Source organism: Ananas comosus, linkage group 7, assembly GCF_001540865.1.
Source record: "Ananas comosus cultivar F153 linkage group 7, ASM154086v1, whole genome shotgun sequence".
Taxonomy (NCBI): domain Eukaryota; kingdom Viridiplantae; phylum Streptophyta; class Magnoliopsida; order Poales; family Bromeliaceae; genus Ananas; species Ananas comosus.
Window position 1 is genome coordinate 11468172 of NC_033627.1, and position 72089 is coordinate 11540260.

The following is a 72089-nucleotide window of genomic DNA, read 5'->3' on the forward strand; positions in this document are numbered from 1 at the left end:
AGAATTCATGATAGGAACCCCTGACTTAAATCCACGAACAATTATCTGGTTATGAATCAACCTTCCTCTGCTCGCATCACCCAGGAGGGTACAAGCCATTACCATATTTAGCATGGTCACCATATCAGGCTCAATTCTATTAGTTGTCATTTCGACAAACATATTGAGGACTTCAATGGGGGATTCGAGTCCTACCAAAAAGCCCATCATCATAGTGTAAGTAACAACATCAACAATTTCCAGCTTTCTGAAGCACATCATCGCGGTCTCGAGATTCCCAAAACTGAGATTCATGTTAAATATGGAGTTCATCACCGATTGATCCAATTCAAGCCCAATTTTGATCACGTAACTATGTAGACTCTCGCAGAGCGCGACCAAGCCATAGCCGATACAAGCCGGAACAACATTTATCACCGTGACGGAATTGGGTAATAGATCGAATACCCAAAGCTTCTTAAAGAGCAAAAGAGCTTCTTCGAACAGCTCATTATGAGCAAACCCAGCAATCATAGCATTGCACATAACCAAGCTCGGCCCGGCCGTATCATTCAACAAAGCGTACGAATCCATCGGCCGGCCACATTTCGCGTACGAATCCAACAACGCCGTCCCCACAAATGGATTCGATCCCAACCCGCCTTTGACAATTCTCCCATGAACCGACCCCGCGAAACTCGCGTCCCCCAACCCCACCGCGCCGACGAGCACGGCGACCATCGTGAAGGAATTCGGGGGCACACCCCGCTCGATCATGCGGGCGAAGAGGCGGGCGCATTGCGAGAAGCGCCCATTGGTTGCATAGCCATAGATCATCGTCGAATACGCGACGACGTTTCTCTCGGGCATTTCGTCGAACAGGTGGCGCGCGGTGGCGACTTGCCCGGCTCGGCAGTGGCGGTGCATGAGCTTGAGCTCGGCGGCGGAGGAGATGCGTTGGGTAGGGTTTTGCGGAGAGGGAAGGGCCATGGAGGGGTTGGGGCATTGGGTGGAGGAGGAGGAGGAGGAGGAGGAGAAGGTTGGGTGGTGGTGATGGTGGAGGAGTGAGCGTGGTCTGCGACAGTTGAAGACGCGCAGAGTAGTTAGTAAACAGTGGCCGAGCATTTTTAAAAATGAATTCAAAAGCGCTTCGGTTTAAAGCGCTTTGGTTGAAGCCTCAGCGTAGGGATGTCAATAGGTATGGATACCTGAAATACTATCCGAATCTGAACCTAAACGGGATGAATTTATTCGAGCTAAACGGATATGGATTCGGTTATGGGTATAGAAAATAAAAATCCGACGGATATGAATACGGGTATGGATTTTGTATTTACCCAACCCGAACCCGAACTCGAACCCGAATAAATTATATATATATATATATAATTTATTTTTATTTATTTATATAATATATAAAATATTTAATAATTTTTATTTATTAGATCTTTATCCAACAGTATGGATTTTTAAAACCCGCTGGGTTCCGGTCCTGATTCAGATTTTAATTTGATTTTTGGATTCGGGTTCAGGTTTTTGAAAACCCGACTCGTTGACATCCCTATCTCTGCATGGGATTGCGGGAAAAAAAGCATTACATATGGTAGAGAAAAATAAAGCAAATGGAGAAAAGTATATCTCTATCGGGCAATGCTACAGTTACATCCTAAAGTACAGTGTACATCTTACACCCTCTTTATCCTGAGGTTATTCTTGTTACATTAATTTTCTTAAATTTTACTAAAATTCAATTCAGTTTTTATAAATCTTAGAATTGCAGGTATAAGATGTACAACCCCTTTTGAGGTGTACGAGAAGCAATTTTCCATCTTTATATAATTTTACACATTTTTTTTTTATCCAATAGCGTTAAGGTCTAGTTTGGTAATGTGATTACTTGCCAATAAAATATTAGCACGATACAGTTTCGTACTGATGGCACAACTAAAATCTTTTTTTCTTAAATTAGTAAATATTTTTTAATAAAATTCAAAAGATTTAATAAAGATACATAATAGGCAACTACAATATTTTGTATTGTTAAAGAAAATAAATATTTTATATCATTATGTGTCGGTACAAAATGTATTTTTTATGACTAGTACATATTGGCACGACTCGACACGTAATGTGCTTGTAACCTTTCGGCATGGTCCGGCATGTAATGTGATTGTAAGTTTTCAGCAAAACCCATGTCACGGCATTCAAATCTTTGGCTAAAAGTACTATTTTTGTATTATATACTGCTTTAAATATGCAAAACTGCTTCTTTAATGCTTTAAAATTACAGTCACAACCACCACGGTAAAAATATATAGCCACGTAGTTTTGCTAGTGATGGCTCCAATCGTAATTTTATTCTATGAAAGAAGAGAAGAACGGAAGTGCTTTTAAATTTTTTTGCCTTTTATTTATAGTATAACAGTAGTGCTTTTCGTTATTACCACATTACCAAATTAGGCCTAATTTGTGCTCAATACAAAATAGTTTTTTGGTTTTAGCTCCCACTTTTAACTGTATTTGATTACTACTATTTAAAAACATACTTCCTTAATTTTCATATATTTTAATTTGAATTATTTTAGTTAATTGAAGGTTACGACGAAATTATCGGTTTGATCAGTTGTTGATCAGTAATTATTACTGAAATTTAATTTCCTTCAGCTAGAAATTAGTTACAGCAGTGAAATTTAATGTATCCAATTTAACAAAATTCGATTGACTGAGATAACTTGAATCAAAACAAATAAAATTCAAAAAATATCAATTAAAAATAAATAAAAATAGGGGTCTATTCCAAAACGGCCTATAGCTGAGGGGTTCTCTCCAAATTTTTCCCCACCACTAAGAAGCATTTTTGTTCGTTCAAAAAAAAAAAAAAATCTACAAATTGAAGAACAAACTTCCGCATCACCACCAACTTATTTTGTATATCTCTTCAATTTACTCAAAAAACAAATGGTATTTCGGAGACGAGTATGCTAAAAATTTAGATAATTTACATCTAAATTACAAAATCAACCAAGAAAAATAGGTTAATTGCATACAAGTCCCTGCAAATATAGTGAATTACAGATATATTCTTGTAAAGTTCAACTTTCATAAATTATTCCTGCAAAAATCCTAATGTTTCAGATATGTTCCTCTACTTTGTTACCGTTATAAAACTGTTAGAAAACTATTTACATTTTCAATTTTACCATCACAAATATATCCCTCCAAAAGTTATAATAGTATAATATAAAAAGAGTAAAAATATCAAAAATTAATCCGGATAAAGTATTTAATGGTTAACTCAACTTTTCTAACAAATTCTAACGGTAGGAACATATATGAAGACATTAGAATTTTTAGTTTTTTACAGAGATAACTTATAAAAGTTGAACTTTAGAGGAATATATCTGCAATCCACTATGTTTGCGGAGACATGTATGCAATTGACCCAAAAAAAAAAAACATACTAACAAGTACACCACAAAAAATAAAAGAGGGAAAATTAGGTGAAAATAACTGCATGAACTCATTTCCCTGTTATTTACAGTACACTTACAGTAGCATATCTTACATTAGCATTTACATCATAGTAAGGAATGAGCCTCCTCTTTCTTTTCTCTTTTCGGTATAAATACAGTATCGGATTTCGCTCTTTAAAAGAGTTCTAAGAAGGTCTCCACTGCAGCTCGATCTGAATCCGGCCACTTTTTGATCCGATGAGGTCGTATTTTTCGTTGGTTCTTCTGTTCCCGACCGCATCCGCAAGGCCAATATCGACATAACCCAAACTTTCCTGCATGATACCGAAGCAAAAAAAAAACAAAATTACGCTGCTAGAAGCTAAAAAATAAGTATGATTTCAACTAACAAACAACTCTAACATCAAATCATACGGTAGGAAGAAGGAGAAAACTATACACTGTTAAATTATATGAAACAGTTGTTATTCTCCAAAAGCTTAAAGCTGTCAGAGACGGTGCTCTTAATATTCAACATATATCAATATCAACCGCAAACAAAACTATTGGAATAGCAATTGCTAATAAGAACTGGAGCGGTATATCAAACTATCTGATAAAATGGAACTATCGATTTATTTTTATTAAGATTACTATAAATTTTCACTAGTTTCTGATCATAACTTTAAAGAACATGTGGAAGAAATATAGCTATGGAAAAAAAGAAAAATCATAACCTCATTGATGAAAACATGATGTACGAAATCAGCTAACTTCCCTGTAAATTCTGTTCTTCGGTGGTAAAATTGAAAATAACTAAAACATAATTTTGTGCGAATTGATAGAATTACTATAGTCAAATAAAAGCACGGAAAAATTAAACGAATACAATGCCATTTTCTTGGCGAATGGTCGAAAAGATATGCTGTACCTTGGAAGATAGTATCGCAACCTTCGATGGCTTGCTATATACCTCTACATGCAATTTTTCATTAATAGGTGGTTCCTCACATACAAAATGAAATTCCTCCTCCCATTTTGGATCCCTAGTTTTCTTTATGCGCTGCATCGAGAAAATATTCCGTTATCAGATGATAAAATACTAAAAATACAAGGAGCTTTCAATCGCGTACCCCCTCCTGCACAAAAGAGGCTTCAAATTGCGTATATGCCCACTTAAATTATAAATTATATGAAACAAGGTCCTAATCTGATATCATGTTAAATTAAATGATACAACCATTGTTCTCCAAAAATTTAAACTACTAGAGAACGATGTTCATCATTTGCAAATATAACAGATATATAATATATGTCGCAAATTAAGATTATGAAGCGCATATGTAGATGGATAATTTTGCAGAAGTACAGATAAAAACATCTCAAATTCGAAACGAAACCGGTAAGTACGAGCTTCTCACACAAAATACCTTGGTTTTTTTCCCCTCTCCCTTGAAAAATATTTGCACGTATGGGTTCGTATGGTGCTTTCCTTCGAGATCCTGCGCGTCGTGAACAATAACAACAAGCAAACCGCCACCCTGCGGAGTACCGTCCGGAGCCTTCTCTACAATATCTGCGCCTTCACCGACATCTCTTGCTAGTTCTTCTTCCTTAAAAGGCCTATACTTTGCCTCGAGAACAATCTCTCCGCGCGGCTTCTCATTTTCGGGATCATTCGGATCCATACTTTTTAGCAAGTTAAGAGTCAACGTTTTCGTCTCATCGGGCGTAAGATCTCTCAAGTGAACAACGTTCGTGCCCATTTTATCGTGTTTGCCCACCTAAGAAAAGAACAAAAACATAATATTACTTAATAGAACAAACACTATGGCATTTTCGCTAAAATGCCACACTTTCTTTTCTTGCAATTTAGTCCACATTTCAAAATTGTGCATCAGTTATTAAAACCGCGCTTCTTGATCCTGTAGCGAACGGGGTTCTGTTTACTTGTACAAGTTTGAAAGCGAGCTGAATTTGAAAAAGGTTAAAACATACAGAACCTACCCAAACTATAGACCATTTGAATTGGCCTTTTAATTCGTTTGATTTGACTCGGTCAATATTACTTTGACTTCAAAATCTGAGCTAATTATTTACATTAATGAATTTATAGTTTCGAGAATTGCATGAAGAATACTAATTAAACTTGTAAAGATTAACAACACATTTAAATTTTAAAGTTAAAGAGTCGTTGACTGATTCAAATCAAATAATTTGAAAGGTTGCTTAGCCAACTCAAAATGGTCCAAAGTTTAGGTAAGTTCTATACATTTTTACCTTTCAAAAATGAAAAAGTGGCCTGTTCTTTTTTCTTTTCTTTTTTTTTTCAAATTAACGGAAATAGATGGCAATGATAAATTGAAGAAGGACACGAAAACAGAAAATCTGTTAGTGGAAAAGGACACACCTGTTCCCAATCATAGACGCTGAGATCCAAATATTGAGTTTCCGGATCCGTAACGGTGAACTTGAATTCCTCATTCCATTCAGGGTTGAGAGTGCTGTGCTTTACTGTTGTTTTCTTAGATGGAACTTTATCGTCGGACATCTTGAGCCTCACGTACGGATCTGATTTACCCAAAAAATCTTTCTTTCGTAGATTGGACGCCCTCACGACCTTCACATGGAGAATTCCGACCGGCTTCTTCAAGGCTCTGCAAGATTTTCCAAAGTAGGATCAGTGACACTTGTCAAAATCAAGGTTTTAAGTGCCCGTCGGAACGGCCCGTATCCACCATGCCATACCGTGCCAACAAAATACCGTCACGATACACACCCTGTGCCGATGGCACAGCTCAAAACCCTCTATTCTTTAAATTAGTAAGTAATTTTCTCAATAAAGTTCAAAAGATGTGATAAAAAGACATAATAAATAGTTAGAATATTTTGTTGCTAAAGAAAATAAATATTTCATGCTATTATGTGTCGGCAGACAAGAATTTTTTTGACCGGCACGGCTCGGCACACACCATGCCGGCAAGTTTCTGGCACGACCCCGTGCCATGGCACTTAAATCCTTGGTCAAAATTAATTTTTCAACTGGCTTCTTTTATGTATGTAAACCTTTCGAAAGCATGTCCATGGAAATAGCCCATATTTGCATTTAAGCCCCACAAAGTAGCTGATACTTTCCATGTCAAACCGCCACTTCAGAGCGTTTCGCATTTGAAAGTGCAAAAGTAGTTCCTTATATACTACTCGGAAAGCTCAAAAGCTGATGGGCATCCACACAAATTTAAGTTGAAGGGTATTCATCAAATATGGGCTAATTCTAACAATTTAGGGACTATTGTAACTTTTAGAGGGGTATAGAGGAAAGTGCATGTATTTTGAGAGGTAAATATGCCCCCCCAAAAAAAAAAAAATCCCTTCTCCGTAATTATGTTGTATTTTTTTGTCATTTACTTTGAAGGATCCATTATTGTCACTTCTAGTGGCTTGGGCCATCCATACATACTCGCAACCTGATTCTTGATGGTCTCCTGCAAATGTTTTAAAAATAGAATCAATTTACGAGAAGAAATATGAAGTTCTAGCGATGCTCTCTGAGACCGGCTCGAGCTAACTGGAAACTCAGAGAACGAATATAACAAATTCAACACATTGAACTTCCACTCGTCGAATCGAACACAATCTTACGTTCATTCTTGGATAATCAACTTTCGTCAGAAGGCCAATAACCAATTATGGTCACATTAAAGCGAGATCTTCGAAGTAAGCATTTGGAGATTTCAATTTTTATTTTTTTTATTTTTGCATAAAATTGCCAATCTTAAGATTCCAAAATTAAACCTCTAGTGGCAAACCCAACATTCTTTATCATTAAAATCATAAAATTTTAATGTTGGAACCTTATCCCTTTTACTACTTCAAAAGAAACAGGTGAGCTTGAAAGATAAAAAAAGACTAGAGTACCTGAGCAAATCTATAGAGACCGGGTATCGCCATTAAATCTGCTCCGATAAATTTTAGTCCGAAATCGATGTGCGGCTGCAAAGCAAAGGTATAGATTGAACAGAAAACTACAGCAGCTCTTAATCAACCAAAAGTAGAAAAGTTGATCTTACAAATTTTCACACCTTATCCAATAGAGAGACGAAGATTTTCGCAAAGCAAGGAAATCTAGGGATTAATGGCTTCAAAGTTATACGCGGTAAAGCGAAGATTTGCAGATCCACCACCTAAAAAGGAAAAATCAAATCACATGGAATAAGTCCGTGGCCCGCAAATATGCTTAATCAGCTTCTGCCATATGTAAGTCATAATTGCATAGTATTTGTAAGAACAAATATCATTGAAATATTACAGTCGACGAAAAAAGTGTTTAGTGCGATAACAGAGTTCCTTTTGTCATGAAAAAGTAAGTATTGACAACCTGAATAGTTGCTTTTAGCCCATATGCCTTAACTACAACAGTGATATTAGGGTTTCCGGCCCACTTTATTGATGGTTCCACAATCAATTCCTTCTCATCTGTGAGACAAACTTTCATTCCTGACAAAATATTAGCCGTTAACGCAGCTTATAGGAAGACAGATGAGAAAATTTTAAAAATTGTCATGAACTTAAGATCAGAATCTGGAATTTCATAGTTTCACGGAAAAAGTTGCAAGAACATAGATGCTCATATTAGAAACCAAAAGATAAAAACGTACAAAACTTATCTGAACTATGAACTATTTTGAATCAGCTATGGTACTTTAACTTCAAAATTTAAGCTAATTATTTACTTTATTGAATTTATAATTGCGAGAATTGCATAAAGTATACTAGCTAAATGTGTAAAGATAAATGGTGCATTCAAATTTTGAAGTTAAAGTGCCGTTAACTAACTCAAATCAAACAAATTAAAAGGTTGGGCGGTAAAATCAAAATTTTAAAAGGCTGAATAGCCAACTCAAAATGGTTCATAGTTGAGGTAAGTTCAGTATGTTTTTTACCAAACAAAACTAAGAGTTAAACCAAAACTAACCGTGAAAAGTTAGTGGTAATGAACCCAAAGTAAATGTTTTGAATTCAACAGATCCGATCTTATATTTCGCAGCATTTTCAGCAATAATTGGCTCCGCTCTTTCTTTCGCCATTCCGCAGATTGCCTAGATAACAAACGAGCATGTTCAATAAATAATATCACAACTCCATATTTGACAAGCTCGAAGGTTTTTTCTGAAACTTGCTACAGAAACAAAACCTTGTCCAGATAAGGCCACATTTGCTCCAAGATGCTGTTAACCCAATCAATCTTCGAAAGAAAAAAAGGAAATTAGAATGATTAAGGAAAGCTTTAAAAGGGTAATTACGATACGGAAATGAATTTTCATTCATGAAATGAAGTTCGAATTTAGCCGGAGTGCACGTACACGATCATAATCTGGACTTTTTACCCACAGGGGAACTTCAAGACGCCAGCGTTCTAAAGATTTCGAATCGTATTCGACGAGCGGGCGAACTTTAACATCCTGAAAACGCAATAACGCAATAACGCAATAATCTCCGACAGTTAAGACTCAAATGCAATACCAAGGAGAACTAAACATCGTTAATTACGAATTTTATTCATGTAATGGCTCTCGTAGCTATTAGCCATTAATTGGTCCAATTTTATTCGCCAAAAAGTGACTAAAATCATCAAATTTGACGAAATCACCCATATGAATTTGCTAAGATTCCCTATTTACCCATTTTCTACAGGGGACCATACCAAAATGGTCTAGAGCTGAGGGAGTCTCCATACATACAATTTAAGTTTCTAACCATGTAATTATTAACAAAGAAGCAAAATTTAATTACTATAATTTTCCAAAGAAAAACATGCATAAAGTTTCTGTTCCACCAGTGAAGATAAGGGCTGGCAGACTGACAGATACAGAACAGCAGATCCCATCAAAGAAATGACAGAATTCTCAACTGATAGCAGAAAATCAAATTAAATGTCTTCTCGATCATTGTCAGAAATCTATGATGTGATTCAAGATCACCGCAACTGTCCTGTCTGTCTGTCTGAGTATCTCGTATTACTGACGGCAGAAGGGATCATAACAGAACACTGGAAACTCAAAAAGTAACCACTACTTGCAATAAGCAAAAAATTTTTGAAGCAGAGGCTCACCTTAGCAACAGCATCAGTGGGTTTGAAGTAGATGAACAACAAGTACCCAAAAAGTACCCCAACAGAACACCCAACGCCAAATCCAAAGAAAACCAATAAACCGTTCACAAAACCCATCTCCAAATCCCCTTCAATTTAGCCCTAAATTACCAGAAAAATAAAAAGAAAAAAGAACATTTAAGTTTCCCATCCTCTCTTCCCCTCTTTCTAGAGAAAGAGAGAGATAGTGAAACAAAAGAGACAAAAAGGAAACCGACCTTGTGCGTAACCAAAATTCTGGTGAAAAGGTGGCAGGGGGGAAAGCTCCCCGGAGTGCCACGTGGGCTTCAAAATGCGCGAAACTTTTTTTTTTGGGAAAACTTCAAAAAACCCCCTGTGGTTTCATAGTTTCTCACTTTAGTACCCTATAGTTTAAAGTGTATCAATTTGCCCCCCCTGTGGTTTCGTTTTTATCTTTTCAGTAACTTTTTCGTTAATATTTCATTAAACTATATACAAAAAACTTCAGATACCCATCTAGATTTATCAAGTATTCATTTTAGTACCCTTTAATTTTAAACTTTATCACTAATTTAAGAAAAAAAAAATATGAAATTGATAAGAAAAAGAGAAAGAAGAAACCACAGGGAGGCAAATTGATACATTTTAAACCACAGGAGGGCAAAGTGAGAAACTAGGAAACCACAGGGGGGTTTTTGAAGTTTTTCCTAAAATTAATTAGTTAATTAAAATGGGGGGAGTTTGGAGTTTTGGGATTAACTGGGGGAGGGGAATGGGATTGATTCTTTTTTTGGATTTGTTTCCAATTCTGGGGAGTGACCGAGTGAGCCAACCAAGTTAAGCCCGAAGAGAGGTATAAAGGTGAATTGGATTACTATTCCCTAAACTTCAAGCCAAGTTTTATTATTTCCTCTTTAAAATTTTAAATTTGATTGTATAATTTTGTCTTATTTTAAAGTTATTTTATTTGAAGATTCAGATTAGAAAATATACTATTAATAGTAAACGGGCTCTGATACTATTAATTAGAGATGTCAATGGTTATGGATATTCAAAATTTTATCTAAACCTGAATCCGAACGGAACGGATTTATCCGGTACTAAACGAATATAGCTTCGGGTATGGACATAAAAAGCGAAAACCGGGCGGATTTGGATTCAGATATGGATTTTGTCTATAATTTCACGCTACTTTTTTCTTCTGCTCAAAATTTTTAGAATATTGTAGTTTTATTTTAGAACATACAAATTTTAATATAGGAATGAAAAATTTTAAAAAGTTTAGTACAGCAGGAAAATTTTAAATTTGACAATAGAAAAGAATAATTTTTAAAAAATCTCAAAAATACAAAGAGACGGGGTGTTGCGAGAATCGAACTCGCGACCTCTTGCACCCAAAGCAAGAATCATACCACTAGACCAAACACCCAAAGCATTAAATTTCGTGTTTTTGCTTTAAACCAAATTATTAGTAATTATTTAAAACTAATGCTTTTCATAAAATATGATAATCTCTATAACAAAATTTAAAAAAATAATTTTTTGGCTGAAAAAATATTTCTCACCTACTTGGTTTCAAGAAAAGTAATTTTCCTAAAAACGTTATATTAAGATTTCATGGAAAAGTCTCCTCTTCGTATTTGAGGTTTTTTCCTCCGAAACAGGAAATTATGTAAAAGGTATTTTCCAAGAGAATAGTTTTTCATGATCTTTTGAGGAATCAAACAACCCCTTAATTTTAAAATCAGAAGTTTTCGAGATCAATAACCCTATAACCCAATTACAGAAATAAATAAAATTATATTAAGTAAAGTTCAAATTTGATATATTAATAACCGAATAAAAGGTAACGTGAATTTTTTAGTCTGATCAAAACTCAAGAGGTGTCACCAACTGTCTTTAGTGCAAATGTCAAAGGATTTAGTAGTTGATACTCGGGATCTCAAGTTTGAAACTTAATTGCTTCACATTTTTAGCTAAATTTATTTCTAAACAAATAAACGAAGCGGAGGTGGGCAACAGAGGGCTCGGGCCGATAGACCCATGGTACGGATCTGACCCATTAAAACGAATCCGTTAAGAAATTTTTTTCTCCTCTTTTGCCCTAAACATGATGAAGCGTATTGTAATCTCCAAAACTTCGTATTCTTTTTCTCATAGTGAAGTTCTCTCCTCAGCTCATGATTTTTTCCTTGTAAATGATTTTCACGTAAATCTGTGTGTTAATTTTATTTTCTGTTTGTGGTTTGTGGTCTGTCTACTTTATGTTCTTATTTTTATTTCTGTTTGTTTGTTCGTTGCAACAATTTCTAGTAACAAGTTTTTTTTTTTTTTTTGAAGCATGTTTGAAGTTAATCATTGTTATTGGCGCTATAATGTTATCTTATGTGTTGTTGATATATTGGCAACTTTGTGTGATATATCGAGCTGCATGTATAGTCCATTGCAATCCTTTATGTCATAATTGTCAACATACCAATAACATATCGGTGAATCCATAGAACAACCCAAAACTTTTCTCTTTTGAAAGTGCTTTTTTTTTTTTATTCCATTCCAACTTTCTTTCTCTTCTCAAATAGATAAAATATTTGGAAACCAGCCAACATAGACTTCATTACTTTTTATATTTTTCTAGAAGCTGATGTGCTAGATTACTTTTGTATATCAAATCTCCATCTAGGTTTGGGCACACAAATATCTTATTCGATATATCTCTTCAATTTATTCATGGTATTCAGTATATGAAGAGCATGATTAGGGATGCAAACGGGGCATATCTAAGGGTAGGAGCCCCGTCCCGCCTCCCGCCCCGACTAGCAAAATTTCGTCCCGAATCCGTGACGGGTTAAAAAATACATTCCATAATCCGCCCCGCCTTGTAACCCACCTCCCGCCTCCCCCCGGCGCCCCGAATCCGCCCCGCCAACTAATATTTTTTATAAAATTATAATATTATTAATATTTTGTAAAATATAAAATAATAATTTTTAATAATATTATATATATAATTTAATAATATCAATTATAAAAATAAAAAATATCNTTTTGTAAAATATAAAATAATAATTTTTAATAATATTATATATATAATTTAATAATATCAATTATAAAAATAAAAAATATCAATAACAATTCAAAACAAAAATTCAAAAGTTTCAAATACATTAGAAATGAGAGTGCTAATTTATTTGTATTTTAAAATTTTTTATAAATATATTATATTTTAGGAATATTTTTGTAAAATATAAATAATTTTCAGGGCGGATTCAGGATGTATCATGGCGGGGGCGGGTCAAAATTTCTTCCGTTTCCTGTCCCGAATCCGTCTCGGATCGTAAAATTTACACCGTTTTCCGCTCCGAATCCGTTTATTTTCTTCCATTTACTGCGCCCGTAAGGGCGGATCGGGGCGGGAGCTCCACCAACCCGGATCCATTTGCATCCCTAAGCATGATCAAATGTCTGTAAGAATACCATATTCAGCATTCAAAATCATTTTTTTTTAAATAAGATAAATTATCTCGTAGTTGAAACATATTATTCTACCAAATCAAGAATATTAGACTTTTAAGGAGCAAAAATCAAATTCCAACTTTCTAAAACTTATCCAAATCCAACTTTCAAATCAAAATATAATTATAAATGCAGTGCAGCTCGAAATGCATGCAGTTAAAATACAACAGTTAAAATTACATACATCTTATTTAATTAGATATAGAAGTAAGTGCAGAAATTATAAATACTGTGTTTGATTATGCACAGTTTATAAGTCCATTTATAAAATTTTATCATTTTATATATGAGATGTTTGTCCCTATATAGAAAAAAATTATTTTTCATTTGAAAGATTATTTAGAAGAAAAAACTTACCTGCTTAAAATATTACTTTCTCCAACTATTCCAGTTGAAACTGTGGCTAATTTGGGTGTAGTTTTGATTGTTGCATTTGAGCCTTCTCGTATAGTTTCAACTGTAGTAATTGAATTCACACGCATAAAACCAAACGGCGAATTAATTTCCACACAATTACCGCTATAATGCAACCAAAAGAGCCCCTTAGTAAAGTGATTACCAACCTAAACCAATTTGAAGTATAAGTTAGCCCCTTAGTATAAGTAAGAATTGTTTTTTCCAGGAATAAATAGAAGTTGAGATATAAGAAGGAATTAGACCAATTTTATATTTAGATAAAAATTGGGTTGTTTCTGGGAATAAGATAATTAGTATTTGGATGGGTAGATTGGAATAGAGAGAATAAGAGTTATAATTATAAATTAAAAATATTTTATCTAATTAATTAACGGCAATTAGAAATAATTCAATAAATTAATAAATTTATTAGCAATGAATATAATAATAAATTAAGAAATTAATAAATATAAATATTAGCTAATTAATTAGTTAATTAATACATTAATTAATCAATTAATTAATTATACAAATAACTTAACTTTTTAATTAGTTAGCAAATTATTTCAGTTAGATAATTAGTTCAAAATTAAATAGATTAGTTAAAATATTAATGGTTGATCAATATAAATATTAGTTATCGAATAAATTGATTAAAATATTAATTTTTAATCAGTTAATTAATTATAAATAATAAATTAATTAATTGTTTTATTATTTAAGTAATAGGTAATGACTTAAATACATTAATTAGATTAAATTAATAATTCAATACCATAATTAAAATTAAATTAGACTTTAATTAACATTGTTCTCCTATTTGGGAACAAGCTCGTTCCACCATGGGGAAAGGGTGAAACAATTGTTTCAAAGTTATACCAGGTCATACCGGCTTATTCCACGCGCTGTTAGAAAAACCACTATTTTCGGGTGAAAAAAATAGCATTTGAAAATAAAGAGGAGAACAAAGTTTTTTTTTTTTTTTTTTTTCTTGTTTTCCAATCAAACACTACCTAATTTGTTAGCCAGGTATATACAATTATACATGCGTGTGAGTAATGAACTACTAAGGGTGCTCTACAATGTTGTTTTTATGGGTGCTACTGTGTTGGCTAAATTTAAGTGGCATTTTTCACAGCATGAGTGATACTTTATTTGGGCATTCAAATAAGGCCAACATCAATCAAACAAGAATCAAGAATACTAGTTTGGGTATAATAAATCCAAATCCAACTTTTGGAGTCAACTTATCAATAAAGTGATTATCAACTTAATTACATTGAGTCTTTAATTTTTAATTGGGATTATTATCTCTATCCCCTTCAAAATTTCTAAAATATCTTATGCACTTTTACTTTTTTTTTTTTATTTCAAATATGCTCCTAGTATATTTCTCCGTTATTTAAAAATAACATCGCTGTTAGTATCCGTTAAATCATCTCAAATTAAATTTGGATTAAATTTTTATTAGGGTTAAAAAGAAGTCAAAATATTTCTTTTATCGCTAACTTATTAATTTATTTCCTAAACTTATTTTCCAACCTGGTCTTATTTGGATGTCGAAATAAGTTATCCAATAATATCTTATATGGCATGAGAATTTGGGAAATACAAAGGATTACTCAATATAGAAAAAAAGTTTTTTTTTTTAAAAAAAAAGAACAATGCTAATCTATATAAGGCAAAAATGGATGTAAATCTTACACCTCATCATTCAAAAACTATTATTAGCCTCCTATCTTGTCAATGTTTTTTTTAATAATATTAAAACTTCAAATGATTTGTGAATCCTATAATGAAGGGCTTAAAATCTACATCTCTCTTTTTTTTTTGTAAATAAATTTTTATTAAAAGTTAAGCAACTATAGGTTGCGAAGCAATTCAGTTTGACGCGACTAGTAATAAAAAATTTTGCAGTCCTAGAGGATAACTATCCTCCCAAAAGAATAATCTACATCTCCATATATCAATATCATTTAGTAGTTATAATTTTAAGATAAAAAAGTATAAAACTTGAGAGAACTATACGTCGTCATTTTGATTTCACGATCCAAACTTTTAAGGTTTTTATTTTATAAAATTTATTTGAGTTAAGCCATTTAATGACTCTTCCATTGCAAAGTTTAAACAAATTACTTAATTTAACGAAATTATACTTATATAAATTATATAAAATATACTAATTAAATCCGTAAACGTAAGCAACGTATTCAAATTTTAAAGTAAAAAAGTTACTAATTAATTTAAATCAAATAAATTAAAAAAAAAATAGATAACAAAATTAAAATTTTTAAAGGGTCAAATCAAAATGTGTTATAGTTGAAGTAGTTTGTACCTATTTTTATTTTTATATAAATTTAATTAATAAATTACATTAGGTAATCCAGTTTTTTTTTTCAAAAAAAAAAAGCAAAAATATGCCAATACCCATCAAACCTATCCGTGCGGAGAATTTCGTTACTTGGTGGATGACCGCTTCATCCGCACCATTTCCCGGAACAAAAATTGGTGGACATAGTCCCCAAACATAATAATATGGGCATTATTCGGATCCGCGCCACGTGGCAATCTGTATCCATTTCAATCCTCTAAAAAAAATATTATTTTTATTAAATTAAAATATTTAAAAAATTATTTTTGTTGGGCGGTTGAGATGAGCTCGGCTTGCCACGTGGCGCCAATCTGGATAATCTTCGAAATATTATGTTTGGACACTATGTCCAGCAAATTTTTGTCCCCATTTCCCGTCCCCACCCCCCTCTCTCTCTCTCAATCAAATCCCAACGTAGAAGAAGAAGAGCCTCAACGACGACGACGACGACGACACCGGCGACGGAAAAAAGGACGAAAAACCCTAACATTTCACATATCTCGTCACCGAGAGTTGGGGTTGGGGTTGCTGCGGAGAGGCATTTGGCGTTGGGGGGGAAGCGATTTGGGTCTCTCTCTCTCTCTGTGTGTGGAAGGTTTGATATGCGTAATTGAAAAGGTGGAGGGTAGAGGAGGAGGAGGAGATGAGCGCGTCGCGGTTCATAAAGTGCGTGACGGTGGGGGACGGCGCCGTGGGAAAGACCTGCATGCTCATTTCCTACACCAGCAACACTTTCCCCACGGTGAGCGTTTTGATTCTTTTTGACGTGTTGTTGTGGTTGGATTTGGGTTTCTTTTGGGGTGGGGGTGTGTCTAGGGTTTGGTTGTTGTGGAAGGTGTTGGGGGCGAATGTGGGTAGAGAGTTGCGTTTATTGTTGTGTTTGATGATTGAGGGTTTGTTTGGTTATTGTTCTACCGAATTGTCGTGGGTGTTGATTCTTAGATTAGGACATTATTGATTAAAAGAGGTCCATAATTTAGAAAAAAAAAAAGTTTCTTTTGTGTATTGTGTTTGAATTTAATGTGACAATTCTCATGAATAGCTTGTTTTTTATTTTCTTTTTTTTTTTGGGATATAATATAGCCACGGATCTAACTCAGTATTTTCCATATAATTAATGTTAGAAAAAAAAAAGTTTCTTTTGTGTATTGCATTTGAATTTAGTGTGGCAATACTTATGAATAGCTTGTTTTTGATTTTCTTTTTTTGGGATATAATATAGCCATGATTTCAACTTACCATTTTTCATATAATTGAGGTTTGTTGGAAGAACATAGGAGGATAAATGTACCTGTGTGTGTGTTTAGACTTTTGATAGTAAGGTTGGTGATGGAAGAATAAATAAAAAGGTGGTAGGAACCAATGTTACCTGGGATAGGATATGCTATTGTATGCAGAATGGCTACGGGAATATGGTACGGCGATTTCTTAGGAACGCGGTACGAGGGGGTAGGATTAGTCGGAATGTTATTCCAGAATGTGGTTCCTTCATAATGTCAATACAAATTGACATATAATTAAAAAAAAGAATTAATAACTTATCTTTTTTATTACATAGTTGTCTTCTTTCGTTAAGGTCACATTGGGTATTCTCTTTTCTAATCAAAACAAGCTCTCTATCTCTCTTTCCATACGACTATGACTTCGTTGTATTATTCTATCTAGTAAAACACATTTCTTTAAGGTTATCTAACAAATTAGATTTAGGAGTTTTAATAACTTCTCTACTGTTCCTCTTCGCCACTTTTTGCGATCCGGATTAAGAACCCACTGCGAAATCGGTATGTGCAATCTGACTCGCGGTTCATAGGGGGTCTGCGATTCTGGTAACTATGGTAGCAACCCCTTTTAATTTGTTCCTACATTGAAATTTTGCATTTGTATTTACATAGGAATTTGGGGAGTATCCTATCAATTTAACCATATCAATGTTCTACTTCTGCATGCTCTTGTGACACAGACATTAGATACAGTGAAAATTTTGATGATTGCATTCAGGAGCATACTAAGAGGAAGAGAAATTTAAATTTTTTTGATCAAGTGGTGCAACTAAATCCCATCATTGTGCATGTGCAAAGTACTTGATTTAAATCTTTGAACTGTACAACCTGTGCAATTAGGGTCATAGAGTATTATTTTTCACGTCCCTCTTTGTTTGTCATTTCTCGGCTTATTCTTGGGTTTTCCACGTCCCTCTTTGTTTGTCATTTTCTACTGATGATATTATCCGTGTAGACACAAATGTGTCATGTATTATGTTTGTAAAGTTGTTAAAGTCTCAAACAGTTAGCAAAACGGAGAAAAACAAATCTGATCTAATTTTCTATGGCTAATCCAACATTTCATCTAGTTAAACGAGTTCAGACTAATATATTTATTTTGTAAAATTAGGATCCAGTGGTTCTAGTTTATAATTTTTCAATTTGCTATTACCGCGTTCTTCTTGTTTAGATTGTTGCTGCCAATTATATTTTATAACGAATGATTGTGTCCTTAGGTGATATTCCTTATATTATTCTTACTATTATTATATGGTTTTGGAGACAGGATTATGTGCCGACAGTGTTTGACAATTTCAGTGCAAATGTGGTAGTTGATGGTTGCACAGTCAATTTGGGTTTGTGGGATACTGCTGGTAAAATTTGCTTATCCATCCCTTATATATTTCCCTTTTTATGTCTGACTCATTACCGCAGCCAATATTTAATTGATGAAACAGGGCAGGAGGATTATAATAGATTAAGACCATTAAGCTATCGTGGAGCTGATGTTTTTCTCCTGGCCTTCTCTCTTATTAGTAAAGCCAGCTATGAAAATGTTTCTAAGAAGGCAAGAAACCAGTCCTCTGTAATCCTGCCTATTAAATCTCTAGGGAGTCTAAAATTCTTCTTTTATAATCTCTCTTTTTTTTCTTTTTTTCTTTTTTGCATTTCAGTGGATTCCGGAACTAACGCATTATGCACCTGGTGTTCCAATGATTCTTGTCGGGACAAAGCTTGGTAATATCCCTATTATGTGCTTGATTATATCCTATTATGTGCTTGATTATATTGTTGCATGTTTCTTATACTATAGTTTGTTCTTTTTTGCTAATTTAGATAGATTAAAAGCCTTAATGCAACTTTTCTTATCCGGTCAATTATTAAATAAAATGCAAGTAAAAAAGTATGATTTGAGAGCTTATATACACTTGTAAAATTGCTGTCACCTCTTTAGTTAAGGTTTTACATATAGGCCAAATTTTATTGCAATTTCTTCTTGGCATTGTTAACTCTATACTCTGTAGTGTTCAAATTTTGAATAGCTTCCTATTCATTTGTATCGTTGTCGAGGAAGTAAAAAAACTAATGAAAGCTAAATTTTGAGGAAGTGTCAAAGTTGCAATTGTGTTTTTTTTTAGAAAAAAATAAACTAAGACAACAAAGGGAATCATATTTACAGCCTTACAGAATGGCAAAAAAGAAAATACATCAAAATAAAATGCGTGGGTAAGCTTAAATAGAAGTGCTTTCTTTAGAAAACATGTCCTTTGAGCTAATTCTTCTACAATGAATTATTGGTATGCCATGCCTACTTTCGTATAGATGTTCTTAGTATCATAAGAGTACCTCCTCTAAATGCAGCCTCATGTCCTTCTATCATAGCATTTCAATGTTCTTAATAATATATTGTATATAGCTATCCAGAGCATTTCAATATTCCTTTTCTAGTACGGCGATATCTACTTTGGTAGTTTAGCTTTGCTTGTTCATAAATTCAAGTGAAATTAGTGAAGCCATAAAATTGCAACACTGAGATTACTACCTGTGCTGGCATACCCAACTCTACTTTCATTAAAATGTGTATCTATAAAGTGGATTTCTTACTTTTATCCCTAATATTTTCTAAAATCCGTTACATAATCATCGTATAAAACAGTGTTTTAGATAGCAGCTCTATAGTTCATGTATTTGATTTGTTTAATTCTGTATTTAACCTCTCGTCGGCAATGGCCACAGATCTTCGGGATGACAAGCAGTTCTTTGTAGATCACCCTGGTGCCGTTCCCATCACAACTGCTCAGGTATCACCCCATGCCAGAGTAACATTTCTAGCTTCGGAAACCATTCTTTTACCTATACTATCTATTACTTCCACACCCTCTACTTATCTATGAAAAGGGAGAAGAGCTGAGGAAGTTAATCGGAGCCCCTGCGTACATCGAATGCAGTTCAAAGACCCAACAAGTATCAACTTTTCCCTCTCCGCATTATCTCATTTCACGTCCCTGTAATTCTCAACGACGCACTTCTTTTTTTCTTGGCCTTTCATTTGCAGAACATCAAAGGCGTTTTCGATGCTGCTATTAAGGTCGTGCTGCAACCGCCGAAGCAAAAGAAGAAGAAAGGGATGGCGCAGAAGGGCTGCTTTATTTTGTGATCCGTGAGGAGGACGACCGCGAGCGACTTGTAATCTTTTTCTCTTCTTTTAGTTTGAAATTTAATTTCACGCTTCAAATCAACTTGACTTTGTTTATTCTATCGACGGCATTGAAAAAGCTAAGGAGGCATAAAATGTTTGATCTGTTGTTCTATATTCTGTCTAGTGTTTATTATGTATGATGTTACCTTTGCTTTCTTTTTTCTTTTTTTTCTCTTTTGTTTTTTTGAGGAATGGGGTATTAAAATCTTGGAATTTTTGTTTTCTCTGTTTAGGGCATGTTTTTGTTTCCTGAAAGTGGAGGGGTTTGGAGTCGTTCTAGTCGTTATTTGATTTGCTATAAATTAAATTTGCTCGTAATTTTATTATTCTTAAATATCATAATTGACTTCACCTTGCGGTTGAGAAAGAAATAAAAAAAATAATTATAAAGTAATTGTTGTAATATTCTTTTAATTTTTTTGTTTCCTGCTAATAGGAAAATTTTAGATAAAATAAACTAAAAAAAAAAATGCAATCTAATATTAGAAGTCATTGATTTTCTGTCAAATAAGTGACAGTGAAAAAATAATTTTTATTTGAATTTCAAGGCAACGAAAAGTTATTTTCAATTTAAAAATTAGTTACGGATGGACAAAAATGCTCTTAATCAATGTAAAGGGCTTCATTGATTAAGAGCATTTTGCAAATGATGGATCTAATTTGTTACTAACTTAATATTCAATATTGCAAATGATGGATCTAGAGGATGCGAGATCAATTCATTCGTCGATCCTGTTGGAGATCTCCATAGGTCGGGATTTATCAGAAATAAGGTTAGAGCTAAATATTGAAAATTTATCACAATACTATTAGGTCGAAATGATGATCTACCTACACTATTGTATTTTTTTCAAAAATGATGATCCCTGAGAAGTGCAAAATATATTTAAATTCTCTAGAGCAAAATCTCTTACTATATGTATACTAGGCTTGGCTAGTAATTTGAAAAAAATGATGATAGATAGAAAACCTATGAAAGTTCTATTGTGGGTGTGAGAATTAAAAAGAAATTTGTTGTAATTTTTTACTAGAAGTATGATGACTTATTTACTAATTAATTATTTTTTATTCCATACTGCTTTACAAAGTGGAGTCCTTCAGTAAGGATAGAACTAGAGCAACCGAGTAATAACTACATATAGCTAATGTTGAGATGATAAATTTTATATACTTCTATAATAGTTGGGCTATTGATCAAGCCCTCTTTGACATCCCATCTACATTTCATCTACATTTCAGTTGCTTCCGCTACAAGTGTCATGACTAGTGGCATAGATTTTTAAGCATCGTGAGAGCATTATCATTAAGGTTTTTGATTAGATAGCAGGCATTGAGCCACTTGACGTACCTGCTATTGAGCTCGATGTTGATAATGGGCGTGGGCATGCCCGTGAATGTGGGTGTGGCCGAGAACATCGAAGAAGAGGAAAAGCTACACGGATCTAATTTTATGTATTTTTTATTAACATAGTATTATTTTGATTGAATGCACTGTATTTTGTATTGAAACATATAAAATATTTTATACTCCTTTTTCTTATTGATTTTCTTTCGAAAAGTTTTATCTTATTGAAAATCTAATGTTGTCAAAAAAAAATTTATTGATATGCTTTTCAAAATTCTTGTATTGTTGAAAATCTGTATTGTTGAAATTTTTGTTATCGTGAAACTTATTTTTATTATAATTTTGATGTTGAAATTTTTGTTATTATGAAATTTGCTATTGTTAAAATTTTGATAGGTACTGGGTGCACATAAAGACAGTGAATGATTCGCCATCTTCATGAAGACGGTGAATCATTCACCGTCTTTTATGAATCCCACAACACGTGAAAACACTTAAAAATGTGAATCATTTATCGCCTTCAAAAAGACGGTAAACGATTCACCGCTTTCGTAGGAAATTTAAAAAGCGATAAATGATTTGCTGCCTTTCTGAAGACGTGAACAATTCACTACTTTCGACAGTTTTGTCCACTGTGACACTGAGTGTCATACCCTAAGTCCCACCCATTGGACCCGTTTGGGCACGTACAACATGCTCGCCGAACATGCAAGGTTTCCTCTATCCGCACGAAGCGAAAAAAATACACCAACATGTAGCATATATGATATGTGGACAATAGAACATCAGAGTATTTACTTTCTAAACTAAAATCATTACAATAGTACTCTTTAAAGTTTACAAACTTAGTTCTTCCAAAATATTATAAATATTTTTATTCATCCAATAGGGGTATTCTTTAGACCATTCACACGATCTAGCTACTTAGCGACACCATTGTTGTAGTCCCGTACCTCACTAGTGATATTAGGATTTGAAAAATGAGTGAACAATAATAGGATAAGATTTTGAAATAAGTTTTCAGTGAGTACAACCATTGAAAGTGGTGCTTTATACTCACTCAATCCAAAGGACACAATACTAGATAATAATAATAATACATGAAACATCTATTGCTACAATAGAATTGCAAGTAGAAAAAAATACAACTGTAATATCTTAAGTACATATACAATATTCCACAGTGTTATACCAAATTATTGATTTATATTTACCCAACTAATCTCTTCTCTCTAAACAATCTCTCTAAACAATCATTTGTTTGGTTCCATTTCGTACTACGCACTTCATAGAAAGTCGAGAGAGATTAGCATCTTTACAATTGGTAGGCACTTGGGTCGAGAGAGATCGGCATCACCAAATACTGTAGGGAGTCGAGAGAATCGACATCTCCCTTTACAACTTTGGAGAGTCCAGAGGGATCTGCACCTCCCAATTTGACACTTCCGAAAGGTTTCAACATGTCTCATAATTACACCATAAGTTCTCATAATTTCTAGGGTTAAACACAAGGTCTATTTCCATTCTTTTATTCTCTAGTTCAAGTTTTGCCTAGAGTTCTAATGCTACTATATCACCTTAGGTTTCAACCAAGGTTAATGCCCACTTTATTTTTCCTATGTTCTCAGGTTTACATGATTCCTAATTTATGCATATCACATAGTTTCTTTTTTACATACAAAGGGTTAGAAGCCCTATTTTTTCCTAGGTCAAATACTAATAAGTTATCTTGGCCTATTAGATTTTCTAATATGCAACTAAAATATATTTTGGTTTACTTATTGCTAATGATATATGCATATAATCGAAGGAAGCTATAGACAAAGGGGAGATCAAAGTCATTTCAGCTATATTTTCCACCTTCTCTTGAATACTCCTAAAGAGATATTCTTTGATCTCTTTAGAACACCAACAAAATTTTTAAAAGGAGTTTTAATTAAGTTAAAACCAAAAATCTCTCATTAGACAAAAATTTCAAAATAAACCTAAAAATTTCAACTCACTTTTTCTTCCTCTTACAAGAAAAACAAAGGTAAAGTAAAGGTGTCCGTGAACTGGATCGAGTCTAGGTAGTTGATATATTGTACCCGTACCCTAAAAAGAAATGGGTAGAAAAAAAAATATATACCTTGCCCATTTAACTTCGGATCAAGTCCGGGTCTGGGTACTTAAGTTAAGAATATATCCATTAGGTCTATTTGAGCGGGTCTGAGTAATGACTATCCGTATACTACCCGCTTAAGACTGTGCATGGATTGGGTACGAGTCGGGTCTAGATCGGGTATGAATACCCATATGCATATATTTTTTATAAACTTTATTAAACAGTTTATGGACAAATCATAAACCTCTCAGTATAGAAAACTTGCGTTCTAATTAGTTGCACCGTCCAAAAAAAGTCGTTCAAAAGAAATATTCAAGCAGTAAACAACTAGGTTTAAAAAAATCAAGAGTAAAATAAAAAAATTAAAAAAAGTAAACAAAGCAACTAGGGTTATCACTAGGATAAAAATACACAGAGACCCTTCATCTATAAGTCCTATTGAAATTGATCCATCAACTTTAAATTTTTTTATTTACTATATGGTATTTCACCTGGTCCGAGTTCGGGTCTGGATTTGAAAACTCTTCCGGTCCCTACCCATTAAAATATCGGGTTCAGGTCAGGTTCTAGTCTGGTCTGAGTATAAAGTATCCGGACTTATATCCGAAACTTTAATGGATAATTTTTTTTTACCCGTATACTATCCAACTTTTATTGGATCTAGTTCGGGTTAGGGTAGGGTCTGGGTCGGTTATGGAATACCGGGTATTTTGGACGGCTTTAGGGTAAAGTGGGTGCCTTCTCCCTTCTAGAGCTTTCTTTTATTACTCGTGAGCTCCTCCAAGCCTCAAAAGAGATGGATCTCCAAGATCCAACAATAGGGTATTTAGGGCTTTCCTTCTTCTAGAGAGAAAGAATAGCGGGAGAGTGAGATAGAGAGGAGGAAATAGGGAGTTAGGGTTTATAGCAGTGATGTAGGGTTATATAGAAGTGCTATTGTGCCCAGTTGGTGAACCAGACACCCGCCCCACTCCGCCTAAACCTTATTTCAAGTGCCTGCAGGGGAGACTGGGCGTCTAATTATTTGAAGCACTGTGTGGTTACTGTTCTCGAGTTAAGCATCCGAAACTCATTTGGACCCCCGCGAGCGATCATCCGAAAGATATTTCGGGTGCCCATAGGATCATTCCGACATCTAAATATTTAATTCCAGTGCGCACCCAAGCTCTCGGATTAGGGGGCCAAAAGATGGTCCGAACATCTGAAACTCTTTTGGACGCTCAATTCCCTGTTACGGGTGTCCGAAAAATCTAAAACTCAGTTTTTTACATCTTTTTGAGACTCCGTTTCGATCCGAAGTGATTTTAATTTGATCGAAACTCAATATAGTCTTATCCAAATCCATTTTAATCATGTCTAATATGACATAATCCGTATTTTTATCAATTTATATAAAGTTTAGTACATTACACTTAAGTTGGCAAGAGAAAAGTTATTTGGCCAAATAAATTTTTAAAAAATTATTTAGCCAATGAGAAAATTTTACCGTGTTACTTAAAAAAGTTCGAAAATGTCGCAAGGGGACAAATTGAAGTGTATCTTTTAAAAATATTATTATAGTATAAAATAATATTAAAATATAAGAGTGAGTCTGGTATGCTTCTGGAAGCACGGAGCGTTCCGTGCTTCCAAGTCGTTTTGGATGTTGGGACTTTCGAATCGACGATCAACTCCGTTACACTTAATCTAAAGTATTTTAAGTATCTAGAAAATAAATTTTGTGATTTTTTTATATCATTTGCCTAGTAATCGAAGTGGCTCAAAATCAACGGCTGAAAATAAAAATCTTACAAAATATGATGATATGACATTAAAATTTTAGATAAAAAATATTGACCTTGTTTTATATAGTATAAAAAATTTTCTATCAAAATTTCACGTGATTTGGATATTTCTACACCGTTAAATTGCAAACGGCTCCCCACGGTCATTAAAATTATTGATTTTGAGCCCCTTTGATCACTAGGCAAATGATATCGAAAAATTACAAAATTTATTTTCTAGGTACTTCAAATACTCTAGATCAAGTTTAATGAAGCCGATCGTCGATTCAAAAATCCCAATATCAAAAACGATTTGAAAGCACGAATACTCCGTGCTTTCGGAAGTATATCAGCTCACTCAAAATATAATATAATAGACTATAATTAAGCCAAAAAGTTTTATTATTTCGAGGCCAAGCATTTCCGGATGGAATGTCACATGGAATGTCACGCAATAAAGAATAATAAATAAAATAAGTAAGGGTAAATAGGTAAAAACGTCTTTTAGGAGAGGAAAAAATAAGTTAAAAATGTATGGAGACCCATCACTTATGCGACTTTCTGAAAAAAGCCCCTCGACTTTTTTATTATTTTTTTAATTAAAACGTTATTAACTTCTATTTTTTAATTGAACTTTTTTATATTTAGTACAATCACAAATTTTATCAAATTTAAAAATTTCATCAGTCATGAAACATTAACTGACATTATGATTATTAATTTAGTCAAATTATTAATAAATTTGTAAAATTTCTAAACTTTTAAACTAAAATTACTAAAGCAAAGATAGTTGAGGGAGCAGTTTCACAATAGGTTAAAGTTGATGGGCTCTCTATACATTTGGGAATCTCACGGTCCACTCGTCTAACCATCCTATGGAATGTCGGATAATAAAGAAGAATAATAATAAATAAAGAACAATAAAAAAAAATAGAAGGGTAAAAAAGTAAAAACATCTCTTGAGAGAGAGAAAGAAAAATTGCAAGGTTGGTACTCAAACTATAAAATAATCGACATTTTAGTCCTCAAATTTTTGTTCGTTATAATTATTTGTTCGAATTTTCAGAATTATTATAATCAAATATCACAATGTATATAATTTAGCTGACTAANAATCAACGGCTGAAAATAAAAATCTTACAAAATATGATGATATGACATTAAAATTTTAGATAAAAAATATTGACCTTGTTTTATATAGTATAAAAAATTTTATTTTATATCGTATAAAAAATTTTCTATCAAAATTTCACGTGATTTGAATATTTTTACACCGTTAAACTTGTAAACGGCTCACCACGGTCATTAAAATTATTGATTTTGAGCTCCTTTGATCACTAGGCAAATGATATCGAAAAATCACAAAATTTATTTTCTAGGTACTTCAAATACTCTAGATCAAGTTTAATGAAGCCGATCGTCGATTCAAAAATTCCAAGATTAAAAACGACTTGAAAGCACGGAAGACTCCGTGCTTTTGGAAGTATATCAGCTCATTCAAAATATAATATAATAGACTATAATTAAGCCAAAAAGTTTTATTATTTCGAGGCCAAGCATTTCCGGATGGAATGTCACATTGAATGTCACGCAATAAAGAATAATAAATAAAAGAAAAAACTTCAAAAACCCCCCTGTGGTTTCATACTTTTTCATTTTAGTACCCTATAGTTTAAAGTGTATCAAATTAGTACTTGTGATTTCTCACTTTATCACTTTAGTACCCTGTGGTTTAAAGTGTATCAAGTTAGTACTCTATGATTTTATTTTTGTATCAAATTAGTACCATGTGGTTTTATTTTTGTATCAAGTTAGTACCCTGTGATTTTTAAACCACAGGGTACTAGAGTGATAAAGTGTGAAACCACAGGGTACTAAAGTGATAAAGTGCAAAATCACAGGGTACTAACTTGATACACTTTAAACCACATGATACTAAAGTGATAAAATGAGAAACCACAGGGAACTAACTTGATACATTTTAAACCACAGGTTACTAAAGTGAAAAAAAAAACCATAAGGGGGTATTTGAAGTTTTCCCTAAATAAAATAAGTAAGGGTAAATACGTAAAAACGTCTTTTTTTAGAGATAAAAATAAGTTAAAAATGTATGGAGACCAATCACTTATACGTCATTCTTAAAAATACCCCTCGAGTTTTCTATTACTTTTTTAATTAAAACGTTATTAACTTCTATTTTTTAATTGAACTTTTTTATATTTAGTACAATCACAAATTTTATCAAATTTAAAAATTTCATCAGTCATGAAACATTAACTGAGATTATGGTTATTAATTTAGTCAAATTATTAATAAATTTGTAAAATTTCTAAACTTTTAAACTAAAATTACTAAAGCAAAGATAGTTGAGGGGGCAATTTCACAATAGGTTAAAGTTGATGGGCTCTCTATACATTTGGGCATCTCACGGTCCACTCGTCTAACCATCCTATGGAATGTCGGATAATAAAGAAGAATAATAATAAATAAAGAACAATAAAAAATAGAAGGGTAAAAAAGTAAAAACATCTCTTGAGAGAGAAAGAAAAATTGCAAGGTTGGTCCTCAAACTATAAGATAATCGACATTTTAGTCCTCAAATTTTTGTTCATTGTAATTTTTTGTTCGAATTTTTAGAATTATTATAATCAAATCTCACAATGTATATAATTTAGCTGACTAAATTATAGCGCATTATTAATATAAAAATAATATAACATCTTAATTATTATAATATCATTAATCAAAATATTATTATATTATTTTTATGTGAGCAATATATTATAATTTAATTAATAAAATTAGATTATAAAATTTAATTAATATAATTTTAAAAGTTTGAGAGGGAAATTATAATTAAGTAAAGTGTGAGGACCAAAGCGTCAACTTTTTCACAGTTTGTGGACGAAAAAAAAGGAAAAAAAGGGAAAAAAAAACCCGCTTTCGTCGTCGTCGTCTTCTTCGTCTCGCCCGTGTAGTACGCAGTAGCTCGCTTCGTCTCCGCGAGCCCCAACAATGGCGGGCTACGTCCCGCTCAGCGGCGGCGACCCCGAAACCGAAGCCATAGCCGAAGCCAGGGCCGACCCGCCGAAGCCGAAGCCATCGAGAGCCCCTCGCCTCGCCTCCCTCGACGCCTTTCGTGGCCTCTCCATCGCCGTGAGCTCTCTCTCTCTCTCTCACTCTCTCTCGTTACATCTCTCTCTCGGCTTGTGAGTCCATAGTTAGATCCTTTGATTGGATGTTGGAGATCTCGATCTCTTGTGTTGGAATTGGATGTGGGTTAGTGTTAGCACTTGGTAGATCCTTTAATTTGATGTTGGGGATCTCGCTCTCCTGTGTGGGAATTGGATCTGGATTAGTGTTAGCACTTAGTAGCAAAGCACAGATCCCATCAAGTGTGTATTTTGTCTAGTAACATCTTCGAGAAGCACAATTTGATTGTTGTTATGGCTGAAAAATATCTGGTAGTTAATGCTTAGATTACTAGCTTTCTGTGAATTGGGATCTACATTATGCCTTGTTTGATCTCAAAAGTGTTGTTTTCTTCTTCTTTTTTTTGCTGGAAACGTTGCTCCCCTGCTTCTGTTTCATAATTGATTGTGTTATGGAGGTTTTTGCCTCATTGTGTTGTATGGTCATGGATAAAGTTATGGTAAAAGATCTCTAGGGTCCTATTACTCTCGAAGTTGCAGAGATCTAAAGGAATTTTCGCTGATTAACCAAAACTTGCGTGTGCGCGCTCACAGACAAAAAAAAAAGAAACCCTTCTTTAATGTTGTGATGGTACTCTTTTCGAATAACGGCTGTCGATCCTTGTGATAGTTGTTTTACAATAAAAAAAACTTCAATTGCCGTGTACTATATAGTGCTTTTTGATTTGAACCTGTTCTGATTGTTATTATGACTCTCAACAAGCGTCTTTTTCTGTAGCTTATGATTTTTGTCGACTATGCTGGCTCGATTGTCCCGATCGTTGCTCACTCCCCGTGGAATGGTGTGAGGTTGGCGGATTTTGTGATGCCATTCTTTCTTTTCATTGCTGGCGTTTCTCTTTCACTAGTTTACAAGGTACCTAGAAGTCCCTTCCCATGTTTTAAGTTGATGATGTTTTTTTACTTCAGAACTATCTTTTAGCTGATATTCATGAACTATGCTGTTTGTTTCTTACCTTATATTTTAAATTCTTACAGATGTTGGACAGGATGACTTTGTTATGCCATTCTTTCTTGTTTTCCAATTTTCTTTTTTTACTCTCGCTTCTCTTTAATTCCTTGAAGATGTTATCGCACGCACTAAAGATTAGATAAGCATTCTATGGAAGGGTGAATTGGTCATTTAAAATCATATAAGTTATTTTGCATAAAAAAACTCTTTAAGTTCTGCAGAATTAACGGAATGACAAGAGGAGCTTGCATGGACTAAACTTTGATTTGAGGGCCTTAATTTATTTGATTCAAAGTGAGGAATGGAATAACCATGTTTGCCAAAACTAATTTACCAGTGTGGTGGAACTAATTAAATCATTCAACATTAGTTCTTTAACTAGTTAATATGAATATAAGCCTAAGATTGTGGCTGAAGGAGATTAAGTAATAACAAACAGACCATCTTAAATGATTTTTTCGTGTCTTATTTGGTGGTAATTGTCGTTTGAATTGTTCATTTCTTAACAACCGTTGTACTCTAAAAGCTTAAGCTATTAGAGAACGGTGTTTAAATATTTTTATATTTGGGATAATTGCCTATATACCCCTCATACGCTCGGATATATCCGATCTACCCCTGCTTTTTTTTTCTTTCTAAAATGCCCCTCATATGTTCCACCGTTATTCTAAAATACCCCTACAGTTATCCTCTGTTAGCTTAACTCGGGTTAAACATGAGTTAAATGTATACTAGAGTTAAAATCTAAATAAAATACCTATTTTGCCCCTACCATATTATACTAATTCNGCCGAATCCGAATCCGAATTAGCTGAATTTTTTATCCCGAAATTTTAATTGGTGAACGTATGATATCCGTATAAATCACGTATCTGAAATAATTGCTGAATTCGTTTTTTAGCCGTATTTTTCAACTAATTTAAAAATTAAAAGACGAATTATATCTGTACCGAATTTTTACCGAATCTGAATTAACTAACTATACCTCTAGCCGAATCCGAATCTGAATTAGCTGAATTTTTTATCCCGAAATTTTAATTGGTGAACGTATAATATCCGTATAAATCACGTATCTGAAATAATTGCCGAATTCGTTTTTTAGCTGTATTTCTCAACTAATTTAAAAATTAAAAGACGAATTATATCTGTACCGAATTTTTACCGAATCTGAATTAACTAACTATACCTCTAACCACCAAGGTTGGTTTAGCTGCGATCGATCTCATCTGTTCATCAGCTCGCTCCCGACGTGCTTTATTAATTAATTGATATTTGAAGGGCAAATTAGAAAAGTGTTTGCTATATGAAGGGTATATAAGAAAAGTTAGTTACGGTACAAGGATATATTGAAATGGGCAAAATGGTAATTTTCCAGAGATAACGACAGCTCACTGACGGAACTTAACTACAGGGGTATATTAGAAAGACTTGGAACATAAGAAGGGTATTTTCAATATTAGCCTTCTAAGAGGGGTAAATAAGAAAACTGAAAACTTTTCAGGGGTATATAGGCAATTGCCCCTTTATATTTAACACTCCCCCTCACGTCTGGACTTGAGACTTTTTAATCGGCCCATGACGTGGGCCTGAATTAAATGGGAGGAAATTAATATGCTAGGAGCCTGGCGTGACTCGAACTCAGGACCTCCTGCTTTGATACCATGTGAAACAACCGTTGTACTCTAAAAGCTTAAGCTATTAGAAAACGGTGTTTAAACATTTTTATATTTAACACACCGTTGATTCCTTGTTGTTTTAACGTTTACTTTGAAACACCATAACCTATAAAATTGAGTATGGAAATGTCTTTAATTTTACGCAGATCTCCTATTTTTTTTAGTAAATACAGCTTAATTGACTTCTAGTCCTGCTGTTGAAGACAATATTTTACACCACGCTTAACTTGTGTCTCTTAACAATGACATTTTGTAGTTTTACAATTGTTCATTGAATTAGTTGTCTATTAAGCCTAAGTCATAGTCACCTGATATTAGCATACTTGTGACCAGCAGGAGTGCATGGCAATGTAGCACCCTGATGACAGATGCACATTTTATTTCAACAACCAAGGATTTAAGTGCCGTGGCACGAGGTCGTGCCGTGGCACGAGGTCGTGCCGGAAACTTGTTGGCACGGTACGGCACGGTGCATGCCGAGCCGTGCCGATACGTGCCGGTAAAAAAAAAATTCTTGTGTGCCGACACATAATAGCATGAAATATTTATTTTCTTTAGCAACAAAGTATTCTAACTTTTTATTATGTCTTTTTATCACTTCTTTTGAACTTTATTGAGGAAATTACTTACTAATTTAAAGAATAGAGAGTTTTGAGCTGTGCCATCGGCACGGGGTCTGTATCGTACCGGTATCTTGTTGGTACGGTACGGCACGGTGGATACGGCCCGTGCCGACGGGCACTTAAAACCTTGTCAACAACTTTAATATGCTCAAATAAGTATATTCATAGTCAAACTCTCACTTTATTTTGTCTGCTGTTACATATCTGCAGCAAACACATTATTTATGTTGTTATAAGAAAAAGTATTTCTCTTGTTCTGTTATTTTTATAAAGTTATCATGTGATTTTTTTAATTTTTTTTTTTTCTGATGTCCTGAACTGCAATGTTTTTCTCAAGAACTTGACAACCATCTTTAGCAGTATCATCTTGCACTTGTTATGCAGTGAACGAAAGAAACTTCTCTGTTTGCTTTCAGAGAGTATCTAACAAATTTCAAGCAACTCAAAAGGCGATTGCGAGAGCAGTAAAACTTTTTTTGCTCGGTGTTCTTCTTCAAGGTATCAAACTTGAACATACATTTCTTTCAAAATTTTGGTAAATGATTCTTGATTGCATAATGTGATTATTGTCTTAGTTTTCAGTGTTTCTGACTTAATTAATGTGTTTCTAGTCTAGTTAATGTCTTTCTAGTCTATTAATAAATATCATCTATTTTTCCATTTCTCATTACCATGCACAAGTCTTTTCTCTGAAATGCAGGGCCAGCCAAAGCTTATTGCATGTATTGAGGAGATTATCCCCTCTATAAATTGATGCTAAAAGTTGGTTAAAACAGCGTAATTAAGATGCAAAAAGAATAACTTGTTTCGTTCTAAATAAATTCCTAGACTTGCGAATCAAGCCTCTGAAGTATTCTGAAGACGAAAATAATAATAATAATAATAATAAAGGAGAAATTAATTCCTAGAAATTGCATAAACAGCTTTTCAGAAGTGTCGGATATTCTGATTCATAGAAAGCAGATGTACAGGATTTCATTTATCAGACATACCCTGATTGTCGAACAGTGATAATAGGGGACTCTCATGTAATGCAATAGTGTATCTGTCTCCTGTATATTGTGATACCGACATTATATGTACCGATGTATATATGATCTATGGTATAACACAAACAATATGAGAAATGGCTACTAAACAATTCAAACATTTCTCTGTTGAAAATAATGTTTTTCGATTGCTGGGTTAGTCAATTATGTATGAAGTCCCTTAGTCAAGTAGTCATGTTGATCGCACAACAAGTTTATCATTGTTTCCTAAATTCTGTGAATCGGTATCATACATCTCACACAGCCATTACTACATTTTCTAACTTATATCCATTTGCATAATAGGAAAAATTTGCAATACATAAATAGTTTCTCAGAGAAAAAAAGGAACTTGGAATAGCATTTCATTGTTTGTAGGGTAGGGACCTTGGGCTTTGCAAAGTCTTGTTGCCAATTCAAACCTTAAAGGCGTAATAATTTTCCAGCAGCTATTTCTGTGTGTAACTTGTTTTAACTGAATTCAGTACTTGATGTATTTCATAAAACTAAATCATACCAGGAATAAACATTCTTACATTTTATTTAGGTGGCTACCTTCATGGAATTAATACCTTGACTTTCGGTGTCGATATTGAGAAAGTACGTTGGCTCGGTATTCTACAGGTAAGACACATCTGCCCTAACCATTTGGTATCTTAATGTTTTTACAAGATGGTTTTCATCATCTTTGTCATCATTATTGTCTCAATTCTCATCATTATTATGGAATGCTGTCTTATTTATTATCTAGCTGTCATATTCGGTAGTTTCTGTATCCTAATATTTTTACAATCGAGCATTGCAATCCCTTATGCTGTTTAGTTGTAGAATCTCCACTTATTTAACTTTGAACTTTTTGGGCCTTCCAAGAGTTCTCTCAATATTTAAAGCATCTTAGAATGTAATAAATAAAATTGACTTCTCTGTAGTAGCTTAAGCTTTCAAAGTTATGAAACTTTCGTGGCTCCTTTAACTGCCACACCACATATAAGAAAAGACATATCTTCATGTGTTTATCTGTGCGGATTTGTTCGTAGATTGGTAGGCTTATACATTTCATTTGTTGTTGGTGCAGAGGATTGCTATTGGATATTTAATTGCTGCTTTATGTGAAATATGGCTTTCAAGCAAAAAGAATGATATGAGGGGTGGAGTTTTCAAGGACTACTATCTTCACTGGTATGACTTTGATAGCTCTTACTTTCTTTCTTGTGCAATTTAGATGCTTTGAACCTAATCTACAGTAGAATATAACAAGAGGTTGATGTAAATACTGCTTTTCTTTATAATGCTTAAAAATACGACATGAATTTGGACTTGTTAGACTTGATTATGTTATCATGTCACACGGCCATGAACAACTTTGCTACGCCTTTGGCCACGGGCGCGTGGAGGATTTGATTGTGTTATCATGTCATTCGACCATGTACTTGCCTACGTTGTTGGCTGCAGGCGGAATGAGAATAGTTTCAGAAGATGGTGCTTTTCCAATGTATGCGAATCTTGTTATAATCTCAGTGCTGCTTTTATGTAAACGAATCTTGCTCTAATCTGTGAAACTTTTTTTTCCTTTTTTTTAGAAGATCTCATGGAACCTTGATAGGACTTCAAACCTTTTACAAGGTGTGCAAGTTCTCAAAAGATTTAGGGATGATACCATAAAATAGAATAGAGAAGATAAACATAAGCAAAATGCATTATAAGCATACACTGAAGATTGTGCAAATACAATAATTCTTATTTTATGCTATGCTTATCTGGAACCCAATAGACGTGCAATTTTTTTCTTTGTTTGTTTCTACCTATGAGATATTGACTGCTGCTACTTTTATTGATCATTGAAGTTCCCTGTATCATTCTATGATGATAGCTTCTCTTTCTCTTTCTGTTTTTGTATTCACCTCTCTAGGGCTGTCATACTTTTGCTCTCTGGCATATACCTGGGATTGTTATATGGCTTGTATGTTCCCGATTGGCAATTCAGAGTGCAGGAGACAACTTTGAATTCTTCCATTGATGATGGCTATGTTCTTAAAACAGTAAGAAATCTCTGTCTGTTTTATGTATTATTGCAATTTCACTTTTGTGCAAATTGTGCTGTGGCATTACTTGATCATCATTTTTTTAGCTCAATCAGTTTAGGCCTTCTAAATTTAGGTGAAGTGCGGAGTTCGAGGTGATCTTGGACCAGCATGTAATTCAGCTGGAATGATTGATCGTTTGGTCCTTGGCATTGAACACCTATACAAGAAACCTGTTTATAGGAACTTGAAGGTATTCTGAACTGCATTATGATGCTATTAAATTACACTTATTTATCATTTTAAGTGGATAAATCTTGCCAATTCTTTAGGAGTGTGCAGCTTTCCAGGATAGTCAAGATTTAGACACTTTACCTTCATGGTGCCTAGCTCCATTTGATCCTGAAGGGATTTTAGGGTAAATGATTTTTCCTATTTTGTTTTTATTAGATGCGATGTCCAAATTATTCATATTTCTGAATGCCATTCTCCTTTTATCCAAACAGTTCTTTTTGGATTGATATAGATGTGATACATGAGACTTTAGGAACTAATCAGATTTCATGTTGCTATTCGCATTATATGTGTTGATTAAGTGATGTTTAGCAATTGAAGGAAGGCCTGCTATGAAGGCTTATCCTGCATGGAGAGTATTGATAATCTATACCATTTGACTGCCTTATGCTTATAAAAGGACAGAGTTGGCCCTTTTGTTACCTTTGCTGCCAAAATGACTCTCACATTTTGTGCATGCAAGCTGTGTCAAGTTTGTCAGCAGAGCAAATCCCCTCAATCTTTCTCTTATAACACTACACTCACAATGGAAGGCCATCTATTATTAGAGTTGCCTATATATAGCTCAGTGCCTCTTCAGTTTGGATAGTGCTTCTGAGAGACTTATCAGAACTTTCTCAAATGGCCATTCGATAGGATATGACAAAAAGACTCCAAAAAATTCTCAATTTGATTACTGAGAGGTCCCTTATGTTATAAGATGCTCTATAGCTCCTTTAGTATGTGGACCATGCCCTCTAACTGCTTACAGAGGTACTTGAGATGCCATGATTGCTGAAATAGCCGGTATCCATCTTGAAACGGCTAAAATTTACCTCAGTAAGACATAGATTGCTTAAATAAAAGAGAGATCTTTCAAGACAAGTGAGTTGATTAGATGGGTTAGAAAGGAAGGAACAATATGGACATAAATTGTATGCCGACGTCTTTGCAAGACTTGGATGTAGTTGAAATATATATTATACAGAGGCTTATACTTCTTATCTTATAATCATTCACCATTTCACGTGGATAAATACATATTATAAGTTACCGTATGGAGTGAACATAAACTTTTCCCTCACTGAAATACCTCTCAAGTTATGTATTTTTATTTATCCCTTTCTCGCTAGGTCTTTTAAAGTTTTCTCGTTCAGTGATGATCTGAACTAGTTGACATGTTTGATAAATTCTTATTTTGTAGCTCCTTGATGGCTGCTGTCACTTGCATAATTGGACTTCAATACGGTCACATTCTTGTTCATTTTGAGGTATGAAGAGAGCTTGACATAATTATTTCCCTGTAGTCTGTCTTTGGAGAGATACTACTAGTGCTTTTTCTTAATTTTTTCATTTGCATCTTTCATTTTTCAATGTGTTTAGAGGCAATCTGAGCTGCTTCAACAGTCAATCAATGACATCTTTCTATATCTACATGCTAAAGATAAAAGCATCTGAAAAAAAATGTTGAGAATAGATACATGCAAAAAATAGTTTGGGCCTGATGGAGCACATAAACATGCTGAAAGTGCAGGTTTGCCAGTAATGTAGTTGACCATGGTTTGTTTCAAACTTAGTTAATTTACCTTTCAATTTCTCCAAATAATGAATGGTCTACCACGACTTTTCCGATACCTGCATATGTACCTATGCTACATTGAAACATAAAACTATCTTAGAATATGGTCTTGTAGACGAGTACATATCCAAGTAATTTAATCATCTTTTTGTATGCAACTGTCACTTTCCTGCTTAGTCCACCTGTGTTCTCTCTATAATTTTGGTACATACTTGGTTCTATCTGTCAGTGATTTGTTTTTCTAATCTTTTTTTTCTCATTTTCTGAAATTTGGTAGAAGTATTAGTGCTGTTCGTCTATCTGTGCTTTCATGTTGTTCTGAAGGTCATGAGACCTAATCATATCTTCTTCTTTTTTTTTTTATTCTAGATACTTATATACAACCAAAGTTTCATGCTGTTCATTGACTATCTTCAGTGGAACACCATTTTAATCTGTTGCTCTTGTAATATGCTTCAGGATCACAAAGATCGGCTTGTCCACTGGTTATCGTTGTCCCTTTCTATATTTTTACTTGGGTTACTTCTATCATTTATAGGTATTTCTTATCTTGTTCATAATTAAATTGTTGTAATTCTCGGTCTCTTTTCTTTTGCTCACTTTGTCGAACATATTTCCATCTACTGTAGGTATTCCCCTCAACAAGTCACTATATACAACTAGCTATACATTGCTAACAACAGGCTCAGCTGGGTTCACTTTTTCTGCTCTTTACTTATTGGTAAGCTCAAACTTTGGCCTGGCAAGCTTCACTTTAATCATTTTAGGAGCAAGAAATTTTTTATGCTAACATGCTGCTTGGAAGTTTGAAGCTTGAATCGACAGTTTTAAGGCAAAATCATGTAGTAGGGGAAAAATCTCCAAGAAATGCGATGCCTTAGAAGATGATGAGTTTTATGAGTTCGGAAACTAAATTAACTAAGATTTCCTGAAATGATGTAGCACGCCGCTGCTACATAATGTGTGGAGATTGTATTTCTGACTCACGGACTTTTTTTCTGAAGAAGAATTAATTATAAATATAGAAGAATCAAAATTGAAACTAACTATATTCATCTGACATCTAAAATTCCTATGCCTTGTGATTCTGCAAAAAGATCACGCCCTTAGACATCTTTTGACTGTTTGTAACCTATTAGTTGGTATTACCAAGGATTTGAGTGCCGTGGGGGTTCGTGCCGGAAACTTGCCGGCACAGTATGGCACGGTGCGTGTCGGGCCGTGCCGATGCATGCCGGTCACAAAAAAATTCATGTGTGGCGACACATAATAGCATGAAATATTTATTTTCTTTAGCAACAAAATATTCTAACTGTTTATTATGTATTTTTATCAAATCTTGTAAACTTTATTGAGAAAATTACTTACTAATTTAAAGAATAAAAGGTTTTGAGTTGTGCCATCGACACGGGGGCTATATCATATCGATATCTTGTTAGCACAATATAGCATGGTAGATACTAGATATGATCCGTGTTGATAGCAACTTTAATCCTTGGGTATTACTAGGGTCACCAGGGCATGGTATACTCTTTTTTCAAGTCAGATACGATGACGATCTATTTTACCTTCATAGTAACAACCTGTTTCTGCGGAGACAGCCATCAATAGCTATGGTTAGCCCTTAGTTGCAATAAGTGCATTATTAGTATTTCTAATGGCTATTTATTAATTATCAGCCCTTGGTTTCATAATGATTATTCTTCAATAATTGTTATCATATTTAAAAGATTGTGTGTATGTTCATTATTTATAAGCAAATTACTCATATAACTACTAGATTTCTTCTTATTGCTTCTTTTCTCTTATGCATTAGTTAGTATTATCGGGATGTATCTTCTGCATTCACAGGTAGATGTCTATGGGCATAGGTGGACGACTTTTGTGTTTGAACACATGGGAAGGCATTCTCTTAGCATCTTTATTCTTGTTCCATCAAATGTAGCTATCATTCTGATACAAGGATTCTATTGGAGGAGCCCAAATAATAACCTTGTAAGCTTCCATCACATTTTTCCTTCTTGAATCTGTTAAGTTACGGTACTATAGTCGACTTTTTAAAAAGAAAAACTTTTTCGTTCTGCAAAATAAATAAATAAAACAAGAGAGGTAGTGGAACAAGTTTTATTATGCAGACTCCATAAGGAGCTTGATGTTACACCTCAGCACAAGTGCCCGTTCGGCCACGCGGTTAGAGCCACATTTATGGTACACGCTATAGATAGTGCACCGTTTGGTTATTGCTTGCATGAGTGTTTCCACGCGCAACCGCTAAAAAGTGGGAATTTGAGAAAACTTGGAATCGGAGCTTTTTCTTGTAGATGTGCGGTGCGGCCCACAAGCAGGCCGCACTGGTAGGCCAAACAAAGATCATGTTTACTTATTCTATGTTGGATTTTCTCCTGCCACCTATATGGCAAGGTATCCTATCTGTAGTTCTCTTTAGTGCTAATGAATTCTCTTTCAGCCCATTCCGCTGTAGTAAAAAAACCAAACAAGCCGTACATTATTGCACATACAACCCTCCAGTCAATCAAATTTGCAAAGAAATGCCTGAACTTCCCCCCTTCTAAAGTACTCCCATTTCGGCATTATAATAAAGCAGGAATTTATTTTCTACTGCAGCTATGTCTCTTTGAAGCAGTACGCTTGCTTCAATTCTTTTTTTGTTCCTTACCTTTTATTTGTTCTTTGTGTATCTTTTATGTTTCTTAAAAGGCTGGAAGCAAATTCCTGAAATCTTTAGGCCTTAGACAAGGAAAATGATTGAATTGAAGCCCCGCTTTTGCTTATAATGTGCATAAACAAGGCATCTGTGTGCACACACAATATACAAATTCATCTGAGCATCCATATCTGCTTGTATTTGTTTTACAAGTCAATTTGGTGCTCACTGTTCTGCACAAATATGATTCTCTTGTATCTGGTGCTGCAAATAAAGCACCATCTCACCCGCGCCTTCTATAGTTGCATAGCTGAAGCACTTTTAATAACTAACTTGTATTATTTCTCAGGTTCATTGGGTTGTATCGTTTTTCGTACACAAATGACACGAATGGATGCCAAAATTCTTCTTATTTTTGAATGGTACGTCATGTGACCAAAATCACTGAACTTCCTTTCCTCTCTATTAGCTCATGCAAGTTGTATTATTTTGTACAAATTTCTCTCTTAAATTGTGTTTGTAGCAATTATGATCATCAGTAGATTTTAGATTTTGTAACCTGGCCGGATAAGATCATTTTCTGCATTGTGTATCTCGTGTAGGATTTTCTGTTATTTTTTCGTCTGTCTATTTGTTCTCTGTTCCCTACTTTACCTTATAATGTCTGTGTTTTGTTTTTTTAACTGTCATTCTTATTTGGTTGTCCATAAAGTCAAAACTATGGAAAAACACCAAAATACTTTAATATTTACAGTGGCAGAGTTTGGTAGCTTTCTTCTTTTCATTTTTAGTGGTGGTGGAGTGGAGCACGGTAGCTGTTAATAATCACTTGACTACAGCCTAGTTTAAAATTGCTTTTCCACTTTTATGCTTTAAAAGACCCAAAGAGTTCGAAATCACTTCCAATCTCCAGTGGCAGTTGCCACTCAATTTTATAGCATTAGAGAATGCAAAATTGAAAGTGCTTTCGAAGTTGTCGGCCTTTTTGAAAGCTCATGCAAGAACTGAAAAAAGCTTGTATTTGTATTCTGGATTGCACTAACAGGGAGCTTGCATGGGCATCTCAAAGCTCTTACAGAGTTCCCCTGGGTATGCAAATGTTCAAAAGCCTAGTTTGTCATCATTTGATAGCAGGCTGTATGGTCTTGAAAGTAGCCACTTCATGCAAAAGTGCTTAGGGTTGTCTCTGCACATTCTTTAGAAGAAACTGCACTAGAAAGCTGCGTGTAATGGGTGACCTTTCTTTGATCTTGCAGGTCTCACTGTATTCAAAATGACTACTATGCAGGGAAGTACTTCCTATTTACATCGAGCTCTACATAGAAGTAATTTACTATTATCTACTCACAGCTGTGGCTGATCAAGGATTGGCCCCCCATACGGCGTGGCTATTCCAACATGCTTATTACACAGGCACTTTTGGCGACCAGCATTGCCTCTGTAGCGCACGCAGGAGACGGAAAATCAGTGATTTTTTAGGGGAGTTGGTACGGGCTCATACTTATGTACCGCATTGAAGAGGTAAAGTAACTTCGACGATTCCTTAGAATATAAGTTGGCTCAAAGAATATAGATTAAGAGTCCTCCCACCATGTTGCATTCATTAGTGTGTGGAATATTAATTGATCTTGTATGGACGGTAGCTTGTCAAATGAAACTTTAGAATCTCACCTATTCTATTTTATAGGCATGATGAAAAGTTTTTTTCTTCGTCCTACAATGTTTACATGGTAATTAATCACTATGTTTTTAGCACTTAGCTGTTCAAATACCTTCTAGTCAATTGAATGATTTACATTACATTGCAAACTAGCCGCGGCGAATTATCAACTTATCAGCTCATATTCGGTCGACGGCGAAACATTCTCTGTTTCACAAACAATTTCGACTTGTCATGGATTGTATTCTTTCATTTCTGAAAACTTTTCATGCGGTCACGGATGCCCGAAATCTGCGTGTCTAACATTGCCGGCGGTTTCGTCCTGACATCTGAAAAGAGTCTGCAGGCTTAGAAATATCCCAGTATTTTTATTTTGGGTAAAATGCTCTTTCGTAATGATTTTGGTGAACACACTTGTTTTTGTTGTCACTCTCTTCATCTCTTTATGTCTGTAAATTTTCATAAAAAGCACTTCGCGTGAAAGTTGTTTTACATTGTTTTACTCCAACACCACCTAGTTTGATAAGAAACATTATATTGACTTTTATTACTATCTATATATAATAGATAAAAACGCAAATTGGAAAAACAATGTCAGATTCTAAAACTCCAATGCATCTGAAATAAAACAAGTACCACCCAACCTGCGTCAGACATAGTTTGATACTATTGCTGTGGCAGAAAGTTGAAATATGCTTCTAGCTGAAGCAGAGCACTACTGCTGAAGCCATTTTTCTGCATCAGCAGAAGCAAATTAGGGGATTTCAACTAAGGTGCTGTTTAACTGGATGTGATTATAAATGTAGTATAGTTCAAAATATATTTAGTTAAAAATACATTAATTGTAGTAATATTTATTTTGTTTAATCGGATATAGTAGAAAGTACATCAATTATAAATACTTTAATTATGTGTGGTTGAGAAGTGTATTTACAAAAAAAGTTTTATTAATAGGAGGGTGAGATTACCTCCCACATAGCAAAAAAAAAATTATTTTCTATTTGGCAAAGTAAGCTTATCTTTCTTTAATGTTACTCTCTCCAACTATTACAATTGGAATTGCGACCAATTTGGATACAATTCTAACGGCTGCATTTGAGCCTTTTCGTTCAGTTCCAACTGCAATAATTAGATTCCAACACGTTCAGTTCCAACTGCAATAATTAGATTCCAACGCATGAAACCAAACGATGAATTTGTATTTGCATGCAGCTGCGGCGAACCAAACAGCCCCTAAATGCCATTCATGTTCCCACAAACAGCTCCACATAAAATAGCAATTATGCAAAAGAAATTTCCAACCTACACAAGGCTCTACACAGCCTAGAATAGATTGAAAATATTGGTAGGATTCAGTAACAAATATACTAACAATGCACATCACCAAACAAGTAAAGGCTCGTTGTGTAAAGATCACAGCAAGATTGGAAGGAAGATGCACGAAAACGGGACTCAGGATGAAGCAATTATCTCCACTGAAAATTGAAGAATTTGTGTATATATATATATATATATATATATATATATATAAAAGTCCAATGTAAGATCTTGAGGGCAGCATAGCACTAGAGTATAGTCCAGGCCCAATCTCGCATCCCTCTTAACCAAGCTCTCGGAGCATGAGAATAGCTCGTTTTAAGTTCCTCCCACAAAAGAAACAAAAAAAATTGCAGTGTGTGACCAAAAATGCTTAGGAGCAAGTCCAGAAGCACCTCAAAAAAGACTTGGAAAAACATATCGACAACATACCGATCATCAAAGTACCATCCCTCCCATAAGAAACAAATCTATACAACTCAGGTCAAAAACCAAAAAAAAAAGGAAAGAAGAAATCCTAAATATTACCATTTAACAGGCTTTACATTAATTTTTTTCTGGTTTTCTTTGTTTTCTTTTTCTTTTTCTTTTTCCTTTTTTTTTCCTTTTTTCTTTTCTTTTTTTTGGTTTTTTTGGTTTTTTTTTGGTTTTTTTTGTCTTTTGTTTTTTTTTTTTTTTTTTTTTTTTTTTTTGGCTTCTATTGAGGACTAACTTTTTGAATCTAAGAAAGGCAAAGACTTTCCCACAAAGTCCTCCCTCCCTCCGGAAGTCGGCCTGGGCAATAACAGCTTCTATCTTAAGCTTATCCCCATTTTCCAATCTGATCTTTAGACTCAGTCGCATCGCCACTTTCCGCTCAATTCGACTCACCAACATGCGGCCCACTGCTTATGGTCCTATGTGTCGATCCTCTTGAAGATACACCAGTAAGAACTTGAACTTGGTTTGTTGAGCTGCTTGCGTTCCGAGCCCCCTCTTCCAGACCAACACTTTGCAAGTGTCCAGCAAGGTCATAATTCGATGGCGTCGGAGACTGAGACCGCGAAGTAGAACCATAAGGATTTGATGATGGCGGTAGTATCCAATTCATCCAATCGTTTCGCCTCCTTATTTTCTCACCCTGCATGAGAGAACAATATTACGGTAGCAGAAAAACATAATGAAGCCCAAAATTATTAGAAAAAAGCTACCTGTACACCTATTATAGGATATATATATATACCTCTTAGACTTCATCAAAAAACCCCTTTTGGGCTTTTAGTATTTAGAGAAAAAGAAAATAATAAGACAAGTGAGTGTATCTTGGGCTTTGAAAGGCTAGGGTGTAAAATTTATACCAATAAAGTAGGTGTAGAGGTAGCATTGCTCAAATTATTATATGGATGTAAGGGGAGGAAGCAGGGGCATGTGCCCTTGGTTAGTTATTGAAATTTCTTTTATACCTATACATATATTACTATCATGGCCCCCTGCTTAGATTTTTTTCTTTTTTTTAAAAAAAATGTACATCTTTCTTCCGTCTGAACCAACAAAAGGATATACTAATAAACTGGAACAGAAGAGTCAATCAGAAGTACTCATCTTACTTTGAGAATAAAGTTGCTAAATTATCAAAATTTTAAATTAATAGAAGAAGATTATATATATATATATATAGAGTTGAGCTAGAATACTATCGGTAGCAAATGGACTCCGTTGCCACCCATTTGTTTTTAATGATGGAGCCTCCAAATCGATGATCGACACCGTTGAATATGATCTATATCACTTGAAGTATCTAGAAATCAAATTTTATACTTTTCTGATATTGTTCTCTTGTCCATCAAGTGGGCGTAAAAATGAACGACTGAAAATGAATATCCTCTAAAAGGTGATGATAGGAATTTTGTAATTAAGATCGAGAGTATAGATCTTATTCTAAATAGTTTAAAGAATTTTCTAACCAAAATTCAATTGATTTGGATAGCTTTACACCGTTAAACGAGAAAACGTCTCATATCTACCATTAAAATTACAAATTTTGAAACCCTTTGATCAATAGGTCAATAATGTCGAAAAGATTTGAAATTTGGTTTCTAGATACTTCAAGTGATATAGATTATGTTCAACGGTGCCGATTGTCAATTTAAAGGCTCCATCATCGAAAACAAATGGGTGGCAACGGAGCCGGTTTGCTACCGATAGCATTCCAGCTCAACTATATATATATATATATATATAAAGAGAGAGAGAGAGAGAGAGAGAGAGAGAGTAGAGCTACTATGCTATCGGAAGTATAGAGGATCCGGTGCTTCCGATTTTTTGGCCCTTAGATCAACTCCTTTAATCATTTATAGCCTTTGAATTAATACTATTAACCTATGGGGCCACTCAACCCTAGGGGTACTACACAACCCTGGGGGGACTGCAATCATCCCAACCGTGTAATTTTTGATCCAATTGTCAAAAAGTTGAAAGTACCAGATTCTCTATCCTTCTGATAGCATAATAGCTCTACACTATATATATATAGTTGAGCTAGAATACTCTCAAAAGCACCAATGAGGTGGTGCTTTTGAGTTTTTAACCATTGGATGGAGGAATGTAAGGTTGTGATGATGGTGGTAGGTGGTGGTAGATGGAATAGTGTTTGATCCAATGGCTGTTAGTAATCAAGAAGTAGATCCAAGGGTTAGAAATCTAAAAGCACCAATGGGGTGATACTTTTAAAAGTATTCTAGCTCAATTCTATATATATATATATATATATATATATATATATATATATATAGTCTAAATAGGATGCTTCTAATACCACCAAGCGTTTGGTGCTACTAAATTTTTCGCCGTTAAATTTATCACTTTGATCATTTTATTCGTTAGATTATGCTATTCAATCAAACCACTAACTTAATCCCAGGGAATTACTAACATCATAGCCACACGTCCTTTCAAACAAAAGCCGAAATAGCACCAATGACTTCGTATACTATAAGAAGCATTTCAGCCTAATTATTTATATTTATAGAGAGTGCAGCTATGATACTTGTAAAAGCACCAAGCACTTGGTGCTTGTAAGTTTTTTACCGTTAGATCTACTCTTCTGATCATTTTCAACCATTAGATTATACTATTCAACCAACTACCCACTCAACCCTACGGGGCTCACATCATCTTAACCGCATATCTCTTATTTCAATGGCTAAAAATCTATAAGTACCAATAACTTGATACTTTTAAAAGTATAGAAGCTCAATTATATTTAAATATATATATATATATATAGAGTTGAGCTAGAATACTATCGGTAGCAAATGGACTCCGTTGCCACCCATTTGTTTTTAATGATGGAGCCTCCAAATCGATGATCGACACCGTTGAATATGATCTATATCACTTGAAGTATCTAGAAATCAAATTTTATACTTTTCTGATATTGTTCTCTTGTCCATCAAGTGGGCGTAAAAATGAACGGCTGAAAATGAATATCCTCTAAAAGGTGATGATAGGAATTTTGTAATTAAGATCGAGAGTATAGATCTTATTCTAAATAGTTTAAAGAATTTTCTAACCAAAATTCAATTGATTTGGATAGCTTTACACCGTTAAACGAGAAAACGTCTCATATCTACCATTAAAATTACAAATTTTGAAACCCTTTGATCAATAGGTCAATAATGTCGAAAAGATTTGAAATTTGGTTTCTAGATACTTCAAGTGATATAGATTATGTTCAACGGTGCCGATTGTCAATTTAAAGGCTCCATCATCGAAAACAAATGGGTGGCAACGGAGCCGGTTTGCTACCGATAGCATTCCAGCTCAACTATATATATATATATATATATATATATATATATATATATAAAGAGAGAGAGAGAGAGAGAGAGTCCGGCTACTATACTATCGATAGTACCAAGCTCTTGATACTATCAAATTTTCTGCTGTTAGATCTACCCTTTGATCATTTCCATCCATTAGATTACACTATTCAACCAACCATCCACTCAACCCTAGGGACTACTATCATCTTAACGCACATCGCTTTATCCAATGGCCGAAAACTCGATAGCACCAAGCGCTTGGTACTATCGATAGTATAGTAGCATAATTCTATATATATATATATAACAAACATGATTCAGATTGAATATTCATGGTCTGGTTTGTTAGTAACTCTTTTATTTTATCTGACTTCTAGTTTTCCCCTACTAAAGAGATTTTCTAGCTCTGCCCCTGTATATGTGAAACAATAAAAATAGGAGTATTGTAGTGACAATTTGATCACCGGAATAAATCAAAGCCTTAGTGCCCGTTTGGTCTCGCTCCTGGATAATTTCTCACTCCAGTATGCAGAAGCTTCCAAAAAGTAGTAGGCTAAATACAAGTATAAAGCTTTTGAGGTGATGGAAAACTTAAATTAAAGCTCCCTTTTGAAGCTTTTGTTTTTATAGCAGAGAGAGTTGTTGAGGAGATTTTGCTGGAAAAGCTATTACGGTTTCTTTGAATAGTTCTAATCAAACAGCACTTCTGCAAAAACTCTAACCAAGCCAAGTAGGCTGTTTATAAAGTAATTCCACATTAGATGGCTAAAGCAAATTAGTTGAAAAACTGTTCATCTGTAAGACACTATAGAAAAATATCACAAGAAGTCTTCGTACTCCAATTACCTCTACTTCCAGAATATCTGAGCCTCTTATGGTATCCAGTATGTATGACAGATTGGTTGCTAATTGCTTGACCTGCACATCATAATAAAGGAAACAAGTGCTTTATAAAGTTTATTAGATAAAGATATTCAAGTGCAATCATAAAATATAGATACAACAGTAACTAAATTAAGATAGAGGAGAAAAATGCTATAGTAATACATATTAGAAAAAGCAACACATCACAGGAAAGTATGACAATGTTAAAGAGAAAAGGTTAGAAATCACCATCATAAGTTTCATAAAGCCCACACAACTTTGCCATTTAATTCTTACAACTGAAAGAACAATTAGCAAATCAGAAAAATCGGATGAAAGGACTAAGCTAATCTATATAAACAGTAGTCAACCCTTTAGAAGTCAGTTCTAGATGGGGTTTTTCCCACGGAAGTACCAAATTTTACCAGAACATCATGAAACACACAAAGAAAAAGCAAACAACAATATGGAGAAGGAGATTAATTGTGAAGAATAGCATAGAGAATAGTATTAGCTCCACTCTCAATAGTGTAAGCCTCTTAAAGAAATCCCTCTCACACACAAACACCTGGAAAACCTCCAGGTAATTGCGCTATTTATCTCAAGAGACAACCACCATGGCACATAGTAGAGCCTATATATAACCATACAATAGGCTATCCGCATCACAAGAATCTACCTAGGACTGACTCTCCGCGGACACTTGTCTCACTAGAAATCACCCTTTGACTAGAAGCAAAATTAAACTGCACACATAACAGTGCTGAACTCATTAGCAAAGGGCTAAAGAGGGGTTAGCCAGGAACCAAGGCACCGGGAGGGAATACCTCAAGTTTAAATTCCATTCAACCTGAAAACAAACCAAAAGGTACCCCAAGACTTGGAAAAACTGACATGATTGGGCAAAATGGCAAGTTCCCATGAAGGGAGCTACTGTATATGCAAAGCGCAGAAGAACCAAAAAAGCAAACAAAAAAGTAATGTCAAGTGTACTAGCCTAATTCCACTTGTATGAGACATAAAATAAGCATCTTTGATCGAACAGAATGACAATTTAAGCAACCTAATAGGTTTCACAGATTTGTACTTCACATCATGACATCCAACAAAATTATATTATTCTAGCTGTTAGCTGTACGTCTTATCTAGAAAAAGGATAGTTAATCAGTAATGGAGCACAAGAAAACTTCAACGAGAACCAAATATAAACAAGCTGGTTTTCAAATAATAAGATGGTTCAACATTCAAGGACCTGAGGAATAAGAGAGATATCTGCATGGCTGCAACAGTCTGGCTATCAAGAGAATTGACCAACTAGCCCAGGTCACTAAACTTGCATGGAGGCAAATGAAAGTAATGCCATGATGAGTTCATAGTAAGGTAAACTTGAAACGGCACTGTAGTTCATTTGTGTCACTTAGGACTACTTAGATCAGTGTTTCCATTTTCCTTACGGAAACCAACAACTCTGCTACAATTCAGAACACACACTGCACTTGCGCCCATTAAAACCACCTATCCTTATATAAGCTAAAGGATTTAGATCAAGTTTTGATTCACTAAACCCCCTCGGCAACCCAACCTCCCCCCCCGCCCCCAACCCAAAAACAACTCCGTCCTCTCCATTCTCCGCTCTGCTCCTCCGCCTCTACGTTTATATCGCAAAAGGATACAGATCAGGTTCTCCATCCTCTTCTTCCTCCATCATTATGTAGCTCAAGGGTTCAGATCAATTTTTGAGTCCAATTAAAATCCATTGATGCCCTCCAGCCACTCTTCTTCTTCTAGATTAGGGTTGTTGGGGGATTTTAAAAAGTGCACATGCGGTACACAACTAAATGCTTACTAAGTTGACGGATAAACTTTACTGAAAATGGGAACACATAAGTGGTACAAAACTACAAACGAAACAACAGCACAATGAAGCAACAGCAAGGCCCCACTTCGAAGTTTACCCTTCATATTAATATATGTCATATTTTATGATATTACAAGAACTGGTGAAAGGATAATAATTCTTGGTTCTTTACAAATTTCAAAAGAGTGAAATGAATACAAAAGAAAAGTCTTAACATTTCAAGTAGCCAGCAAACCAATATAAGATATCTACCAAAATTTATGTTAACTGCACGATCCCATTATGAAGTTTACCCTTCCTATTAATATATGTCGTATTTTATAATATTTCTAGAACCTTGTGAAAGGATCATAGTTCTTGGTTCTTTACAAATTTCAAAAGAGTGAAATGAATATAAAAGAAAAGTCTGAACCTTTCAAGTAGCCAACAAGCAAATATAATGTGCTTGAAAACCTATTGACATCATTGTTTGAACAGGCGCGTGCCTCAGCGCCTAGGAGCGAGGCACGCGCCTCAGCACCTCAGCAATAGTAGGCCCAGCACTATTGTTGAGGTGCGCGATTCAAGGGCGCTTTGCAATATTTAAGTTTAGAAGGATTTTGAGTTTAAGTTTTTGGGTTCTCGGGTTCTAAATTTGATTCTTATATCTAAACCGGTTAAGATACTAAAAGAAATCCTAAAATAACCCAAAAAAACCAAAAAAAAAAAACCAATTGGATTAAGTTAGAAGGATTTTGGGTTTAAGTTTTCAGTTTGTCGGGTTCTGAATTTGATTCTTATACTTAAACCTGTTAAGATACTTAAAGAAATCCTAAAATAACCCAACAAAACCAGAAAAAAAAAAAAAAAAAAAAAAAAAAACAGCTGCTCGCCCCCTCCTCTCCCCTCTCGTGTTCTCCACATCCTGCCTTTGTCGCACCGTGCACCAACAGCAGCAGAAGCAAGCAGCAGAGACCAGCAGCAGCAGTAGCAAGCAGGAAGCAGCAGCGGCAGCAAGAAAACAAGCAGCAGCGGTGCAATGCAAGCGATGAGGATGAGAATGATGCTTGAAGAACGACCAAATGAGAGTATTGGCACCACAATCACTTTTAAGTTTTAAGTTGAAAGTTGAAAGTTGAAAACTTGAAATATATATATATATATATATATATATATATATATATATATATATATATATATATATATATGTCTTAAATTTGAGAACCTATATGCATGTGTGTTTTTACTTTTTGATGATTATTTTAATTTTGTATGGTTATTTTGGATTTTTTTATATAGAATATCAAACTAAACTAGGCTTAGTAAATGTACGCCTCGCCTTCTTGAGGCCGCGCCTTGCACTGCGCCTCGCACCTAGGCAGCTAGGCTCCCGAAGCGCCTCGCACCTCTTTGCGTCTCGCACCTTTTCAAACACTAATTGACATCTGCCAGAATTTATGTTGAAGTCTCCCAGAAGTGCTCTCTAAGAAGGTTGCTACACTAACAATGGTTAGGCATAGCTTAGAAGAAAGAATAGACAAGGCTAAAACAGGATCTTTGAGCTAAGACATCCGAGTACTAATTTGTAAACAAACCTTGTCGGTCGGCTGAAATTGTAAAACGTGGCCACAAACCTTCCAAAATGAACCAAAATGACCAAAAGATAGACTTTGTAGGAGAACTTTGTGTTTACAGCAGCCACCAGATGTTCAATAAATGGAACAAAAATAAGACCAAAAGATAGACTTCCTAGGAGAAATTTAAATTTGCAGTGGCCACCAAAAGTTCAGCGTAATAGGAGAGAAAGTACCATTATCAAAGCCTAAAATTCATTTACTGGTCCAAGCAACCATATGAAAATCATTACTTGAAACTTTCAAACTGAATCTTTGGGAACAAAATCAAATATAGAGCAACATCCCCTACATAGGATATGCAAAACAAACAGTTATATGTTACTCTAGTCAAATACTAAAAATACCCATCCTACTCCATATCAACTTAATTATCATCCAACAGCACAAAAATAAGAGGTTGAACCACTAAAAGCTAATGCACTTCTTCCTCATTGTCTCTTAATCACTTTCTTCAAGCTCCAAATAAACATCTTTCATTACTAATTCTAAAAATTGCATGAATTATAAACTAATAAGGGATTCTTCATTAACAAAAACTGTAATTTCCTACAATCATAAAATAAACTAAATAATTGTAGTAAACCATTCTAAATAGGTTTGGAGTTTCTTATTGCTTGTACTGCTGGAAGCTGATAGGGGATATAATTTACTCCACTGACATGGAAGTGTACCTGATCAGGAAAACCATATGCTAGTGCTTAATGCAAAAAATCAACAATATAGTGAGCAATCCAACTTAATTGCACTCACATAGCTAACAGAAAAAGTAAACACTAGAAACTGATCATTTCTATCAATTTACGTAAGCTACCTTGAGTGTGACTTCAAATATAAGTTTGTAGTGTCATCTTTCGATGTGCATAATCCAAAAGTCTTCTTACACTGAACAAGAACTTAAGTGTAAAAAACATTCTTACTTGTTTAAACTCTAAATTAATTGTGAGTTGTGAATAATCACAATATAGTTCAACAGAGAGCATCAATAGGACATCTGTGCAAAAAAAAAAAAATTAAATAGCAAAATTATCAGCAAAAAGCAAGAAATCAGTTTTAGAACTAAAACAGGTAATGTAGTTACTCTGAGATGCAACACAAAAAAGTAAATGGCACACAGTATACATAGAAAGATGAAGTAATGGTGAAACATGAAGTCTCACTGGTAAATAATATACCAGGAATGAAATCCAGAACCAGTAAGTACTATCTCAATATAGTACCAACCTAAACATATCATATGCCAGAAAGTCTTAATCAGAAGCTTAATCAGAAGCTCTAAACAGACATAAAAGTCTTACATATAAATCTGCACATAAGTTAAATTTTTTAGCTTAATATGCTACTAATAAAGATGATTCAAACTTCTTTATTATTCAAACTTCATAGTTTGAAAGATAAGTGAATCCTTCTTATTAAGAGGGCCTGTATACATAATTGTATTTGGAATACAATCCTATCAAAATAAGCTATGTTGCAGTTTCAAGAAAAATCATATTCAACCAACTCTGGCCCTGTTTGGCCGCATTGTGCGGCCCCCTCGTGGGCCGCACCACGCGGCTTATTGAGAAAGCTCCCCTCAGGGAGATTTCTCAAAAACGCACTTTCACGCGGTCGCGCTCCGCCAACACACGCAAGATCGCGCGGCCAAACAGGCACTCTATACAACTTACTTCGAAAGCAATGGTTTTACACACCAGATCAAACATTTAGCTAGGCATTATAAAAGCCTGGTAAACTCTACTTGGAAGTGGAAAAATAGGCACGATAATGTAAATATTGTTACTAAGCATGCTATCACTCTAATTCACTGTTGTCCTTTTCAAGTGAACTATCAAGTATTAAATATGGCTTCACTGGATTGTTGACAACCTTCACAGAAAGGAAGCATTAATTTTAATCATTACAATTACTTAGACCATAACCATGCATAGCTGATCGCATAGCCACCAGAGACTCATGACAACCAAGGAAACTACTGGCACATAATTTGTCAACGAATATATAGCAAAAAATATATATTAATGTGCAAGAATTATTTTAAAGCAATGTATAGAATTTTTCAAGGCAACCTAGATTCTAAGACCCACAATTTGTCAGCCAAAACAAAAGGCTGTTTTATAACCTTCCAAGGCATAAATAATAGAAAGCCCCTCTTACCCCTTCCACATTGATGAGGTCACTTAGACCCAACAACATTTGAAAACTAATAACTGCTAAGTAAATTCAAGCTCTAGTTTTGAACAAGGTGTAAAAGGCAGGATTTTAGAATGTTAGAGAACTACAAGATTATAAGAAAGAACAAAGCATATCAAAATACACTAGCTATTTATGAAACCATTGGAGAGGACAATTTCATTATGATATGACTATCCAATGTGTGACAGATTGAATCAGTGTAAGATTTAATATGTATATACTTCCTAAATGTGTAAAGATAATCAATTCTCAACACTTGCTTCTAATATTGCAAAACTTCAAAATTCTCTTCCAACTCTCAGTTTTGCAAAGAAAAAAAATTCCTTGTAGAGTTGCTTGTCAATACAATCTATATTGTAATTTTTCTAACACATAAAACTGTGACTATGTTTCATCAGCATCAATTCAAATAGAACGTAATACAAATCCAAACATGAATATCCAACTAACAGAAATCAAGAACCATAAATTGGTTCTTCAGTAAAAATAACATAAATCACCTTTGTTAGTTCATTATTACAAATCTTCCAAAAGTTACTGTGGCAAATTCCTGTGATGTTTACATGACTACTTTATATTATCACCATAAATCATTGAGGCAAGCCGCAAAATATATGTTGTTTAGCTGAGTAAATTTTTTCTTGCTGAAACAAAACAAAAAGGAACCTGTTTAAATATTTACTTCACAGTTAAACAAACCAAAGAACAAATAAACAAACCAAAGGACCAATAAAATTTTTTTAAAAATCAGTTAGCTTTCCTGGTATCTAGTGGATATCTTCCATTGTTGTCTGTTAGAGCGAGCCTGCATGCAGTCGACACAAATGTTGCACCACTATTTGCTAACAGGAAAAACTTACTTGCAGAGTTCTTTTTTACAAGGGTAGCAGTTACTTTGTTACAGACCAAAGGAACAATGCAGTTCTTTCATCAAGATGTACTGTATAGTTAAAAGCAACATTACTATCATCTGAAGAATTGCATTCTCTCGTCTGTGATCCCATATAGGTCTCAAAGCCTCAAACCATGAATTCTTAACATCAAAATCAATGTGGCGAGATATGAACATTCTAAGACGCCTAGGAAAACATCATTAGCTGTTGCACATATATATACCTGATGTTACTGAATAGTGGAGCATTCTGGCAAGAAATGTAATATGTGATTCGTAAATGATCCTTTTTTCTTATGCTTGCAAGTTCGTAGTGAGCATTACGAACCAAAGGAATGATTTCATTCTAGTGCATATGATCTAGAGGGTGTAAATGAGCTCACTGGATTGGGAATTATTCCAGCTTGCAGCAAGATCAGTCATTTATCAAACGAGCCAACCATAACTTAGAATTTCACGCAAGATTTTTGGAAAGAGGCAATTTTTGGAAAGAGGCAATGTACATAATAATAATATACTAACTTTATGCCCCACAAGCATAACTCTTAAGTGAACCTAACAAGCCAAGCTCCAGCTAACACGATAATATTGTGAAGCGAGTTCTAATCAATTTTCCCACATTCAAATCAACCTTAACGTAGCCAATTAGGCTCTTTCCAAGCAAACTGAGCTAAGCTCGCCAGTTTACAGTTTACACATTGTAAGATACAACATCCAGTTAGAAGTTCTTAGCACGAAACCCGTACAAGAGGATATCAACTTTCCTATCAAATGACAAGCAATACATTGCTAGAGTTAATTTTTCAGGAACAAGAATTAGTTTTCTAATTTACTCAAGTACTTCGTACGTAATGTATGTTTTAACCAATATACTTACTGAACATTGAGAGTTAACTCCGTTCAACATAATAAACTGACAGAAATCAAAGTACACAATATACGGTCACCACAACAGAAATTTCATCTGAAGAGATGATATAATATTATATGAAAATATCGGAAAATATCATTTTATCAGCTTTGTGTCCAAGAGAGAGCTTTAAATTATCCTCTTTCCACAAGAAGTCAGCGATAGATAGCCTATCAATTATATCTTCTGGAAGAAAATGAACATATAATGTAGGTAAGAATCCAACTTCAGAATTACTAAGACATAGAAACATAGTGGTCCAACACTGAAGCAGCAATTATAAACAGAAAGAAACTCACTCGATTGAAGTTAGCAATAAGAGAGATGGGAACCCATCCGTGATCATCCATTTTTTGCCGCAAGTATAAGTCTCTACACAAATTCTCAGAACTGCAAAAACAAAAAGGAACAAATAATCTTCAGAAACAAAACAAAATAAATATATGTCAAAACTCAATTTATTCAAAAATTCACACGCATCAATACCTAAAATAGTATTCTATTTGCTTCATTAAAGCATGCTGATGATCTTCTGGGGTAACAACCACCGTAGGGCCCATGACCGGTGGCACTTGATGAGCAACATAACCGATGTTTTTATACGACTCAAACGGCGGGTATGGTGGGATATAATACATAGGAGAATGAATTTCTGACATGCAGACCAACAAGCATAAAAAATCAAATCTATTCCTAGGGATGAGAAAGAACTAAAAGATAAGAGTTAACCTGTCTAGCTTACCAGGAAAGCCCATCGGGCTGATAAAAGACCGGACTTGTGGAGGAAAGCCCATAAAGGGTGGCGGAGGTGGCGGAGGTGGAGGCGGCCTCAGGAAAGGAGGCGGGGGGCCGTGCTGCAGGTGAGGCGGCGGCATTGGTTGTGCATCTCTGTAACTATAATTCCGCCGGTTCCCAAACCCTCCACCACCACCATTATGGCCCCTCCGATTGCCCCTGGAATGGTGATTATCAACACCTCCGTGGGGGTAAATCGCGGAGCCACCACCCCCCCGAGGGCCATGATCCGAACTATTATTGCTCCTATTCCGAAAGTTTCTCGCCGTCTGCTGCGATGCCTCTTCCATAGTGGGCTGCGGATGGGGCGGCGGTGGTGGCGGGGGCGGGGATCCCCCATTGGCCAAATTGCCACCTCCACCTCCACCTCCACCTCCACCTCCACCTCCACCACCACCACCACCCCTCCCTATCGGATTTGAGTGATTAGGGTTATGTTTCTGGCGTGAAGTACTAGCAGGACTGGGAGTAGAACTAGGGTTTGGATTATTCATGTTCTGCTTAGGAGGAGGAGGTGTGATTGCAGGCCCCTACAATAGCACAATAGATCAACAAACGGGCATCAAAAGTAATGGAAAATTACAACTTTTTCACTCTAATTGGTATAAAAAATTAAAATGCAACAGAGAAATAGCTAGATTCGCACCGGGGGAGCGGAGATCGATCCATCGGAGAGGGATTTGAGGGAATCGGAAGAGGAGAGCTTAGGAGAAGCCCTAGCGGACTCAGAGAGCGCCGGCCAAGAGACGGCTCCCATCACGGCGCCCACCTCGCTCAACCCGTTCGACGAAATGTTCCACGCCGATCGCCGCCCCCTGGCGCCGCCGATCCCGTCCTCCGCGCCGTCGAACGTCGGCCTCCGAGCGGGATCGCCGGCGCTCTCCGCCGCGGGAGCCGGAGCCGCGCGATCGGACGCGTGCGGCGCGGGGATCGCCGCGTCCTGCGGCGGCGAGGAGGCGGGGGCGGCGGACATGGAGGCGAGGGGTGCTAGGGTTAGGGTTAGGGCTAGGGCTCCCGATCGGAGGGAGGCGGCGGCGGTGCCGCGGAGGGAGGGTGTAGGGGAGGTGGTGTATCGGAGAGGCCCCTATAAAATGGAGGGATCGGTAATAAAAGTAAATACGAGGGGGCTTTGTGCAAAATCACCAGTAATGCGGATGCGGAGGCGGAGGGGATCTGATGATCCAACGGGAGGGAGAGCACGGCGAGGGCGCTTTCTCTCTCTCTCTCTCTCTCTCTCTCTCTCTCTCTTGTTTCTCTCTCTTCGTTTTTTCTCTCTCTCTCTCTTCCAATTGAGGAGCTTAATAGACAAAGAAGACCCTGCTGTTTCTGGGATATTTTCCTTTTTATTTTTTTTTCCTTTTTCTTTTTTTTTTCTTCTTCTCTCTTTTGGAACGAAGATCACCTCGGTTTTCTTGGAAGATTCCTGCTATGTACGACACATGTCTTTTCATTCTAGCTATTAGACTTTGTTTGGAATTGCTGAAAAATTACACTGCGTGCAGCGAAAAAAATATTAATTTAAAATTAAAATTCAAACTGTATTATATGATAGAATTACAAAAAATATGCCATGACACGTATGCGGAACACACTATTGCATACGAAAATAAATATAACATAATTTTCACACAATTTCAAACGAAAACAGAGTGTGATAGAAAAATATTATTTTTATGTTCGTATGTAGTATCGCCTTATATATTTTCTCTCTCCTCCATTTTATCTATTATTATTGGGCCAATTTGGTATTCAGCTCTATATAACGGTAAAAAGTAAAATAGATTTGGGATGAAAGCATAGAGGAATATGCTTCTATGTTTTTTAGTAGGGCTATATGCAGAACGCGATATTAGGTACGAAAATAAATATGATATTTTCTCACTGGACAACGGAATCTTAAAAGAGCTTCAATACCAAACGGGCCTTAGTCTTGTTCGGAAGTTGCTAGAAAATTTGTGTTACATGCGATAAAAAAAAACATGAAGAAAAAACATCTTACTATTTATTTTTTTGGGTAAATTGCACTGTTACATCTTAAACTTTAGGTAGAGTTTTAGTTTATCTCCCAAACTCTTAAAATAGACATTTAACATCCTAAACTCTAATGTTTTATTCATGTTACCCCTTCCGTTAGTTTACCGTCAAGCTCCGTTAACAAAAAACTGACGGAAATATTAGAGTTTAAGTGTTAGATGTCTGTTTTATGAGTTTGGGGGGTAAAATGAAACTTCACCAAAAGTTTAAAGAGTAACAATGTAATTTAGCCAATATAGAATATGTTATTTATGGATTGACTACTGACACTCAAGTTAATAATCATGCGAAGTTTTGAATTTATACTTTTTTATCCTAAAATAAATTATAGTACAAAGTACCCTACATTTTATCATATAAAAGCTAAAAAAAAATTAATTAGAGTGACTTAAAAGATAAAAAAAGAGAGACACTAGCTAACTAGCTAGCTACGATGCTCGAACACCCTACTCTCTAGGTGTACTCGCTAATGTTGTTGATTTATAATAAGTATCCTCACTCGGATATAGAGATTTTAATTCTCAGTTAATTTTCTGTAGTATTCATTTCTTGTCTTTATCTCTAGAAATATTGTCCTAAAGAATATACTTACTTTTTATAAAATTATGTAAATTAATAAAATTACTAGTGAAATTACCTACGCATTGCGGCTGACTAATACTATAAAAATAGAAGATTGATAAAATAAAAATTTTTAAATTTTTTGACTTGCCATAGGACATCAATAAATACAAATAGTATCAGAAAAAAGAGTATAAATAGATCTTATTTTACTTGTTTTTGTAAAAGCGATTAGTTTAGATAACAATAAACTATGTGAACGTATTAATTGAAAAGTGGACGGGTGTGAAGACGAAGCATCGAATAGAGATAAGAGGTGGGAAGGCGAAGCATCAGAAAGTGAGTAGGGGAGAGAATGCAAGGGTAAAAGAGGAACCGACTTGTGACAAATTTTATGAGAAATAATGAATAGATATAGGTATAAAAGTATAGATAACCTAAAATCAAAATTTTATACTTTTTTTAACCAATTAGAAAATTTGAATATAAATTATTTTATAATAAATTAATTTTTTAAAAATAAAATTACTGATGTTAAATTAAGAGATACTAAATATCATCTCATCCTTTAGGAATCGGCCGCAGATGCTGCATAAGCGATCTAATCCATTTGCTTTTTGTTATTTTTTAATATTTTTTAAAAACTATCTCTTTAATATAATAAAATATTTTTTTGTAATTTTTTTTTCAATAATCAAATATTTCTGTTACTCCTAAACTTTTGGTGGAGTTTCACTTCATCTCTCAAACTCATAAAGTAGATATATAACAACTTAAACTCTAATATTTTATTTATATTACCACTTTCGTCAATTTTTGATTAATGAAACTTGACAGAAAACTGGCAAAAGTAATAATATGAACGAAATCTAAGACTTTAACATATGATATGTTCATTTTAGAACTTTAAGGATAAAATAAAATATTAGAGTTTAAGGTATTAGATGTCTATTTTAGAAGTTTGGGAATTAAAATAAAATTCGACCAAAAGTTCAGGAAATAACAGTGCAATTTATCCTTATTCTTTTTGTAAATGAGTTGATTAAGATATATTTTTTGCGGCACCATTTAAAAAGGGAAAGCATTTCTTGATGGTGCAATTCTATTTTGCGTAATAACAAATTTTTAATATTTGTCCTTAAGTTAGAGACAAAAGAGATATTTTAACCTTTTGCCCTTCAAATAATATATTATTATCAACTTTTTTTATTTGTCCTTAAGTTAGGAACAAAATAAATATTTTGACACTTTTTAATTCTGTAGAAATTTAATATGGGTTTAAACCCGAGATATCTTATCGGGCAACTGGATTTTTTTTTAATAACGGAAAATTACATGAACGGTATATTTGGAAAAAAAGAAAAGAAAAGAAGAGTAGAGTATATAAAATATTTCAAAAGTTTGGAGGGGTATATAGCATAGGGAATTAGGCTGGAATACTATCAACAGCACCAAGCTATTGGTGTTATTGATTTTTTAACCCTTGGATTGAGAAATGTGCGGTTAGAATGATGTGGGCCTTCTAGGGTTGAGTGGGTGGTTGGTGGAATAGTATAATCCAACGAATAAAAATAATCAAAAGATTAAATCTAACGGTGGAAAACTCGATAGCTCCAAACCCTTGGTGCTATCGATAGTATCCCAGCCGGACTCATAATATAGGTAATTATTTCTATTATTAAATATCTCTACTAAGCTGACAACTTATCAAACTTATCATCGGAAAATTAATTTTCAAAATTTTAACAAATTTTTGAATAAAAAGTAAATAAAATAAAATGATATATCACGCACTTAATAGAGAATTAAAAAAATAAGGTGTAAACTATAAAATTTAAACTATATTTTCAATGAAAGGATCAAAAGATAACGTGTGACTGAATTGTCTCGCACGAAATGGTTGAGGGTGACATTGTCAATTTTTTTGATTTAAGTAATGTTTAAAACTCTCGGATTAATTTCATACAAATCCCTGCACATATAGTAAATTGCGAATATGTTTCTATAAAGTTTAACTTTCATATATTGTTCCTACAAAAGGCTTAATGTTTTTAAATATGTTCTTTTTGTTTGTTACTGTTAAATTTCCGTCTATTTTATAAATAAAATAATCTTTTTATCATCACAAATATGTCCCTCCAAAAATTATAATGATATAACATAAGAGGTGTACAAATACCAAAAACTAACTAGGGTTGAGTATTTAACCTATAGTTAATTAAATTTTTCTAACAAATTCTAAAGATAGAGACATATTTGAAAACATTAAAACTTTTACAGAAACAATATATAAAAGTTGAATTTTGTAGGGATATAACTGTAATTTACTATGTTTATAGGGACCTGTATGTAATTAACCCTTAATTTTTTTTGTCCCAGATAAAAATCATTTATAATAATTTTATATATTTAGAGGTGTATATATAGTATCTAATATTTTTTATTTGAAATGGTATTTGTGAAATTTTAAAACTTTAGAGTGTTACACGTTTGAAATTTCCCTTTTACTTATCATTTAGTAATGTTTTTTTCAGGTAAAAAAATATTCTCAGTTCTAAAATAACCTACTCAACTTTTATTCTTTTGATTTACACTCCTATATAATCAATATTTTTTAGGATAAATTTCCAAGGAGGCCCCTAACCTTCTATCGATGTTTTAATTGAATCCCTACGGTTTTAGTTATTGAAATTCGGTTCGAAATCTTTTACCCGAGTTTTAATTGACCCTTTAACCTTCTAACCACCGCAATCAAAAGAGACAGATTATTTATAATCCAGCGAGTTTATAATATATTTACAGTGTGTTTGTTTAACCAAAAAGTAAAGAGTGGTGAAGTAGTTTTCGGTTGTAAAACTCAAACTCTTCAGAATAATGTAACTAATTTCGACCTATTCCAGACCAAAATCGATTTTTATCTGAATTCTACTTTACTTGAGATTTTATTTTAACTGAAACTTTACCTTCGGTGAAACAAACAGATTTTTTACTTATAATGTACTAATTTTAGTCACTCAGAAAATAAAACAAATTTAAAATGGATTATTTTTATTTTTACCAACTTTTTTTGTTGTGTTTAGCACTAGTTGTCTCTTTGGACTTTTAACTGTGTTCTACATGTTATTTATTTTTTTAACTTTTTTTTTTTTTTCGTTTCCTGGTGTTTTTGCATAATAGATATACTCTATTTTCCTATTTGCAATGTCAAATCATTTATTTGATTTTTTTTTTTTTTTTTACTTAGCACTTTTTGGTTAAATGAACCATTTTCCCTTATATTCTAGGCACATGTACCATTCCATGCTTGGTAAGTTTAAGTGTGATTTTGTGCATACATAGAATTTATGAATGAGATCAACTTATTTTTCAAGTGTTCTAATCACTTTATGTGTTTAAATAAGATGTATAAATAACTTTTAATGAAAAAAAAACTTGTTAAATATTAAAAAAAAAAATTAACATTATTTTTCAATAGCTTAAACTTTTAGAGTACAATGATTGTTTCATGTGGTATTAGAATAGGAGGTCCTGAGTTTGAGTCACGCCAGACTCTCTAAAATTATTAATTTTCTCCCATTTAATTCAAGTTCACATCATATGCCTTGCAAAAAGTCTCTAGTCTAGACTTGAAGGAAACTTAAGTTTTTAGAGTACAACAGTTATTTTTCAAAAATTAATTAGAAAGCTCCCCGACGCATCGTTAAGGAGTCTCCGACGCATCGTTAAGGAGTCTCAGTTCGTCGTTACGTTTCACTTTTATTTCTATTCAAATATTATAATCCTTCATTCTATAGTTTTTTCTAAGTATTGTAAAATACCAAGGAACCATTCCATCCAACATCTTTACACATTCAAATGAGATTTATTGCTTTTATAATCTCTGAAATTATTCACCTTTGATTTGTGTGTTCAAGTGAAATTTGTTGTTTATATTATTTTTGCAAATTATCCAACTCTATTTTCAAATTATACAATTCTTTAGGACAATTAATTTATTATTATTAAAGAAAAAGGCAATTGTTTATATATTTCTAAAAAATTTCTGACTTTCTAATTTACCACTCAGACTTTCTGATTTATCCCTCTTAGAAAGCTAATATTGAAAATACTTTTTTTACATTCCAATCTATTTCAAATATATATCTGTAGTTAAAATAGCTATTGGTATTTCTATAAAATTACTATTTTGCCTTTTCAAATATACTCTTCTATCATCACCGACTTTTCTTATTTGCCTTAAGTTAAGACACAAAAAGTATTTTATTTTTTGGTCTTTTCAAATATACCCTTCTATCATCGTCAATATTTCTTATTTGTCCTTAAGTTGGAAGACAAAGAGACATTTTGATTTTTTTAACTCTGATAGATATTTAACTCAAGTTAACTTAATAGATAGTAACTGCAGGATATTTTGGAATAACGGAGGAATATATAAGAAGTATATTAAAAAATAAATAAATAAATAAATAAAATATTTAGGCAATTATCCATAAAAAAAAAAAACCCTCGTCAGTTTGTCTCTTTGGATATTCATCCTTAATTTTAAACACAAAAAATATCTTCTTTATTTTAGCTTTACAATAAAAATATACAAATGGGTTACTGTGGCAATATTGCAACCCCAAGTGCTAAAGTGATTTACTAACGCGGTGTTTGGTTTGTCGTATAAATGATCGAAAAGTTGTTTTTGGCTCGAAAATAAAATTTTTATTTGTTTATTTACTTATAAAAATACTTTTTTATAAAATAATTATATATATTTTCTAAAAATATGGATTTTTCGTTTTTCTAAAAATATGGATTTTTCGTTTTTCGCCCAAAAAGGGCACAGAATAAATAAACTTCCGCGAGAAAAAAAAAAAAAGAAAAAAAAAGGCGGCGCATGGTGCAGGCCTTGACGCGGTTCACGAAAAGAGGTGGAAATGTGTGGACCGAACTCATTTGGACTCCTCTAGAATGTTGCATATACCAGGTGCATCATATTTGTACACCACTTTTTTTTTTTTTTTTTTTTTTTCATGTATCAACTATCTTTCACCATATTATAATATCTATCATTGATATTTAGTAGTTGTTTTTATATTTTAAATTAATAATTAAATTAAAATTATGAGATAAATTAGGTTTCGTTTGGAATTGCGGGAAGATTGCGTTACGTGCGGTGAGAAAATATGATGGAAAAATACTCTATTTGTTTGCGTTCCGCATATCGCGATAAGACGATAACAATATATTTTCTGTGGTCCAATCAGAGAATGTAAAAGTACATCTCTATATGCTTTTATCCCAACTCTATTTTATTTAATAGCGTGAGATGAACCTCAAAACTAAACTAAGCCTTGGACTAGTGATTGAAATGGGGTTCCCCACGAGGTGCACACAATAATAATTCATCATTCTCGTCAACATCCACCCATTTTAATTGGATGATATAATATGTATAATATATAAAATAAGAGTTGTGCTAGAATATTATTAGTAACAAATGAGTTCCGTTACTACTGAGTTGTTTTTAATGATGAAACCTCCAAATCGATGATCAACATCATTGAATATGATCTATAATACTCGAATTATCTAAAAATCAAATTTCAAGTTTTTTGATATTATTGACCTAATGATTAAAAGGGTGCAAAAGTTATAATTTTAATAGTCAATATAAGAGGTTTGTTCGTTTAATAATGTAAACAAATCTAAATTAATTGAATTTTGATTAAAAAAATTTTTAATCTTGTTCTTGATCTTGATTATAAGAATCATATTATCACTTTTTAAAGAATATTTATTTTTAGCCATTTATTTTTATTTTCACTTAATGTACAAGAGAGCAATACCAAAAACACATAAAATTTTTAAAAATTAATATCTAAATTTAAAATTTAAAATTTTAGACTTAAAATTTCAAAATTTAAATTTAAATTTTAAAATATAAAAATATAAAATTAAAATTTGATATTTAAATTTAAAATTGAAAATTTAATATTTTTAACTTTAAAATTTGATATTTAAAATCCCAATTAGATTTTGAAAAATAGATGACCAAACGCTCTATTAAAAGAAAATTCATTTTTCGCTCTAAATTACTTTTCCCAATCTAATCCAAACACCCATGTATTCTAACTATACTTTGATTCATTATATGTATATAATGAGCCTTGCATACTCGTTAATTTTAGGGTGCGTTTGGTTCGAATTATCCTGACAGGATTACAGGCAATACTGTCAGAATTATTGTGTTTGGTTCATCTACTATGTAATCTAATCATTAATATAACATTACAAATCGAACAGGATTACATCGAAAATATTAACGAGAGAGGGATCGTGTATCTTGCATTATTGAAAACCGGTAATACTACATATTATGTAAAATGATAATTTTACCCCGCTAAGTCCAGAAACCCTTTCACTACTTCATTTTAAAAATTTTAATTTGAAATTTTGAATTGTCAACTTTTAAATTTTAAATTTTAAATTTTTAAAATTCAAATTTTAAATTTAAATATTAAATTTGAATTTAAATTTTAGATTTTAAATTTCAAATTCTAAATTTTAAATTTGAAATTTAATTTTGAAATTTAAAATTTAAAATTTAAATTTCAAATTTTAAATTTCAAATTTCAAATTTTAAATTTCAAATTTTAAATTTTAAAATTTAAATTCCAAATTTTAAATTTTAAATTTTAAATTTTAAATTTGTATTTTAATTTCTAAATTTTAAATTTAGATTTTTAATTTTTAATTTTAATTTTATATTTATATTTATATTTTGGATTTTAAATTTATATTTTTGTTCAAATTTAAAATTTAAATTTTAAAAAATTAAATTATTTAAAATAAAATTTAGTAAAAAAATATTATTTGTAAACAGTAAAAAAAAAAAAGTTTACAAAATATGGTTAAGGGCAATTTTGAAATAGACTATATTTTATTGCCTATATTACTAAATTTTATAGACAGAACCAAACATATTAATGCTATAGCCACTGCAATTCAATATTATATTACTGTATTAAACCAAACGCTCTAATGCAGCATAAATAGTAATCTCTTTTAGAAATCTAAGATATCTGGATATATCGAAATACTCTGTAATAATATATAACTTGAACCAAACGCGCCTTAGTAGTAACATGAACATGAACAAACAATGCAAATAGACATGAAATTTGGGCCAACAAAAAGCCCAAGGCCTCTTCAAATAAGCAAGAATTTAACCCCTTTTTTATGTTTATAATAATAATATAGAGCATGTTTGGCTTAGCTGTTGGAGAAGTAACTTCTACAGAATTTATTCTGAGTTAGAAAATTGATTCTGGGTAAAAATTGTGGGGCGTCTGGTTGAGTCTAAACGAAAAGCGAGTTTTCTAAAGTGATTTTTTTGAAATTTAAAATTTGAGTGCAAAATTAGAATCAGATTTCAAGACGTAAGTTGTAGCTACTTTCTGATCGTAGTTCTCTAAAATCAGAGAACTGATTCTAAAATTCTCTAAAATCAGAGAACTGATTCTAAAAATCAAAATCAAATTTCGAAAATGAGGTTGTCAAATGCTCTATTGAAGAAAAATTCACTTTCCGCCCTAAAATCATTGCTCAAAATCTAGGCCCAACATTCATATAGTCTCATTTAAATAGGGCCCACAATGGTTAAGCCCATGTAGCTTTTTTTTTATAGGCCCCGTCCATGTAGACAACCACTTACATTTTCTTTTCTTTTTTTGATTTTTTTTTTTTTTTTGGAACTTGTCGTTGAACCATGTAATTTGTGCGGCGTGAATATATTTATTCATTACATATTCTAAATTATATTAACGTTAAAAGAATATGTATAAACCTGGTTAGGATATATTTATTCATTACTTATTCTTTTGTTGTCAAATAAGAGATGTTTTTTCAACAATAATAAGCAGATTATTCTATTTTTTTTTTCAAAAATTAAATCAAAATTTCATAATATCCTTGTAGAACTATACAATATTTTAATCGGTTTCAAGCGACAATTGCCTATATACACCTCAAGATGTAATGCTCGCTTTTCATATCTAACCCTAGAAAGTCTAAAAGTTCTAACTTCTTTCAAATATGCCCTAATATTTTGGTCGGAACTTAGACTGAGGATGAAGTTAATTCGGAACTACCGGAATAACAATGGATAGACGTGACATATATAAGTAAAAAAGAAACTTTAAGGCCTCATTCAGTTCGGAGGTAAAGTAAATATAACAAAAGTTAATTCCGCCAAATATGGTAATTTCTTAGCGGTGATAAAACATATTAGTCGATATTTTGTTTTTCCTGCTATTCCGCCAGACATGGCATTTTTTTTAGCTGGGATAAAATATCTTGATCAAACTTTACTATTTTTTGTCATCTCGGGGTAGTTTGGGATAAACTATTCCACTTTTTTTGTGGAATAGTGCTATTCCAAAATTTGATTCCAAAATTTTATTAAGATTGTAAATTAAATTAAAATAAATTATGTAGACATAATATATTACATAATGCCAAAGCAAATTCTCTCTTCGAATCCTATCTCTCAAAAAAAAAAAAAAAAATCTCTCTTCAATAAAAAATTGAGTTGCAAAGACTTGGGCAAGTCATCGTAAAACCGTTTTTCTGTATGTTCATCATAGAATATTTCTAGATCTCAATATATCTGTTGCCAGATGATTGTGTAGAAGTGCAAACTTGTAATAAATTATTTTAATATAAAAATTATTAATTGTATTGTATTAATGTATATTATTTGTACTTAAATATTATAATAATTATTTTTATTAAATTTAATTTAAGTAGAATTTATAAAATGCTTTCCAAATGTTCCTTCACATAGTACTTATTTTGTATCTAAATTACTGTATAATTTTAATCATGTTTTATATCAAATTCAATCATCACTTTTTTCGATTCTACTATTTCATAAAATAAACCAAATGCAATTTTAATTATTTCTGAAAACAACAACATTACAAACCAAATGCAATTTTACTTTTATTTCTAATTATTAGGGAACAGTAAGATACTCCAAAGTTAAAAAAAAATATATATATATTCTAATATTCGTTATCCCTGAACCAAAGGGGCGAAGCCTGGAGATAAATTTAATTGCTCAAACTTTTTATTAGTAGATATAAAAAATTAGGGATAATATCTAATATCTTATCAATATCAAAATTTTAAAAATATCTTATTTATCTTTGAAGGACCAAAATACTCTTGTTTGATTTTAAAAGTTCCTTTAAATATCCCCATTTCATTTCCTCTAGAATTTACTAATATGATTGAGTTTTAAAAAGATATTTTGCTAATTTCAGAATTAATTTTAAAATTTTGAATAGCAGTAGGGGATAAATAAGCAAAAGCCCATAAAATTAATAGACTTTTGTTTATTTATTTCTGACTACTATTCAAAATTTTTTAAACATAACCCGAACTTATCAAAATACCCTACTAGGCCCCGATGCCCATGATCAAACTATAGAAGTGTAGTAATATTTAAAGAAATTTTAGAAATCAATAAGAAATATTTTGAGCGATCAGAAGTATATTAGATATTTTTAAAATTTTGAAAGATATATTACATATTATCTTAAAAAATTAAATATTTTCTAGGAGCATGCATGTGAGTAATTACCCCTATCCTAAACATTCACCTCAAACATTCCCATCATTTTGGTTCTCTTCGAATCTCTTTCATTCACATGGATCACAGTGTTAAGGTTTGGTTAGATTTATAATTTTTTTTAGTTGTAGAAGAATTAATATTTAAATTTATTAGAGATAAATTAAAATTTAATTATTAATTAGAGTATAAATCTAACTAAATTAGAATAAATATTTAAATTTATTAGAAATAAATCAATTAAGATTTAAATATTTATTAGAATAGGAATCTTAAGTATATTAGGATTAGAGTACGTTTTGATGGAGCTTTATAAATATCTGTTAATGTGAAGTCTCCATAGGGTGTGTACGGTGAGAAATAGTGCCTTTTTGGGTGAAACAGTACTAGTGGGTTTATAGAAGACGAGAGAATGATAGGAGAGATTTAAAAAGAAGGTTCGGTTTCTGCTACTCCTTGCAGAAGAGGAGTTATATGTAATCTTCTCTTATTTAATAAATCTTACTTTACCCGTATATTTTCTATTTGGTTGTTTTTATCTCTTTATGATTGTATCAGCTTTTGCTGAGAAAACAGATTCATGGTGAAAACTCGATTTGACTCGTTCGTTGCGGAATTCCAACAATCAATACCAGATCAACAGCAGCCGGTATCGAAAACCGGATGAGTACGGAATTCCCAACATACATAGTCTCTCTCTCTCTAGATCACACCAAAATCCTCACCCTCTCTCTCTCTCATTATAAACATGTCCTGCATTCTCTGGCACCACCACCACCATTCATCCTTGTCCTTGCAGTGATTGCCATTTGTGTAGAGGGTTCGCCAATATTTTTAAAATAGTAATTTATTTTTATTTAAATTTTAATTTTAGTTTAGTTTTAATCAGATAAAATTCATCTAAATTTTAATTTTAATAGTAATTTATTTTTTAAAATAGTAAAAGTTACATAAACATTTCTTAAATAATACATTAAAAATTAAAATATTATAAATTTTATGGGCCAAAGTGATTTTTTTCTTTTTTGAAAAATTTTGCGTGTTATCGAACTTTTGTTACAATGTGCTTTATAATTTTTTTTTTAAGATAAATATATTATATATTCTTGACTCTCCTGAATTGAAATTCTAAGCTTCTTTCCAATTTGACAGGATGATAATGATAATATGATGGTAGATAAATGGAGTCCCATAATTTGAGTCCCTAAAACATCCAATCTGAAAATAATTATGATGATTTTAAAATTGCGCTGTGAAAATATAAATTTTAGGGAAAAAAAATTGTTGCCGTTTGAACTTTTTTTATTAGGGTTTCATATAAAACTAGCTAATTAAGGGCCAGCGCCATGTCGCGGGAAAAAAATATTTCAGTTATTTTTTCCAACTTTTTTTTTAGATATGTATAATTTTATAAGTATATAAAAATATATAGTAATACAGGAAATAGAAAATATGCTCTTACAAATCAGATACAATATTTCGCACTAACTTTATATAAAGCACATTCATTTCAGAAATTTTACAATATTAAATAAAATTAAAATTATATTAATTTTTTTTATTAATTATTGACTGTATTTATTAGATGAAATTTTAATTTTGTTATATTGACTTTTTAAAAATAGGATTGGTCCATACGATAATTATTTTAAAAAAAATTTAGCTCATGTTTTATACTATTAAAAAATTGGGTTGATCTATACGATAATTATTTTTTAAAAAAAGTTTGGTTCACGTCTTATCTTATATATGAATTTTTTACACCATATATAAAAATCTATTAATTTTTTGTATATGAATTTTTTTATTAATTATTCTATTAAAAAATACGGTTGGTCGATACGATAAAAATTTTAGACTTGGTGTAGGCAAAATCATTTATCAATTATAGATTATATTTATTAGATGAATATTAAAAAATAAGGTTGGTCCATCCGATAATTATTTTAAAAAAGGGTTTGGTTCATGTTTTAATTATTTTAAAAAAAGATTTAGTTCATATTTTATATACTTAGTGTACAAATTTTTTTACACCGTATATAAAAATTTATTAATTTTTGTATATAAAATTTTTTTAAATTATACTATTAAAAATTAGGGTTATTGCATGTGTTAAATTTTTTTTTTTTTTTTTTTGAGAGATAGGTAGCAAGCTACCCGCTTCATTTATTTCATTTAGAAATAAGCTTAGCTAGAAATGTGAATCAACTAGGATTCGAACTTGGGTCTCGGATACCAACCACCAAACCCTTTGCCACTTGCTCTAGGGACGGTCGGTCATGCGTTAAAATTTTAAAATAGAGAAAAGAAGGGTGTAGGTGTGTGAGAGAGAGTGAGAGAGAGACAAAAAAAAAAAAGGGGCTTGTCGGACAATCTATGGGTTTCCGATGATGATGTCGCTGGAGAAGTTTGTGACACCCTAATAATTCCACATTAAATGAGAAAGTAAGGATTTAAGTGCCCATCGGTACGGGCCGTATCTATCGTGTCATACCGTGCCAACAAGATATCGGCACGATATAGCTAACGTGCCAATGACATAATTCAAAACTCTCTATTCATTAAATTAGTAAGTAATTTTTCTCAATAAAGTTCAAAAGATTTGATAAAAATATATGATAAATGATTAGCATATTTTGTTGCAAGAGAAAATAAATATTTCATACTATTATGTGTCGCCACACATGAATTTTTTGTGATCGGCACGGCCCGGCACGCACTGTGCCGTATCGTCCCGATAAGTTTCCGGCTCGACCTCGTGCCACGACACTTAAAATCTTGTGAGAAAACATTTTGGCCTATATTTTGAGCCCAACTAATTATTAGTGCTAGCGAGTTAGGTCATTATATAAAACCGCAGCGAAAAAACAGTTTTAGTTGAAGGTGGGGCCCACTATAATAAGAGATGCCTCTATATCAGCATTAGGATTTGAGTTTCCGTATATAGATATAGATTAAGACAAACAATGCTACAAATGGGTACTTCTCAAGTAACTAAGCTATTCAAACTACTTTTAAAAAGTTAAATTAAGGGTATTTAAATCTTTTTACTCATTATTATTATTAATTTTTCTAAACATTTTCCTTAAATCTCTCCACGATATCTTAGATCACAACTATAATTATGACGCTCCAATAATCCAACATTAGACAAGAAAAAAATTATGAGAAATTGTGAATGAAAAATATAAGAACTTAGTACTCTAGTAATAATAGCTGAGGCTAAGTATTTTGGGCAAATTATTCGGATCCAATAAGTTATTTGTGTTAATGGGTTAGAATGTTATATTTAATATTAGAGTCGGTTTATCATCCGAAAGTGTGAGATGAATTTCACATCACCTGCTAATTTTCGACTAAAAGATGGCCAGGAAATGATCAGGGTTCGAGACTTGATGAGGTCTTCCAGGTACAAATAGAAAGAAACTGTGAATGAGATTATAAAGATTAATTATGTACTCTAATTATAATACCTGAATTTAAGTATTTTGCACTAGTGATTTAAACCCAACAAATTATTAATGCTAATGCGCTGGGTTATTACATTTGATGTTACAGTTGATTTATCAGCTAGGAATAGATATTTGGTATTATAGTCAATTTGACAGTCGGAAGCATGAAATGAGTCTCGTATCGCCACAACGAATTTAAGTACTCTGGCTAATGCTTTGGACCTAACAAGTTATGATAAAAAACCCAATAAATTATTAATGCTAATGAGCTAGATTGTTACATTTGATGTTATAGTCGATTTATCAGCCTGAAAGCATCATTTGATATTATAGCTAATTTGTCAGTCTGAATTGGAAGATAAGTCTGATACCACTACAAAGAATTTAAATATTTTGAACCAACGGACCTAACAAGTTATGAGTGTTACTGTTCCTATCTTTTTCTAAAATCTCAATCATCTACTAAACAACAACCTCTACCATAAATCTGTGAAACTCCTACCCTAGCTGTCTCTTTATATCTTTTATCTCTCTTTGAGGTGAGCTCTATCATTGTGCTTTGTTCCCATCTTTCTATATTCCTCATAACCCTTTTCATTTGTGATATTTTTAATATTATTTTTTGTCTTTTGTAAAACTACTAATGTAGAAACATTCAACTTCAGTACAAGAAGGATTGCGAAAGATTTAACACTTCATACAATTAACCTTTGTGAAGCAAATTGCGCTTGATCCATTTTGGCTTAAATTGGCCAGCATTCTACCCTGTGATGGGAGGTCAAGTGAGCCGAGTCACGTTCGAAATGACGTGATGCCGAATTGGACAGAGTCATGTTTGAAGTGGCTTAAGGCTGGTGGACGAGTCACAATCAAGATCCGTAGACGCTGCAGCTATACATTTTAACGATGCAGGTGTTGTACAGAGTCATGTTTGAAGTGACATTAACGGTGCAGGTGTTGAGAGGGAGGGGTGTTGGCTATTTATTA

The 72089-nt window shown here is 33.3% G+C and overlaps 5 protein-coding genes and 1 non-coding gene across 8 annotated transcripts in view; 2 read left to right on the plus strand and 4 right to left on the minus strand.

Moving 5' to 3' along the window:
* Nucleotides 1-1106, minus strand: part of LOC109712358 (pentatricopeptide repeat-containing protein At1g11290, chloroplastic-like) — a 5373-nt gene extending 4267 nt beyond the window's left edge. For all 3 annotated transcript variants that reach the window (XM_020235885.1, XM_020235883.1, XM_020235884.1), the window contains exon 1: nucleotides 1-1106. This exon is cut by the window's left edge and continues 1400 nt beyond it. In XM_020235885.1, the coding sequence (XP_020091474.1) occupies nucleotides 1-1104 (1104 nt within the window). In that variant the 5' untranslated portion in view covers nucleotides 1105-1106.
* LOC109712480 (synaptotagmin-2-like) lies at nucleotides 3476-9754 on the minus strand. Its single transcript, XM_020236064.1, has 12 exons — nucleotides 9544-9754; nucleotides 8795-8893; nucleotides 8626-8676; nucleotides 8407-8530; nucleotides 7810-7928; nucleotides 7514-7615; nucleotides 7350-7424; nucleotides 6840-6916; nucleotides 5842-6088; nucleotides 4862-5215; nucleotides 4363-4494; nucleotides 3476-3766 (listed from the first exon to the last, which is right to left on the minus strand). Exons 1-12 carry the CDS (start codon nucleotides 9658-9660, stop codon nucleotides 3638-3640), a joined length of 1626 nt encoding a protein of 541 aa, XP_020091653.1. The 5' UTR covers nucleotides 9661-9754; the 3' UTR covers nucleotides 3476-3637.
* On the minus strand, nucleotides 10901-10972 carry TRNAP-UGG. The gene has a single exon. It is a non-coding gene; the product is annotated as a tRNA-Pro (tRNA).
* Nucleotides 16372-20497, plus strand: LOC109713065 (rac-like GTP-binding protein 5). The gene is made up of 7 exons (XM_020237019.1): nucleotides 16372-16565; nucleotides 18371-18458; nucleotides 18543-18652; nucleotides 18759-18822; nucleotides 19822-19886; nucleotides 19984-20049; nucleotides 20141-20497. The coding sequence occupies exons 1-7, from the start codon at nucleotides 16467-16469 to the stop codon at nucleotides 20240-20242; spliced, it is 594 nt and encodes a 197-aa protein (XP_020092608.1). The 5' UTR covers nucleotides 16372-16466; the 3' UTR covers nucleotides 20243-20497.
* LOC109713055 (heparan-alpha-glucosaminide N-acetyltransferase-like) lies at nucleotides 28431-41325 on the plus strand. The gene is made up of 14 exons (XM_020237009.1): nucleotides 28431-28652; nucleotides 29427-29564; nucleotides 32376-32457; nucleotides 33535-33611; nucleotides 34063-34166; nucleotides 34897-35026; nucleotides 35145-35261; nucleotides 35341-35426; nucleotides 36486-36552; nucleotides 37320-37398; nucleotides 37490-37581; nucleotides 38712-38855; nucleotides 39875-39947; nucleotides 40782-41325. Exons 1-13 carry the CDS (start codon nucleotides 28512-28514, stop codon nucleotides 39908-39910), a joined length of 1293 nt encoding a protein of 430 aa, XP_020092598.1. The 5' UTR covers nucleotides 28431-28511; the 3' UTR covers nucleotides 39911-39947; nucleotides 40782-41325.
* Nucleotides 43173-56733, minus strand: LOC109713054 (la-related protein 1B-like). The gene is made up of 6 exons (XM_020237008.1): nucleotides 56080-56733; nucleotides 55381-55963; nucleotides 55125-55290; nucleotides 54938-55028; nucleotides 47152-47223; nucleotides 43173-43622 (listed from the first exon to the last, which is right to left on the minus strand). The coding sequence occupies exons 1-6, from the start codon at nucleotides 56404-56406 to the stop codon at nucleotides 43359-43361; spliced, it is 1503 nt and encodes a 500-aa protein (XP_020092597.1). The 5' UTR covers nucleotides 56407-56733; the 3' UTR covers nucleotides 43173-43358.

Excerpts from the sequence above, each read along its gene's own strand:
- LOC109712480 (XM_020236064.1), bottom strand. The coding sequence starts at position 9,660 with ATGGGTTTTGTGAACGGTTTATTGGTTTTCTTTGGATTTGGCGTTGGG. Across the intron at positions 8,677-8,794 it reads AAAGTCCAGATTATGATCGT|ATTGATTGGGTTAACAGCAT; the intron begins GTACGTGCACTC and ends TTTCTTTCGAAG. Across the intron at positions 5,216-5,841 it reads GCGTCTATGATTGGGAACAG|GTGGGCAAACACGATAAAAT; the intron begins GTGTGTCCTTTT and ends TTCTTTTCTTAG.
- LOC109713065 (XM_020237019.1), top strand. The coding sequence starts at position 16,467 with ATGAGCGCGTCGCGGTTCATAAAGTGCGTGACGGTGGGGGACGGCGCC. Across the intron at positions 18,459-18,542 it reads GGGTTTGTGGGATACTGCTG|GGCAGGAGGATTATAATAGA; the intron begins GTAAAATTTGCT and ends TTGATGAAACAG. Across the intron at positions 19,887-19,983 it reads TTCCCATCACAACTGCTCAG|GGAGAAGAGCTGAGGAAGTT; the intron begins GTATCACCCCAT and ends ATCTATGAAAAG.
- LOC109713055 (XM_020237009.1), top strand. The coding sequence starts at position 28,512 with ATGGCGGGCTACGTCCCGCTCAGCGGCGGCGACCCCGAAACCGAAGCC. Across the intron at positions 35,427-36,485 it reads GATCCTGAAGGGATTTTAGG|CTCCTTGATGGCTGCTGTCA; the intron begins GTAAATGATTTT and ends CTTATTTTGTAG. Across the intron at positions 38,856-39,874 it reads GGAGCCCAAATAATAACCTT|GTTCATTGGGTTGTATCGTT; the intron begins GTAAGCTTCCAT and ends ATTATTTCTCAG.
- LOC109713054 (XM_020237008.1), bottom strand. The coding sequence starts at position 56,406 with ATGTCCGCCGCCCCCGCCTCCTCGCCGCCGCAGGACGCGGCGATCCCC. Across the intron at positions 55,029-55,124 it reads CAAATAGAATACTATTTTAG|TTCTGAGAATTTGTGTAGAG; the intron begins GTATTGATGCGT and ends TTGTTTTTGCAG. Across the intron at positions 43,623-47,151 it reads CAGATATTCTGGAAGTAGAG|GGTGAGAAAATAAGGAGGCG; the intron begins GTAATTGGAGTA and ends TCTCTCATGCAG.